General features: G+C 38.2%; 1 protein-coding gene across 1 annotated transcript; it reads right to left on the bottom strand.

Moving 5' to 3' along the window:
- Window positions 1-2,405: 2,405 nt before the first annotated feature.
- PSD3 (pleckstrin and Sec7 domain containing 3) lies at window positions 2,406-54,771 on the bottom strand. The gene is made up of 8 exons (XM_015814652.1): window positions 54,584-54,771; window positions 32,154-32,197; window positions 20,875-21,059; window positions 19,485-19,555; window positions 9,782-9,939; window positions 7,350-7,494; window positions 6,099-6,242; window positions 2,406-2,659 (listed from the first exon to the last, which is right to left on the bottom strand). The coding sequence occupies exons 1-8, from the start codon at window positions 54,740-54,742 to the stop codon at window positions 2,444-2,446; spliced, it is 1,122 nt and encodes a 373-aa protein (XP_015670138.1). The 5' UTR covers window positions 54,743-54,771; the 3' UTR covers window positions 2,406-2,443.
- Window positions 54,772-72,089: the final 17,318 nt, after the last annotated feature.

The following is a 72,089-nucleotide window of genomic DNA, read 5'->3' on the forward strand; positions in this document are numbered from 1 at the left end:
CACCGTGTAGATGGGTTCACCACATTGTTTTATGCCATGGGGTATTTCATTTTGACTTTGGCTCAGTATATTGGCAAATCTAGCCATTATGGTCGGCATAACGGAGTTTGATTAGAATAAACTTTAACTTAGTGCAATGGGTGAATCAAACCACAAACTCTGTATTTTAATGAAAGGAGTAATCGCACACACCTGATAATTCCTACTATGCTGTAATGTAGTCATTCCAAAATGCAAAACTAAAAACCCTGCTATCCTAGAGTCTGCCAACACCATCAGTAACACTCAACAGTCATGGAAGCTAACCGCCAACCGACCTAGAACAGCTCTTGAATAACTCAGTTTAGTCTACTTTAGCTATGTAAACACCATATACAGTGTTAATATAGTATTACTGTCTCACACATGTGCAGAGAAAAAAGTGGTTTCTCTGTTTTCAAGGGATACGTTTAACATTTCTCATATGTATCTCTCCCCAGCCTTACCAAGGTCTCCTTCCCAAACATTTTACAGCCTCTTCATTTTTTCCCCTGTACTCCATTAGTACAAAGCATACACTGAACTAACACACACACCCCTTCCCACTTTTTAAAAAAGATGATGTAAATCCGTCCCATCATTTTACTGCCACCTCTTTTCATTTCAACAAGCAGTCTGCTGGCTTTTCTGAACTCCTGATGAAAAATACTGGATTCAGAACCATTTGCCATTTTTTTGGGGAGGGGGGGAGATCTTTCTATTTTGGCAGGCTAACTAGCAACTTATCCAGCAGCATAAATATCAATTTAGTATTCCTCACATAAAATGATAAATCATGACTGAAAAATGAAGGAAATTTTTCTTATGTAGGTACAGGTGGTAAGAGAGTCCTATCTTAATGAGCTTCTGATATGCATCTTATTTAGCAGGTATAGCAGTCTAATAGTGATTGATGCTGGGAACTATAATATTTGTGACATCTAAAGAGCCACAAGTTACCAGTACTAAAATAGAACAATACCTTAATTGCACTTATAAAGAATGTCCTGACTACTGACAGCTTTTATTTAGTATTCTAAATTTAGGATCCTAATTCAGAGCTTTCACATGTGTCACCCTGTCGTTTTCTTATCTCCCAGCTTGACAGAGCCTAGGGGTGTGTATCTTTTTTTACACAATGTATCCTCTTCAAAAAGTGGGCAAAGAAATGTACAAACCCCGCCTAGAAAATAATGCCCCTCCAGAACATGTGTTCTTATCTTTGAGTTGCCATTTCTGGGTTTAACAAGGTGCCCTTCAACAATTTTCCAAACTTCTTATTTCCTAGAAAGCCTTTTTCCGTGGCTCCTGATTATAACTTAATCCTCCGTTATTCTGGTTATTTCTTTTCTCTTTGGTTTGCGTTGCAAGATGTTTCTCATCCCCAGGAAGAGTCAGACATAACGCCATCCTCTGCAATGGGAATGAGACCACTCTAGGAACTGTAATAATGAGAGAGTTCTTGGGCTATTTTTTTTTTAAAATCAGGAAATACAATATGGGGATGGGAATAGACAGACATCTCTGTTAGGTAATTCTATAGCATAGGAGAACTGTTGGTTAGCAAATGGGGACTGGAATGATACCAGATTTCGATCAACTAGTTTATAAAGTGCCTGAAAATACTTAAACATCTGAAGGAGGATCATAATGCCAATTGAACAAAAACATTACACGCTACTGATATCAGTACAACGAATATATGATTATTTGCTGTTGAGAATCATTGGGGTAGCACTGTGTGCAGATAAAACAGAGACGGTTATGGTAGAAAGTTTCCACCCAGGAACATGAAAAAAATAAGACCTATTTCGGTTGAAATCATTTCTACTCACTGAAGGTCTTCATCTGTTTCTATATCCTAAATATTAACTTGGTAACTCATAAAGTTAATCACAATGACTGATCACTCAATAATCTGGTTACTGGCATATCTTCCACAACATGTTGTTATCGAGCTTGGCAACACATGAACATATTTTTTTTTACCCAGTCTCTTTTACATCTTAGCTTATCCGCTGACAAGGCTTAACAAGTTGATAAGCCTCCATTTGTCTTGACATTCCCCCACGGCTGAACAGCAGCAGCAGCAGCAGTTCGGATGAAAATTACAAGCCAACAAAAGAAGACCAACATATGACAGAGAGATAAATATACCATGACATCTCTCCTGTCCCATTCCAATGTTTTTGAGAAAAGGAGGACTGGATCAATTGCTCTATGATAACTTAACTAGACAAATGCAAGTTAGAAGCCAAAACATTTCCAACAACCTGTACAGAAACAACAAAATTTACAACTGAAAAATGTCACTAACACCCATTCAGGCAGATGTGTTAATTTTTGTTTGTTTCGCAAAGGACAGGTTATTATCAAAGAGAGAGAGAGAGAGCGGTGCGTGATCCTTCAGCCTGCCTTAGTTTTCTTAAGTAACTTTCTGCTTGATACTGGGAGTTTCCGGTCGATAGTCCTTCCTCTCAGAGACATTACGCTTCACCTTGGCACTAACAGGAGACTCCTGATTTAATGAAGGGCTGGAGTGGCATTTCTTCAGTCCAGGACCATCAATCTCACTGGTACTCAGCAGCTCCTTTCCTGCTCCTTCTTTGAGAAGAGACACGTAGATTTCATAACGGGTTTTCTGGAAAAAAAGAAAGAAAAGACTCGGTCTATAGTGTCACTTCTGCGATGGGTGTGGAAATCACTCACGACAAATGGGACGCCTAGCAAGTAAGCCAGCAGAGCAATATTAGCTAGTGGGTAACAAGGGCATTCAGAAGTAATACTTAAATGTCTTGTTAACTGAAAACCGAAGGATGTGTGTTGGCTCTTTCTCAGGAGAAGCATTTGAATTTTGAATGTTGTATTTTGAAAGGAAAGGCAAAGAATCTTGTCCAAAGTAGTGGATTTAAGAGTGTGGAATAACTTCCTCCTTGCATTTAGTAAGGATCTTCAGTCTACACACAAGACTTAGGCAGACTAATAAGAAGGATCATTATTGTTGCCTCAACTTGTCCTTTCCTATACTTCCCCCTTTATGCTTTTTGAAAACAATAGAATCCCTTTCATTTTATGCCCACCTGATCACTATGTAAAGTAGAAAATTCAGCAATGGCAAATGGATATACATTTACATATACAATTCAGAACTTTAATTTACTAGGTATTCATCTTTCCATGCAGATTATGAATATTATGATTTAGCATTTTGATGTCTAAATAATCATTACAGATTGAACTTAGGTTTTTCTCTATGCCATGTGTTTCAGTATGGTATGGATTTCTAATTATTTGTAAAAGATACCATTGCTGGTCTTCAGCTAGGCAGACTGTTGCATTTTAATGTATCACTTCACTGCCACAAATTTCTGAGCCCAACAGGCACCAAATACAAAGTGTAAAAGAAGATTTAACATATTTTTGAAAATGCCAACGGCTGAATCTGTTCACTCTCTAGAAAACCACGACTCCTCTGTATGTGGCAGTTTCATCTGCAGCTTCACTCATTTGTGCCGTGATTAACTCAGATAACTAGTGGTGATTAATCAGAATTCAGAAAAAGGCTTTTAAGAGGTGCAAAATGAAGATGCTAGAATCTCTAGGATTACTTATTTAATGACATGCATTCTGACCCTTCCCAATGAATCATGACAAATGTTGATGAAGTTCTACCAAATGCCCTACATTCTTTAAAGGGAAGCTTATTGTCAAAACTGTGCTCTCCAACAAAGTACAAAAAGGGCTTTCTGTAATTTCAAAGCATGACTCAGGTAAGCATTGCTATACAAATGCAGGAAGATTTCAAGGCTTCTTTAAAAGAAAACAAGACAAAAAGCAATGGTGGTGGACGAGCTTTCGAAAGCCTTGGAAGAGACGGATTATAAGAAAAATCAATTTGACAGTTAAATGAAATAGTCATGTGCTTAGTATTTATACTTCCAGCAATGGTGAAAAGACAACTAATTATATAAGCATGTCACTCAACAATACGGAACTAGTGAGGTGAATGCTGATACCATTTTGAACTGATTATGCTTCATCAGATAATGAATAAGCTGGAGAACTGAACAGCGAGGAAATGGTGCCACAAATGATGATTGTCGTATAGCAATTATTCTTCAGCCTTGGAGTTTTTCTCCCTCTATTCCAAATTTTTAATCTAACCTTTTTTTTTTATAGCTCCCACCTTCTGGAACATCTTATCCGCTAAGGTGAGACTAGTTCCCACCCTCCTGATGTTTCCTAAGAGCCTTAAGACCTGGCTCTACCAGATGGCTTGAGGACCCAATGGGAGAACTTCATACTGGAAGTAGTTGACTACTTAAATTTCAACCCCACCTTCCCCACCCCACCCCACCCCACCCCCGGTGTGTCTGACTCCCTTCTTTGCTACGTTGTGTTCATAGTTTTTTAATCCGTTAATGTTTTGATCTACTGTGTTTTTTAATGTTTTTCAATGTTTTTATGCTGTAAGTCACAAAGAGTTTTGGATACAAGATGGGCGGCAAATAAATTTAAATTAACAAACAAACAAATAAGCAGCTTTCTTTTAAAAATAGTATATTGGCCATGTTTGTCAGGTGATATTCTAATGAATTTTCATTTATTTATCTATTAGGTCTATATAGCAATAGCACTTAGACTTATATACCACTCCATAGTGCTTTACAGCCCTCTCTGGGCAGTTTACAATGTCAACATATTGCCCCCAACAATCTGGGTCCTCATTTTAGTGACTTCGGAAGAATGGAAGGCTGAGTCAACCTTGAGCCGGTCAGAATTGAACTCCAGGCTGTGGGCAGAGTTTGCCTGTAATACTGCATTCTAACTCTGCCTTTTCTTTAGGAACTTAAGGCTCCCTTCATTTATCCCCTGTGAGGAAGATTGACCCAAGAACATGACTGACCCAAGACTGACCCAGGGTGTTAATTGCTATACAGGCTAATCCATATATAATCCATATATAAATGGTTTGTTGGGAACTAAAACATTGAAAACCATGGCTCTAGAAAAGTGTAGAATAGCACTGCCTATAATTTAGCTCAACTCCAGAACTTAAACCCTATTCCTTAAGTAGTCAATCACTGCCATCCAGAAATGGCATCCACTACTCTTGTTCCATCCCTAGTGGCATACTGGTAGTTTCTGGAAATTCAAATGAATAAGAGAGGAAGCTTCCTGCATAGGTTAACCCTATAAAGAATGGAGGAAATGCCAGTGTCAAATGAAGACAAAGAAGCAGAATTAAAAAGGCAAGAGTAACATGAGAATATCACTGTCTTCCTAAATTATTATAGACTGATTATTCAAAAACTAACAGCCTAGTTCAGGGGTAGGCAACCTTGGCTCTTTTATGACTCGTGGACTTCAATTCCCAGAATTCCTGAGCCAGCCATGCTGTCATAAAAGAGCCAAGGTTGCCTACCCCGGCCTAGTTCAAACAAAGCAAATACACATCTGGTCCACCATTCTACATTTATGCTTTACTAGACAACCTGTGCTCTGTTGGGTCATCATTATAAAGGTATTTGCTTACCTAAAAATAAAAACAAAATGATCATTGGTGTGCAAAAAAGCAGTGGGAATGGAAGCAACTTCTAACTTCCTGCTGGTTTCCCTTCTGACTTTCTTTGTAGGAAGCTGGCTTGGAGCATTGGGAATGACAATCAAGTAACTGCAGTGGACTGCAGTTACCTAGCAGCAATGAAGTAGTCACAATTTTGCCAAATTTTAATCCCACGAAAGTCATAGGTCCTAGATTTTGGTTGTATTCTGTAAAGTTAACCCGTTTAAGGTAAATTGATTCAAAAATGTTGTCCTATGATGCACTGTTTTGCCTAACTGAAGATTACAAACAATGGAACAGAAATGAGAGTCTTAGTAATACATAGACATCAATGGGATAGTTTTCTCCCATTTAGACCTTTTTGATTAAAACATGTGGCAATCTTCCCTCCATTTTAATTATAGTTAAAAACTTTAAGCAGATATAACGTCTCACTACTCATTTGCTGAAGTTCTATGATCTCTACAATGACTATCTTCAAATTAGTGCTCAGTCTTAGTTGACCACAGCATACCTCAAATTCCAAATAATGGTCTTTCAACTTGTAGTCTTCAATCTCCTTGCCCTTAAGTTTCTTATCAGGTGGGTAGGAACGATGTTCAGCTAGTTCAGTAGAGACCTGCTTCAGTTTGCTCTCGTGGGATTTTAGCTGGTCATCCTGCAGAGGTAATTACATGGTTTAGATTAGAATGAACCTCTAGTGCATTTAGTAAAATAATTAAAAAAGCATTTCAATTGCTTTAGGAGTGTTCAGTTCCTAAATCCAGAACTCAACTATTCCTGGTTCTTAAATCAGCAATTCAAATATTACAAGGATTTTAATTAAATTAACAAGAATTTTCTAAACAAAACTTAGAACGATCCATCCATCATGTGACCTAATCAGTACAGGTGGACCTCAACTTACAACCAGTTGCTTAGTGATTGTTCACATTTACAAGAGACCTCCCTTGATAGAGTAGAGTAGAGTAGAATAGAACAGAATAGAATCTTTATTGTCACTTTAAATGTACACTAGTCAGCATACAGTACATTAAAATGAAATTTTGTTGCATTCAGCTCTCAAAAAATACCATTATTCATATACCGACATACAGACACATACATGACACAGAGAAACATCACAGTCTAGTTCAAATGTACATGGTGGAAAAAAAAAGAATCCTGCAAATACTTACAATCTAGATTCAAAGTATGAACAGTTCCCCCTCTCCTGAATGATTGCATGACTGCACTTTGGACACTGAGCATTCGGGCTGCATTTATGGTCATTTACCATGTCCCACAGTCATATGATCATTTTGGTTCTTGGCAAAATCGGCCGATAGCAAGCCATTGGTTAGCTTAATGACCACAACCAACACAAAAAGATTATAAAATCAGGTCAGTCACTTAGGTGACCTGATTTATGACTATCATGAGTTGCAACCATGATGGGCAGGCTCCATAACAGTCGTAACTCAAGGACTACTGGTACCTAACTTGTAAACTTATCATGGGTCAAAGGAGAGATCACTCTGTTGGCTGGTACTGTTGTTGCCCATTTCCACATTCTGCCAGCCTAGAAAGAACAGCTACGTTCACAGTTGACTTGGAAATCACATAGCCAGCCTCCATACTACTTTTGGTATCGTAACTAATGAATCAAGTGCCCATATGCATACAATTATTTGAGAATGATTGCAAGGGAGAATAATACTGGAAGCCCTGTTTGTGCAAGCTGTAAGGAGAGGGGGAAACAAACAAACAAACAAACAACATTCACCTGAGATAATTTGGTGGTAGAGGCAGGTAAGAGAGGGCGGCTAAATTTCTTCTGGGATCCAATTGCAGCTGGAAACGGTGGGGCAGAAAAAACAGCTGCCACAGAATTGATCTTATTGATCCAGGACTCCATTTCTTCAGGGCTCCTGTGGAAGAGAGACAGATTAATCAGTGACTCTGGCTGGCCTCAGGCATAAGACTTGCACATTCTCTTCAATATCTGCACTGGCATAGAAAGAAAGAATGGCTAGTTTAGGCCACTCTTACATATGCTTGCGTCAGAATATGTTTCTCTTGCAGCAACTCAGGATTTGTCCCTGAGTGTAAGCCACATTTAGGAAAATTCCATATTTTTCTTGCTTCCTTCCATCTTTTGTTCAACAGTCTCTTTCTTGCATAATGCATATAATCTTTGTTTAGCAGACACAACTGGAACCAGCAACTTGATGGTTGAGCAAAGCAATTGCTGAAGAGAAACATCACAATTTTTTGACCTTACATCAGCTTTCATTTGCTTTATAGACATACAAAGGTCATGAATGTGAGTACTAGTTGTTAAGTTACTCTTTCGTCACCGCTGCAACTGCAAATGACCACTAAACAAGGCGGTTGCTAAATGAGGACTTCCTGAAAAGAGTGCTTTCCTGTTAAGCTTCAGAACACAGAGTAATAATCTTAACTTAAGTTTGAGTCAACCAAGGAGGCAGAGTGTCTGCAGGGTATGGTTAAAAAACATCAAGATGGTGGCCATCAAGGGCTGATCAAAACTCTGCCTGATTTTCATATGCTTAGGCATAATTTTGATCACACTATCACAGCTGCCAATTTGACTTTTTTTTTTATCATACCCTCCAGACACTCTTCTGGAGTCATTCCTACAGTTCATTGAATGACCCCGAAACACTGGAAGTTTTTAAGAAGAGATTGGACAACCATTTGTCTGAAATGGGATAGGGTTTCCTGCTGAGCAGGGGGTTGGACTAGAAGACCTCCAAGGTCCCTTCCAACTGTTATTCTGTTAACCTAGGCTTCTAATTAATGTCATCAAAGTCCACTTATGAGGGGTGCTTAGTGCTCTCTGATCTTGGTTGTTTTCTGGCAGACATTCCATGACCCAAACTAGGTAACATCATCAGTGCACTGATGTTGTTACATACTTTGAGTAATGAAACATCTGCAAGAAAATAATCAAGCTTTGAGACCCCCACACACCCCTCATTTCAGCCCTGAACTACAAATATTCCCTAAAGTCCACCTAAGTCAGTGATGGCGAACCTTTTAGAGACCGAGTGCCCAAACTGCAACCCAAAACCCACTTATGTATCGTCGGGTGCCGGATGGGCGTGGCCCATTAGGTGGGTGTGGCCCATTGGGTGGGCGTGGCTTCGGTGATAACGGCAGACTGGGTGGGACTAAAAAGTTCAATCAATCAATTCCAACTTTGCAAGATCTTTTTTTTCCCCGCGAGAAGTTGAAATTGATTGATTGATTGATTGAACCTTTTTTTTGTTTTGCACATGGCAGTGGAGGCCTAAAGCGAAAAGGTTTTATAAAACCCAGCTGAAGGCCTAGGACTGGGGCGGCGGTGTACCTGCCCACAGAGAGGGCTCTGCGTGCCATAGGTTCGCCACCACGGACCTAAGTGATCTAGGGACATTGCCACTCCCTTTCTTCTTTCCAGCAGAAGTAACCATTACAACAATTTAAATTTTATAATTAGCCCCTAGCCCAAAATTTAATTTTAACATTATTATTTACATTTCTAGTTTCTCCGCTAGTAAGGTGGATAAGGGTCTAGATTAGCCTTCCCTGAAAGTTTTGATGCATTTCAATGATCTGCAAAACACACCCCTATAGCTTTGACTTAAGTCTAAACACCGGCTCTACCCAATAGAAAAAAATATCTGCATTGCAGCTGTTACAAAAGTCACGTGCATGTCTCTTTTGTAGTTTTTTTCCTCTAAAGTTTAAATGACTAAAAGGATTCATTTTTTTTAGATATTACTTTGAACAGCTTGTCCTGACCTTGACTTTGATGGTTAAGGCTTAAAAGCTGCATGTTATATATTACCACATATACTAAGGTGTGCTTTTTCTTCCCCACCCCTGTATATATTATAGCAGACCTGTAACACAGATTTAAGGCCAAGACAGTTATTGCAACTACTGAATAATTCTGCTACTTGGGTTGCCTGACTAACACTGGAAACCTCTAGCAAGATTTTATAAGCAAAGGATGGACCTCAAACAGCTTCAGTATTTACTTATGGGAGCCTGCAGTCCTTTATACTCAGAACTGAAAAATATAGTTTGAAAAAAAGGGAGAGGGGGGAAAACAAACTTGAAACAAGTCTTTGGAGAGGCACCCAATGTTTCTAAGATTATTATTATTTTCATGAACCACACCATGCAAGAAACCAAACTGGAACCTACTGAGCTTGAAAAAGCAAAACTCTCCAGTCAGCTGTCTTCAATTTCAGGACATTTGGCTTCTTCTCATAGTCGGTTGCCTTTGATGCTAGTGCATGGTGAACGCTGACGGCATTCTTAAGGTCATCCTCTGATAAAGCCTTCTCTGGTTTGTATTCGTCCTGCAGAAATTAAAAGGGTAGATTTATCTTTTTGCATGTTTTTTTTAAACCCTGGCTGCAATCAAACAGCAGGCAAGAACTCAAATTGCTTTGTAAACAACCACCAGAAGTGACAAAGGCAAGAGCATGTTGTTACGATCATACACATGTTTATTGCAAATGAGCGATGGGTGAGAAAGTAACTTATCTTGCATTACAATATGAAATTACCCCTATTCACTCTTATTAAACACTAGCTGTACCCGGCCACGCGTTGCTGTGGCTCAGTCTGGTTAAATGGAAAAGAAAGAATTGGAAATTTGGAAATCGTAAATGGATCATAAATTGGAAACATTGAAATGGAATCGTAAAATCGTAGTGTGTGTTGCTTTTACGTCCAACAGATGGCGCTGTTTTTCAAAAAACATGTTTTTACCTGTCACAGGTGTGACATCTATATAATAGTAGGTATTTAAAACACGTGCATATTCGAATGCAACGTTGTGTCAAAATTTCAAAGCAATCGGTGAAGAACTTTCGGAGATTTAAGATTTTGAATAAACGAACATTTACATTTTTATTTATATAGATATCTGAAGTGAAAAGCCTACTATATATCCACATGGGTGCACAGAAGAATACATCCTGCAAAGAAAAAAAAATGATTCAAAACACCAGTACGTCTAAGTTATAGATATGGAAAGTTTACTCTTTCCATTAAATTATAAATTAATATGGAAATCTGTTGAGCGAAGTTTTTATTAGATTTATATCCCCCCTTTTGAACAGGAGCTCTAAATAGCATATATAGTGCTTCTTCTTATTTGTCCCTGCAAGATAACCTTTATTGTCATTTTTTTAATGTGGGCACAACGGCACACATTGAAAATGAAATTTAGTTATCCGCTCTCAAAGTGAAACACATACATGACACAGCTAAACATACTATATACAACATAATAGCAACCTTGTGAGGTAGGTTGGGTTGACCAAGAGCCAACTGGCACAATCACTCAATGAGTTTCCATGGTTGAGGGTGGACTTAGAATTCAGATCTCTCCACTCCTCCTCCACTGCCTTAACCTCCACACCTCACTGGTTACAATAAATGGTACAAGTTGGAAAAATAAAAAAAACAACTACTTTCCTTTCCTTCCCTTTCCTCCAAGCATTCCTCTGAGTGCTCAAAGTGAGATACATATTTTTTCTCAATTTTTCCAAAGGTAAGAGTGAGTGGCTCAAAGTTACCCAATCACTTTCTGTGGTTGAATGACATTAATCAACATTTAACCACTATAGCACATTGGTTGATACACTCCCACTTCTAAAACCTTCAGATGAGTTTAAGAAATATCCTAGAAGTACCGAGCACAGGGCTTTTGTGTAGAAATAAAGCCAGCATCCCCCTCATTTTGCCATTGCAATTTTTCTCCTTTATATCTACCTGGTGAATGTTCTGTACAGCTGACATCTTCAATTACAAAAAGACCATTAAGATAAAATGTCATGGAGAACTCTGAGCAAAAAAAGAAATAACGCCACAAAATGGCATAGAAAATGTGCAGCAGAATTCCAAATCAGCATTGATATATGAAAATACTTCCAGTAGCAGCTGCTCTAATTAACCAAAAATCTTCAGTGTAGTTGTTACAGGTCAGCTGTTGATTAAATCCATTTCAACATAGCACTGAACCATGGCAAATTCACTGTAGAACAGTCCACAGCCAAAATTTTGTAACCAGATAAATAAAAATTCCCCCCAGGTTTGAGTGATGGATTTGAATCATGTGCTAAATATCTAGAGAGGGTGGTAAATTAGAAGTCAAAGCAAGTAGGACAGGGGTGTCAAACTGCCGGCCCATGGGCCGGTTTCATCATACCGGAGCCGCGCCCACCCCATTGCCGGCAATGGCAAAAAAGCTCCGATACATCGCACGACGTCACGAGTTTGACATGTCTGAAGTAGGAGAAAAGCTTTTAAAAGGGCTGGAAATAAGCCTACCAAATAAAGTAAATGAGCCTCTGTCGGCCAGGTAGAGTGATGCCCATTAGCAGTTATGGGGCAAGCCAGAAATGCCGCCAAGGCAACCGAGGACAGGTGCCTGCGCTTTTAGCCACTGTACAGAGGGAAAAACAAATGTGAAAGGTACAACTTCTTTTTGTCCTAAGCCTTTTCACGCCTCTTTTACAGAACCAGGAATAGTACTGGAGGACTATGACTTTCATATCTGATCATGAAGTTATCTGGAACTTTAAGCTTGCAAATAAACTATGTTTGACAGTAATACGGATGCTCTTTTTGAACAGTTGAGGATTTTAGCAAAAGCAATCTTGTGCTAAGGTGGCGTGGTGGCTCAGCGGTTAAGACACTGGGTTTGTCAGCTGGAAAGCCAGCAGCCCAGGTTTGAGACCCAAGCGCCATGCGATGGGGTGAGCTCCTGCCCTCGCTCCAGTTCCTGCCCACCTAGCAGTTCAAAGGCATGCAAATGTGAGTAGATAAATAGGTACCACTTCGGTGGGAAGGTAAAGTGCTCCATGATGTCATGCTGGCCACATGACTGCGGGAATGTCTTCAGACAGTGCTGGCTCAATGGCCTTGAAACAGAGATGAGTACTGCCTCCTATAGTTGGCAACGACTAGGGGAGTAAAATCTGCAGGGATTCCTTTACCTATTTACCTCCTAATCCTGTACTAATATTAGTAACTGACACTTCATTTGCATTTAGAATGGGGTTTTGGAAAAGGGAAGAAAAGCTTTTGGTGCTAATAGAAGTCAACAGAAAAGAAGGATGGTTATCCAAATGCTTGGGAATTCTATGTATGAGGAGAACAGAGTAGCAGGTTCAAAAAGATAGCAGTTCTGGCATTCCTTGAGTGGGAAGCAAAGCAACTTGGTTCCTAGGAACAGAATGCTTTCTCATACTTAGAATAAAACTACGGAAGCTGTAACACAATTTCTGAATTGCGACTACTGCCTAAGATTTTGCTGAACAAGCCTTAGAAATTCTATACACATTTATCTTGAATTCTCACTGAATGTAGGGGGACTATTTCAAAGCAAGCAGGCATCTGATTTTATTTAAACAAAAAAAAGAACAACCCAGAAAATATATGGGTGTCTCTTTTACGCACAAAACAAAAACCATTTTGAATGCAGTTAAATATCAGTGCCAACATTTGCTCTAAATTTTCAGACAGACAAAAGAGACATCACTCCATTTTTCATCTTCCATTTGGCAAGATGAAGAATATTTCATACACCCAAGGAATAATGAAAAATCCCTATTCCGGGGATTACTCAGCCAAATCTTGTGATCAAAATGCAGACCGGAGGGCAGGAGCTTTTGAGATGAAGACACAGGCTCCATTTTCAAGGAGTGCCAGAGGATACTACAGAATAGGAGCACAGCATGGAGCACAGTTGAGAAAAGGATCGACATTTTGCTCCCTGCATTTTTTTTTTTGCACTTCTGCCAGAAGTTCCTGCAAAATGCATTCCATATTGTATTATATATATGGAGGGTCGCTGTATCATTCTCTGAAACAAGGTATTGCCCCTAGAGTTGAATCCTGGGCCTGAAGCTATAAATTCCATCACATTTTAATCAAAGGGTGATAGTACATTTGGATGGATATGAAAATCAATTCCAAGTCCCCCCCCCAAAAAAAATAATCAAGCTAGCCCACATTGTAATGTTTCAGCTTTTTTATGGATTTGGTACATCCTCCTCCCAAGTTTTACCTGTACGTATATAAGAATGTGTCATAAAAGGGACAAACCACATTACAGAAATATGTCATTGATCTGATCTCTGGAGCATTGTCTAGATCAGTCTTTTTCATCACTAGCAACTTTAAAATGTATGGACTGCATGCTGGCTGGGGAATTCTGGGGCTGAAGCCCAGCCATGTTAAAGTTACCAAGACTGAGAAATGTTGATTTAGACATATTAAGTACTGTATCTTCCAAATGTGTGAAACTCGAAGTCCTATTATCACCAATTTGTGCAACCCATGGCTCTTATAATCCAACACATACGTAAGGTAAAAGGCTGTTTTTGGAAAACAAACAAACAAACAATTACCTCAAGAATTCAAAACTGATTACTATCACTCTATGAAGTCCACTACTGTTTGTTTTTTTATTACATTTCATCTTGCTAAGAAGAGAGAGTGAACCTGAGACCATAGGTGTTCACGAGGGAGGTAATAAATTATTGGCTTTTTAATCATTTTTTTAATATTTCATAGCGTTTTGCAGGCCAACTTAAACAACTTAAGGCTGCCACTGAGGTTCTCAGCTTGCTTTTCGTCAAGTAGTTTCTTTTTATTTCTCTCTTCCCATATACGAAAGTATTATAAAATGAAATAGACTGCACAGGGGAGAAGTTGTCAACAGAGCATCTACACTAAATAATACTGAAGGCAGGTTTCACATGCTGGAGGGTATTGTTCTTACTAAGATTTGCAATGAATGGTTCTGTTCAAATATAATTAGTAGCCATTTGCATTGGCTCTATTCAAATATAAATAGTAGCTACTAAGATGGCTCAGATGATCTATCATACTTAATGCTACTCCATATGAGAGAGGGAGGAAGCCACAGGGGCCATGAACCTATCAACCTAGAAAAAAACCCTAGGTATGCAATAATTTTAAAAAATTACAAGGAACAGGAAATATTTGTAAAAGGAAAAATGATTTGAATTTTTCCTAAAGAATTCATTAGGCTAAAGTAATAATATTTGCTGATCCTGACTTTCCTAAGTACATATTTTATTTTGGCAGCAGAATTTGATTAAATGTGCATTGCACTGCACTTCATTTTGAAAGCACTGATTATAAAACAATAAGGTAAGTTAAGTTTCAATAGATAATGCCATCATTTTCTCAAAATATAACAAATGCATGTGAGATTCTCCCATTAGTTCCAATGACACAAGATGACCCTATACTTTTGTGTGTATGTGTGTGCTTCTACATATAATATATATGTATATATGCATGTATACATCTTGATATCAGAAAGTCAAACTGTAGCAATGATTAATGTTTAGCAACTCTAATCTTATCTATGAAATTCCATATAAAGTTTTTAAACAAAGAATTTAACTTGACAAAACAGTTAAGGGAAATAAGTTTTAGTAGTTCTTTCAATGTGTGCACAATGTGTAGGCCAAGATTAATTTTAAGTCCAATCTTGTCCCATTGTACCCTTCATATTAACCTTCACTATCGAACAGAATAAATGGGAGTTCTAAATATTTAATTGGTTTGGCACTGAAACTCAGGGACCATTAACTACAGATCTGTAACATATTGACTCTCCTACAAAGAGGATTTCAGATTGATCACATATAAGGTGGTAAACAGGAATGGGGACCGGTGTTTCTCCAAATTATGCTGTATAACATCATCTAGCATCATGTATCATTAGCTATTTGGCTAGCAAAACTCTAGTTCAGAAAAATCTGACAGGCTGAAAAGTTCCCAAACTTGTCCCTCACACACAGCTTTCCACAAACCTTATTGCATGGCATTTCAATGGTGTGGGTTTTCACTTAAAAAAGCATTGGTCCCAAAGCTCTTCAGCTTGTTGACTCCTTCATGAAATTTCATATTCTTCATCAAGCCAGAAACATTATATGAAAATAACTTATAAATATTACTATAACTAAACAGTGCTATGAATTATAACAACGATGACAAGAGAATTCAAGGCTGCTCTCACTGGTGGCTGACCGACCAATCCTGGGTAATACTGTCTCACCGCTAGCTACCTCATCTTCAGGATTAGGGATTGGTGTAGAGACTCAAAGATTAATTGATCCCAAACAACTTTCTATAATATATTGACCTCAAACCATTTATCAATCTTTTGGATAATCCCATTGACTTTTGGGGGTCAATTTTGACCATTTTGGGGGACCCTGACTTAGATCAATGGAATTAGTTTTTACAAGGAATATTCCCAAGCACATCCTCACTAACATCACTCTGACGGAAAGAAACTGGCCTGAACACACACCTGCTTTACTCACTACAACTTAAATTGGATGCCATGGTTTACTTCCATCCTTCCCATTCATTGTAGCTATTTCCATGGAAAGGTTCCAATCATTAAGAATCAAGGCTATTATTAGTTTCCTAGATAAGCAAGACTGTTTATATACACTAGTGAAGGAATGCTGGGCAAATAGAATAGAATATTGGAAGCCAGCTTTTTGATATGTTGCCTATCTTGTGTATCTCTGTGTTTCTTCCATTTCTGAGCTATGCTACTGAAGAAATGCATATTCTTGTCCTGTTTTACATTTTTCTCCTATGCCATTTGAAATTTCTAGAATTGAAAAATGGAAGACAGATAGTGTGTTCCAACAAGCAAGGGGCCAAGCCATTCCTTGTCTGACAAGCAGGTTGCAGAATCTAGTGCACAATGGTAAGTTGTATTTAATCAGCCCATTTAAGAGCCTTTCCATTCCTCAATTCCCCCATTTTTAAGTTGGTTCACCCAAATGTTTGCTCCATGTTCACTATTGGCTTCACTCATACCATCTCTCTCTCTTTGGTGATTTTAAAAGCATTTCTGATGACCAGTTATAAAACTGTTGTGTCCTCCTTTCTTTTCCCAGCTTCTCCATTTTCTGATTTTTCCCAGGTAAAAACTGAATTTAAAAGCAAACTTTGTGACATTCCACATGGCATCCGAAGACCATTTTGTATCCTTTTCTTCAACACATTTTTCTTTTCAGCAAGATATTTTCTTCCAGGAAGAAGGGCATATTAGAATCATTATTTTTCGAGATGCTACAATTAATAATCTTTTGACTTTAATCTCTAAGGGGAGAGCACTAGATATCACTCATACTATTTTAAAAAGTTTAGAATGAAGGAAGCATCCAGAAGCAAGTGGAACCAAGGTCACAGGGCAAATTCAGGACAATGCAATATTCTTGTTGATATAAAGAAACAGCTTTTTCTGAGGGCCATTCTCAAAAATTTAATCTATTACTCACAAACACTGTACTACTTGGAGTACTGTAGACAGTATCCCTCAAAAGATGCTGTGAAAAGTAGTATGTCTGGCAATGCTAGCACAGTGTGAAGGGGACTTCCTTCAACTTTCCCCGAGCTCTAGCGGAAGACATTGACAAGTGACTTGATATGTGAATTTGGGAATCCTTGAATCAGAGTTGATAAAACCGGTTTCAAGGAGAGAACTACAGAAGCGGAACATTCAAATATAAACATTTTGTACAACAGTGGAAACTGTCTGCAGGTAAGAGATGACAATTGTACCATGAAAACATTATCTAAGAATCTGCTATTGACAACCAATTTGTTCTTAAAATCACTGCTTCTATACAGCACCTCTTCCTATGGCAAAGATCATCCTAATGAAATCTCAGTCACACTTGGCAGATTCTACCATATTGTCTGAAAGAGGAAGCAAAAATGCTTAGTTCATTATCCATGGCTGGAAACCCTACCTTAAAGATAGATTACTGTTAATATAAATATATTATATAAATAAAAATAAAAGTAACCAATTTATAAAGTGTAGCTGTTTTTCAAGAAGAATAAAGAAGTCAAACAACAATTGAGGAATCATGAGAAAAATCTGGCATCTTTTAAAATTCTAGATGATTTTTTTTCAAAGTTTCACATGCTCTGTTAAAATAAATCAAGAGCTCTGTTAAAAATAAATCAAGCTTAACAGCAAAAAAAATAAATACTTTTTTAAAAAAAACTGCAGTATTTGAAAAACAGCATTTGCAATGCTTGACTTTGGAATTAGCTAAGACATAACATCAGCAACATAATTCATAGCCCACACTCCCTGTCTCTTAAAAAAAAGGATGTCATTGTTGTGAACACTGGAATAAAAAAGTAAAGAAAAAGATTAATATCATCTGGTCATTTTTAATTTATAAACACAATAGGATTATCTTCTAAAGTGAAGAGATATTTTCTATATACAGTACTTCAATCTCTACATCAGTCTTTATACATTTTCTTCAGAACAGAAACATTTGGCATTTGTTCATAAAACTATTTTTTTTATTTTCAACCATCATCTTTATATCTGCACATATATACAAACGGAATCTTTGTTTCAGATTAATACCAGTTTAACTGTTGTGATTTTAGAGAATCCTGGAACTATTATTGAATGAGATGTTATAATGATAGAAATGTAGGACCTCTCACAGATCTATAATTCTAAAATTCCCATGAAAGGGATGCTGTTGTAGAAGTAGAAAGTAGAAGTAGTTTGTCTGAGAGTTTTTATAATACTCATGGTTGGTTTTGCTCTTGAAAAAACAGCAAAGAAACCATTCTAATATAAACCTTGCCCGTCAATTACCTTTATTCAACTAATTATTGGAGAAATAGTGTTTTGAAGATGATCAGAAAGGCTATGTCATCCTTATAAGACTGACTTCCATGTAAATGTCTATAAGAAGGCAGTCTTTTGACAATTTAGACCAACTCTAATCATTTCTAGCCAGTATTGTTAATGGTAACCCAAAATATCTGAAGGACATCAAACTATCTGTTCAATTGTTTCCAATTGCTGCCTTAATAAATAACATGGAAGGATAAAGCTTGGAAAAGTCTATTTGGTGATTATTTCTGTAGTGATGTTAAGGAACACAAGATGCAGAACACAAGGTAACCTTATTAAGATCAACCAATCCACAAGTAGATAAGTGACAGATCACCTCAGTAGAGAAACATATAGTATATTTGAGTGTTTCAAGGAAGCAAGAGAAGGTGAATTATGGAGAGTGTGACTTCCACTATCTCTGCTTTTCTAAGCTATGAAAAACTGCACATTTCCCCAATATGATGACAGAATATATAACTCCTAAATTTGGAAGAGGAAATGTATTCTGCTTCGGGCTTTACGAAGGGGAAAAAAAATTCAGATTATGTATGCTCTTGAAACAGCCCAAAGCAATTCATTAATATCTAAAATTTATTTATTTATTTATTAAATTTCTATCCTGCCCATCTCACTGGTATAACAACTCCGGGTGGTTTACAATAAGATAAAAAGTAAAAAAGTATCATAAAACAAATAAAATTGGAAAAAATCAAACAGCAAAGCTAAAACCCAAAATGATGGTTGGTCTGAAGGTGGGGATCTTCTCTCTACCTCATCAGCCATCCCCAAGTTAGTGCACCCCAATGTGGCCCCAGGTCAGTTGCCAGAGCCAAGTTTTTCCGGTTCTTCCAGAAGGCCAGGAGTGTGGGGGCAGACCTCATCTTCACAGGAGAATATTCCAGAAAGCAGAGGCCACAGAAGAAAAGGGTCTTCTCCTGAACCCTACCAGCTAAAATTCTTTGACAGATAGGATACCAAATGGGTCGCTTCTGCTGGAATGAGTGTGGTGGGCTAATCCCATTGGGGTGAGATGGTTCGTCAGATAGACCTTATTATCCTGACTTGTCTTGTGGTCGTGGTGCGTTCATCACTCAACAAAGCAACTCTAAAGAAGGACAAACAAAAAGGCTTCTGCCTTTTAACCAAGAAGAGTTGAAAGAAACAAAATCTTACCTTCTGCAAATAAAGCACAGTTCCTTTAAGGACAGCATAAAAGGTTTTCCATCCTCTCTTTCCTCGTGGAGCTAGGAAAGCAACACACACACACACAAAAACAAATTCTGTTTAAAATATGGTAGCTCTAATATAAATAATATGCTCTTTTGGGGCTCTTTCTCAGCCCCCCCTTTTCTTCTAAAAACTAAATTTTGATTAAAAAAACAATAGAAAAAAAGAGATTATAAAAAGAGAAAGCCAAAAGTGAAGAAAAAAGAAGAAAATATTATTTAAAATCATAACAAAGTTTGTTTTTTTTTTAAAAAAAGAGTATTGTAGGAGAAGGGTAGTCCAAAGAAGCAGCAGTGCACAATAGGGACTTGATATTTGTCCCTTCCAGAAAGAAAAATTCTTAATATTCTTTTTCTCTCTCCTCTTTTCCTGTATTTACCAGCCCTATTATTCCTTGGAGCTGCCTGCGACAAAAGGAATACCTCAAGTGGTGGCAGTGAATTGAAACATGTAAGAAATGAAAACACTAGAAAAGCTTTTCAGCCTATTTCAGGACTTGGTGTTTTTTTGGGGGGTGGGAGAGGGGGGGAGGAAGAATTGGCTCTTGGTCCAGTCCCAGTTTTCTCAGCAAGATTTCAGAAGTGGTTTGCCATTCCCTCGTTCCTAGGACTGAGAGGGAAGAATGGCCAAGGTCACTCAGCTGGCTTTGTGCCTAAGGAGAGAACTGGAACGCCTGGTTTCAAGCCAAATGCCCTAAATCAGGGGTCCCCAACCCCCGGGCTGTGGCCCATTCGGAATCAGACCACACATGCGGCTCCACTTGTGCGTGCGAGGGCGCATGCCGGCCGCTCTCACGGAACCATCCCCTCTTCTCCCCCTCCTCCTGTCCACCACTCCGCTAAGCCAGAAAGGTTGGGGACGGCCTGCCTTAACCACTACACCAAACTGGCTCTCCCGGGCTTGAACTAAGAAGAGGTTAAGCAAGAGAGCCATCTCATCCTTTGACCTCCATCACAGAGAAGTCTTCCCACATATCTGTGGCAAAGTGAAATGACTGGAGGGGAATAGCAAAGCTTAGCAAAGGGGAAAGAAGATTGCGGCTGTGTGCTAATTCCCCTTCCATCTCTTGGAGCAATTCTCAAGATGGGTTGCTGGAGCTGTTTCCCTCCTTAACCTTCCTAAACATTTGCACAAGGCATTTTCTCAGCTTTTCCCTCCGGGCTGCCAGATTCCCAGATACTCTTCTAGTAGCACCTTTTATTTACATTCCCAGTAGCAAGCGAACATGCATATACAACTGCACATATTCAAGCTTCTGTATTTACCACTTCCCTCCCTCCCACAGTCAGCTCTTTTTTGGGGGGGGGAAGAGTAGCTCCCCCTAAAAAGCACTCACTTTTCTTTCCATCCATATCAGCATGGATTTTACGTGCCAGGAATCCGGTTTTGTACACAGCAGCATTGGGATCATGAGGAATGTCCAGAAAGGGGTTATTGGAATTGCCGATGCGACTGACAGACTTTCCATTATCCTTCTCATCAGTACCATCAGAAGGGGATTTTTTCTTCTCTTCGTCATCTCTAAAGCAAATTCAAACACAAACCCCACATTCAGTCACGCACATTTTATTTCACTAATCAGATTAAGCAAAGGTGCATGTTTTGTTATCATCGCCTTTATTTACTGAGTAGCTGGGAAGCTTGATTTCACGCTAGGACCTGTGGTTCTAAAATGACCGGAGGCATTTCATGTACACCTTATATTAAACCGCAAGAAATCTCATTAGTTTCAGTGGGAAGGCTTAGATGTATCTTTGGGGATAGGAACTGGGATGGAAACCTTGGCAGACCATTCTCATTTCAAGACATGGTAGGATTGCATTCAGCCACAAGGTGGTTTGTGTTGAGGCTTTGTGCATTTCAATGTGCTATTTCAAGAGTTTTATATTTTAAATTACAGGGGGTGGGAGGGGACCTTGCAGTGCCTGATTTTCTGGCAAGAGCAGCTTGCAACAGCTGGACATTGTTGATCAAAGTTCAAAAAAAAACTTGGCAAAGACTCTTGTAATTGAGCCCTGGAGCTTCAATGTACGGAAAATTGCCATCCTGCCCAGTGGATAAACTGTTCTGACCTATTGTACCCCAGATCCCTTCAGCCTTTCCTCTTGTCCCTTTTCTCTTATAGTCAGTAACAATTAAATAGTTAGCCCTTCGACTTAGACTAGATCAGAAAACAGACTCCACAGGACTAGAGCTATATTTTATTGAGATAGACCTTAGTAACAGAATCTTGCAAGCCTGCCCATCTCTCCCCTTCCTTCCCCTTGTGTTCCAGAACATTGGTGTGTGTGTGTGTGTGTGTGTGTGTGTGTGTTATGTCTGAGACTTTATAACACTGTCCTGTCTCTCTAAACATAACATATTCCTTCTGCACCTGAAGGCTTTTGAATTCCTTCTCCAAGGTCATCTTTCTGACTTCCTACACAAATCCCTTAGTTCAACCTTTTCTTCACCACAGCCCTCTTTAAATACCTTTTTTTGGCCACAGACCATGGCCATGGACCTCCAAGACTTAACTCAAGATTTAAATTATAACATTTCTTCAAGCCTTCGTGGACCCCTTGTGAGGATATTGCGGCCCCCTAGGGGTCCGCGGATCACAGGTTGAGAACCATGGCCTTAGTTCATATTTACCATTATTTACCGTTTCTTGGAAGGCAACTTCCTCTGATTCAGAGTTTGGCTATTGCTTCATTTTGCTCCATATACCCTGCATATACTAGAATCCATTAAGGCCACACGGTTTAATCCAATAAGAAGCAACCAGATATTTCTCAGCCCTCATACTCAGGAACCTGTAATCAGCAGATGATGGAGCAACCGCTCCAACTTAATGCCCTCCATATTCAATGAGACTACAATCCAAGTATCCAGCATACTAGATCCCAAAATCTAGACCCAGCTAGGTCCCACAAGCGAGCATACTATAATCCCTACACAACTAGCGGCACCAAGATGAAACAATGTGGTACAGATTGAAATGGGGAAATTGTACATTTGTTCTGCCTCTGAACTATGACTCCCTCCGTGCACCCTGTCCCATTATCACATACACACTGCTACCACTGCGTACAGCTTTGACGCAGCTGTACAAAGCAAGATGGGCACTTTCTCCTTTCCTCTCTGCTGAAATCTGTCACAGTCCAGGCATGAATTAATGGAATTGCTCTCTGTTTTATTTTTGGAACCTATCCTCGGATACAGATTATCTGTCAGTATCCTCAGATGGAAGTGTTCTAAATCAACCCTCTGCCATGCAGTCGTTCCTCTGCATCTTAACTTTTCTTTCAAAACTAAAAAACAAGGAGCATCTGCTTACTTCAACCTCGGTCAGCTTACACATATATTTTTTTTCAAACCACTTGCCCTTGATCAAGAAAGGCAGTTTTGTTCTTTAAATGTTAAAATGTCCATAAATTACGGGAAGCAGAAGGCAACTGGGCTTTGTTTTTCCTTGAAGACATTTCGCTCCTTGTTCAAGAAGCTTCTTCAGTTTTGACTAAAGCTTCTTGGATGAGAAGAGAAACGCCTTCAAGGAAAAGCAAAGTATGGTTGCCTTTTGAAAAAGCACCTTTGGGACAACCATGACCTGGATGACTGAAAATCTTCACAGACATGCAGAATATAGAACCAAATAATTTTATGAGTTTGTAGCACACCTATACACTGTCCTCCATGGCTTTCCGTGGAAATCTTCGGATATTACTTAAATTTAAGTCCCCCTCAAGGAACCTACAAGTTTCATTGATAGGCCAACTACAGTCATACTAAACTAGCAGGAAAATGGCTCCCTTCCATTATTCACTATTGCTGTTCTACAAAGGAGAACCACAAAAAAGCTCTGCAGTGAGATTTGCTTGTTACTAAGATGCATTTAGGTCAGTGTTTCTCAACCTTGACAATTTTAAGGATGTGGACTTCAACTCCCAGAATTCCACAGCCAGCAATGCTGGCTGTGGAATTCTGGGAGTTGAAGTCCACATGCCTTAAAATTGTCAAGGTTGAGAAACACTGATTTAGGTGATCACCAAATATTTATCTGTCATCTTCTACTAGCTATCCAGCATAATATGCCCTGCTTTCTGCCCTAGCATAGTTTATCCTACAATGGTTTCCTGGTTTCTTTGCTTTTTCTGATAATTCAGACAAATATTTCTCACATATTACAGTTGTCTTCTTAATGTTTTTCCTTCACGTTTTCCTGCTTTTTAAAAAAATATCAACTGAGTGTTAATTTATTGGTTGCAACCATAATTGATCAACTGGCTTGTCGCCTGAACCTGACATTGTGGGCCAAGAGAGAATGACTGACTCAAATCACCCTGCTTCCATGCCTAAAATGGGACTAGCTCTCACAATCTCCTGGTCTCTAGTCTGGTGCCTTAACCACTAGATCAAACTGGCTCGCTTTATAACATCACCAGTGTCCAAAAATAGCTGAGGCTCTATTAGATGGTGTTACGATGAACCAAAGAATGCTCATCCTTAATAAACTTCTTGGAAGTGCCACTCAGCTTTATCAGCCAATAGAGAGGAAGTAGGGGCAAAAAAACACACCCACTACTGCAAAAAGTGACATTAAATACCAAGGTAAGTCAGGGCTCAGTCATCAAAGTATGCCAGCTAATTTCAACAGCAGACAAATGCTGCATTCTCAAGAGCATCAGGTGATATTGGCAATTGGATTATGTGATCAATAGTTATCCGTATCTAAATGGCAGTGTAACTGTATTCAACCTATATTTATAACTATTTATGTTTATAAATTACATTAGTAATGATCCTGGGCAGCATACAAATTGAAACAACGTTGATTACAGTAAAAAGCCCAAAAGAAGATGAAAACTCAGGAACTAGATCTTTAATAAAAACATCCCTCCAGGGCAGATGATAGGTATTACAGGTAGTCCTCGACTTACAACCATTTGTTTAGTGACTGAAGTTACAATGGCGCTGGAAAAAAGTGACTTGTAACTGTTTTTCACACTGGCCGTGTGATCAAGTGTGCCAGGGTCATGGGATCACCTTTGGCGAGCTTCTAACAAGCAAAGTCAATGGGGGAAGCCAAATTCACTTTACAACTGTGACATTAACATAGTAACTACACTGATTCACTTAACACCTATGGCAAGAAAGGTCATAAAATGGGGCAAAACTCACTTAACCACTGTCTTGCTTAGCAACAGAAATTTGTAGCTCACTTGTGGTCATTAACCGAGGACTCCCTGTAAATAAATGTCAGAGGTTCCCTCTCCTTAACTGCTGGATTAGGGTTTGGGCCTCAATTGTGGTCATAAAGTCAAGGATTACCTACATATATACACACATATCAGAAGACACTGTTTTAAAGCAGAGGCCTGGAGCATGCCTATTCCACCAATACTTATATATGGGCAGAAACAATGGGAAAAGGATAGTCAGTCACATAATAATCAGACCCTATGCGGGGAATGGTTTTGTAGATTACAACCAGCATCTTGAGTTGCACCCAGTTCATTGATAACCAGTGCAGTTCATGTAGCAGAATTGTTACCATGGCCTACTGAGGTCCACCCATAACGGCCCTGCATTGCCACATTCTATGCCAGCTGTAACTTCTGAAGTTTCAACCTCAACACCTTCTCAAAAATCTTCCCTAAAATGGAAGGGTTAAAGACTGGATGAAAGTTATCTAGGACTGTTGGTCCAGTGATACATTCACCCAAGGATATATTCACCACCACATGAACTCAGTCATATGTCCCCGTCAGACAATCTTAACTAACCAGGAAAGACATAAATCTAAGGACAGATGGCTGGATTAACAATCATGAAGATTCTGTCCACTTCCTCAGGAACTAGAAAGTCAAATGTTTCACAGATAACAAAATAAGCAAATGTCTTAATCAACTCGCATGGAGTCACTCATTCAGAATTTTACTCTGAGTGGATCCAAGTGACTTTATGTGACACATCCTAGAATATTCACACAATGGCCTTGAAGATATTTCAGTGACTCCTCCCTCCTGAATAAATTAATTTAAATTAGGCTATTGCAGATGCAATAAGAGTGGACAATTGCTTTATTGTGACAATGTCATGCTTCATATGGACTTTTACAAAAACTGGGTAATTCACTCTTCATTGTCCTCCAATGGTACTCTACACATCTCTTCTGTTGTTTCATCTTTCAGAGCTCCTTGGAAAACAAGAAGTCCCCTGGGATTGACAAATGGGGAGAAGGAGCATGGGAAGAATCCAAACCAAAGTGCCTGCTACCGCCTATTCCAGGTGGCAACTAAAAACCCTCAGCTCCCTACAGAACACATCTGGGACCATTATATGGGCCAATATAATTAACCCATCAGTCAGTTAAAAGCAATCATACTTTTCATGCTAAGGTCTTACAATACTTATTCTAGGGGGTCTTAGGATAGGATCTATGGTGGCTACAAACTTTTGAACTACTCCAGATTCAATGCTACACTAATGTAGATTAAAATTGCTAAGCCTCCCTATCTTCACTGCCAATCCAGCAATGGAAATTGAGCAACTTGGGCAAGGCTCTCACTGAGCAGCAAGAAGGCCAGTACATCAGCAATAAATCTAACTGTTCCTCAAGTCCAATTTCAACCAAAGAGTATCACATCCATGTATCTCTGATGCAATACTTCAGAGAGTTGTTAAGTCTCTTGGGATGACCATTGCACAGACTGAGGAAGGTGACCTTGATGGAGATCTGCAAGCTACAGTATGTTACCAAAGCAACAAGGGATGAAATATATGTTAAATTGACAACAGACAGGACAATATTCAGAAAAGGCTTAGACAGACACCTCCCTAATTCACTGAACTGTGAGAAGGAAGAGGCTCAACACAATCTGACTTTCAAGATTCTGCTAGCCACTCTCAATAAGCATGGTTTTAGCCTTCCTGTGGAGTCAATTTCCTAATCTGATCTACCTAGCAGGGCTCCCAGTAATAGCTACTCCAAATCCCCTAGCCTGGCTTCATGGAGACATTTCTGAGAATGGAACATCCCTGTCTGGGCCCAGACAGGTTTCTGGATGGGAAACATCCTCACTCTGGCCTCATGCATGCCTGGTTGGCTGCCTCATCCAGATCATAGATGAGACAGTTTTGTTACAAATTCACCTAACATTTAGCAGCAGCTGGAGGACAGTGACAATGAGGATCTGGAGGCAAGACAGCCTTGGGGGTTGGAAATGTCAAGTCTGCTTTCCCTGAGGGAGGTCTACCTCTAGATTCCCTCCACGCACCTTTCACAATTGAGATGTTACTGCCTGCTCTCTCTCACCGCCACTGGTCCCCTTTACTTCCTTTTCTCAGAAGCCAAGTATCATCTGATAACCAATAAGCCTTAATTCAAACTCTTTGAAGGCTAGGATCTGTCATAAGGAACTTCTTTAAAAGCAATAACATTTTTTTCAAAGAAAACATAATAATTAACTTATTTTATCATTGGGAGAAATTTGCTATTGACTAGAAGTGTAAAAGTCTTGGAAAGAGACAAGAGATGATTACAGTATCCTTAATGCAACCAGCTTCCAGCAGGGCAGGAAAATACATGGTGGTATTCTTTGAAAGACTTTTTTCTTAGTGTGCGATGAAAACTTGCATACGTTATTATAGCAAACGGTAATCCCATAAAAGCAATATTATTAATATTAATATAGGCATTTTTCTGTTTCTTTTCTCTTCGAAAAAGACTTCTACCCAGCAGCCATGATTCCCCTCAGCATGAAAGGAAATCAAGTAACAAGGATGAACAGAGGAAAGGATGATGAGTGGTTAAAGTGTGCTGGCAAAATCTCATCTTGTATTTAACTATGAATATCAATAGGGAATTCCCTGGTGAGCCTGCTAAATGATCAAGAATGATCACCCACATTCTTGGGTTTTCATCCTTTATTTATGTTGTTCCTTTTATGGTTTTAATTGTGAATATATTGTATGTTGCCCAGAGTCTCATGGGAGCATGGGAGACTATATAAATCCATTAAATAAAATAAAATTGTGGGCTTCCTGAATGCAGCTGAAGTAGTGCACACACAAGGCTTCTGCAATGAATTATCTTCAATGTCAGTTTGTTATCAAGCTATCCACCGTTAATCATAAGACAAGCTTCAGACATGAAGCCAACAGGAGGAAACTTGACCTGAGCTGTGTTTCTTCTACCAGCAGTTCTGACACAATGCTTTCAAAGATAAAAGGGAGAAAGCTAAGCATGGGTTTATTCATGCCGCCACAGATTAACTGAGGATTGAATTTCTATCTTTAAGGTAATGTTTCCAACCCAACTAAAAAAGCCTTCCAACCTTACAAGCAGCCTTTCATCATTAACAACTCGTTTTGCTTACTAGAATAACAAGTAGGCACCTGGCTTGCAAGAGATAATTTGGTTTGACAACCTATCCTTCTGTTATACATTCAGGAAATTCTGTCCCCTGTTGCATGGACTGAGTATGATGACCAAATGGGCACATCACCAAATTCTCCTACTTATCAAACATCTTGCATTGTATTAAACTGTATTTCAGTAAAATAATAACAACAATAAGGGAACTGCCAAAACAACAGATGAACAAAAGATCAGTTTCTAATTGACAAGTTGATTTTGGAAAACTGCAACAGAAGGAAGACCAACTTGAATGTAGCATGGATTACAAGGAGGCATTCAATTCCCTGCCAGATGATTGAATAATCAAGTGCCTAGAAATAACAGGAGTCAGTAGAAACATTAGTTTTGCGCAAAGGTGAACGGCACAATGGAAGACACTGTTGCTGGTCAATGGTGATAGAGTGGAACAGATTAATCATATCAAGAGAGGAACCTTTCAAGGAGACTCAGTATCACCATTACTATTTGTTATTGCACTGATTCTTCTGTAAACAGTACTGAATAATTCAGGCCGTGTCTATCAAAAATCAAAAACATCTGCCAGTCTATCACACCTCCTTTACATCAATGATCTGATGCTGTATGAAAATACAACATCTGAAATAGCACTGCTGCTCAACACTGCAGCCAAGCTATTGTAGTGCAGTTTGGACTGGACAAATGTGCCACACTCAGCATCAAACGGGGAAAAATAATGAAAACTGAAGATGCCCTATGGAAACAATATCAAGAGTCTGGATGAGGATGATTACTATAAATACCTGGGCATCCTTTAAGCTGACAACATCAAACACACTGAAGTCAAGAAAGTTAGAAGAGAATACATCATGAAAAAATTTGAAAGTCCAAATTCAGTGTAGGAAATAGCACCAAGCCAAATAACAGCTGGGCAATTCCAGTCAGTGGACTGGACTCAAGCAGAACTAAAAACCCTGGTTAGAGGGACCAGTAAAATAATGCAGTGATGCTGACAGATGCTCCTTACCAAGGAAAACAGCTGAGGGTACAACAGGCAGTTGAAGAAGAAAAAAGGACATTGAAAGAATGTATGAAGGACAATGAAGAAAATGCACCGAAGCTAGCATACCATGAAGGTCTACTGAGTACTGGAGAGACCAAACTGGCGTATTTAACGTTACATGTATTAACAGCAGCGAGGATTGTATTTGCTCAGCACTGGAAGAATGAAGAAACATCACTAGACGAAGAGATAGCCAAGAAGATATTGGACTGTGCTGAAACGGACAGACTTACATTGAGGATCAAAGAGAAAGAAGATACAGAATATTTTCAAACATGGAATTTATTTTATCAATGGTTGGAAAAAAAGGGCTAGAGACTAAGAATGTAACTTGTATTATTAAGCAAACAAATTAACCTAGACAACACGATGTTTATTAAGCACTAATCAAATGTAATAATAGAAAATTAATTTAAAAAAATGGAAAAAAAGACAAAGAAAGAATAGAAAAGAGATATAGCAAGGAAAAGTATTACATGGCCAGTACATTAAAAAAAATAGCAGGCAAAACACTTAAACCGGCAATGGCTAAGAGCAGGAAAATTAAAGAAAGAGACAGAGGGGCTAATTCTGACTTTACAAGGCCAAGCCTTAAGCACAAATGCATGTAAAGTTAGAATTGAAAAGGCAGCAACAGAGAACAAATGCTGCCTCTGCAAAGAAGCAAAAGAAATAGAGGATCATCTCGTTTTAGCTACTGCAAGAAGGTGGTTCAGACTGATTACAAGCAACGGCGTGACTAAGTAACAACAATGGTACATTGAAATATCTGCAAGAAATACCAATTGCCTGGATGCAAAAACTGTTTGGCCCACAAAACAGACAATGTAACAGAAACTGAGGAAGCTAAAGTGCTCTGGGACTTTAGAATTCAAACAGAGAAGCACCTGTGACATAGCATCCCAGACTTAATTGTTGATAAGAAAGACAAAGTCCAAGTAGTGGATCTGGAGAAAATTACAAAATACAAAGACCTGCAAACAGAAGTAGAACGGATTTGGTAAAAACAAAAACAAAGATACTACTAATAGTAATAGGTTCCATCCCAATGGGGAATAATAGGTGCAATCCCAAAACATCTGGAGCACTACCAAAATCACCATTAATCAATTGCAAAAGGCAACTTGAATGGAACAGCTTACATTCTGTAAGGATACATTTAATGCCATCAAACAACAACATCTGCCTAGCCCAGGTCCTTGGGAAGGACTCAGTAGGTGAATAAAAATCCCAAATCTGGCTGACTGTGCAACCGACCATAACCTATAAAACTTGTATGCTACCCAACTCAATGACTATGGGCAGTTCACAACAATCAAAGAAATTACAGTAAAATCACTGAAATGTAAAAGATAAAGATAAAAGTTGGCAAGCACAAAAAAACAGTCTCACACTCCCTTACTAAAACTCTTTATTATCCTTCTAAACCAGAGGTCCCCAATCTTTTGGGCACCAGGGACCAGTTCTGTAGAGAGAGGTTTTTCCATGGACCGGAGGAGGCGTGGTTGTGTGTGCTGCCTGCATCTCGCGGATGGGGCTTTGCTTGTTTGTGTGGACCGGTTGCTGGCATGCTGCGACCCAGTACTGGTCCATGGACCGAGGGATGGAGACCCCTGTTCTAAACAATAGCAGAGAGGAGGCCTAAAGTGAGGTTCTTGGGGACCTCAAACCAAAGATCAGATGCTGCAACAGAGAAGGTGTGCTTCCAGGGTCCTGATAGATAACAATGTTTAATCAACGGAACTCAGGGCATGCTAAGTGCAGAATTGAATTAGCTGAGTAGATGTTATGGGAGGCAAGCACCTCTTAAGTAACCTGGTTCTACAGAATATGGGGCCTAGATTTGTTAAGCATGTAACAGAAATAATGCCAGGAGGAAGACTGATTTAGACTTGGAAAAGCCACCATTTTGGATGTTCCCGCATGTTTTGCCTTCTGGAACAACAAGAGCTCATGCAGTAACCCTATCTCATTCTGTGAGAATCTATGGCCAAGTATATCCTCTCAAAGAAAAGAAGTAGCATTAAACTTCTTGAGTGTAACTAACAGGTATCACCAATTTCTGTTCTCCAAGAGAGTACAAGTGGTCTTCAACTCAAAATTATTGCAGGATCCAATCTGGGCCAGTCACTGGGACCAGAGGTTCAGTCTTCTGAGCTTTTGGACTTGTGCCAGAGCCCCTCCTCAGGCAACTTCACTTTCAAATGCTATCTGTGCATGGAGGTACACCATACTGAGAATATGAGTAGCAGGTGGCACATTTTTTTAATAAATAAAAAGATTCCAAAAGAAAAGAAATCTTGCAGATGTTCTATTATCCATCACTATTCAGTTATTTTGTACGGGTGTAACTTAGTTGGGTAATGAAACATCTATTAGCAGAAAACAAAACTCAGAGAACTCCATAAAAGGAAGATTAGAAACTTGGTAAACATTATTTTATAGAATCTAACCAACTTTCAGATATACTCTTCAAGTTATTATCTTCACATTGCAAATGGAATTATGATCATTATAAGAATGGCTTGCCCAAAACTACATATTTAATAGATTAAATCAGCCCTTTTCAGGGGCCGTACTGTTTTAGTTATCATGAATGAATTAAGACTGTCCAATGAAAAATGAAAGACGTTTGACATATAAAAACAATAAAGACGGGATAAAGATCAATACAGATAGTCCTCGACTTACAAACCATTGATTTAGTGACCGTTCCAAGTCACAACAGCATTGGAAAAAGTGACTTATGACCATTTTTCAAACTTATGACCCCTGTAGCCTCTCCAAGGTCATGTGATCAAAATTCAGTCACTTGGCAACTGACTCATATTTATGATGGTTGCAGTGTCCCGGGGGAGGGGGTCATATGATCACCTTTTGTGACCTTCTGACAAGCAAAATTAGTGGGGAAGCCAGAATCACTTAACTGTGTTACTAACTTAACAGCTATAGTGACTCCCTTAACAACTGTGGCAAGGAAAGTCATAAAATGGGGCAAAACTCACTTAACAACTGTCTGGCTTAGCAAAGGAAATCTGGGGTTCAAATGTGGTCATAAGTCGAGAACTACCTGTAAATAAGCGTAGGAGATTTCTGCAATTTCTAGCATCTATGCCATATACTGCAGGTATATCAAGTGGAATACCATAAAAGGAATCATTTGAAGCTTATTAGTTCAATATAAGATACTTACACTGCCCACTCAAGCTTTTCATTTTTGATTGAATTGTAAAGAGCCTGGAAGAGGAAAGAAATAAAAAAAAATTAAGTGGATTTGGATGACCATATATAGAAGATAACTTTTTTTAAAAAAAAATCTAAATGTCACAAATTACCATATACATGTTGCACTAAAGATTAAAACGTTATTCCTTAGCCTGGAGTGCATAAAAGTCTTTGTCGTGTTTTAATGTTGCTGAACTCATTTTTTTTCCCCTTTTCTCTAAGCCTGGAGACGAGGAGAGGCTTTTAACAACCCTTCGATGACTTTGGAGACGTTCCAAAAGTTAAGAGCTGTCGCTCGGAAGTCCTCTTCAAATGCCTTTGCTGGAGAGGACGAGTGGGCTCAGATTTAGTATTTTATTACAGATAAAACCCACATTGTCCTTTGGGAACAAGCACAAGGCCTAGTTTAGAGATCTCAGTTCTCCATGCTGAGGAAAAAAGAAAACAAATCAACCCATCCATCCCCTCAAAGGACTAGCTTCAAATTAACAGAGGCCAAAAACACGTCCTGAACAATGATACTGAGACTTATGATGAAGTAAATTTTGCTCATATATTGTTTTAGAAAAGCTAGGCCAATGGCAACCACAAAGCTGATTCCGAACTTAAGCGAACTCTCCCTGTAAATCCTTATAGAAACCCTAGTTTCTAAGGTCATTTTTAATACTTTTTTTATATTTAAAATTTGGAATCAGAGCTTCTTGTACCTCTCTTTAGAACCAGAGGTGAGCCGTATAGATCAAGAACGCACAAATAAAGGAGATAAAATATTTTCTTCTCAGATGCTACATCAATGCCAATCTATATGTTTTGGCAGGTAAAGGATTTAAAGCCCCCTACTTGCATTTTGCCCACTCCATTTGATATTTGGTATTCTGTAGCTAAAGTCTCCAAATAAAATGACATTAAATTCGTATAGCATATCCCGAATTTCTACCCTCCTGCTACAAATCACATCTGATGTAAGAGCTGCTAAAATGACACCTATCAGACCTATCATAAAAGCCATTTCACTTACCATTTTATCTATTACTATCAAATATAACATTATAGAGAGCCCAGACAAGATGGGAATAGTATGATTGGTAGTATTGTTCAACCATATCTTTAAACAGCAGGTCAGGTAGCTATTTAAAATTACTACCAGATTGCTTTTCAAAATTTCCTGATATACAAATAGTATGCAACCTTTGTGTATTTCTGCACTTATTTAAAGTCATTTATGTGGAATCCTTCATAAAATCAATGCAAAGTCAAGTAATCGTGGGGAAATAAAAACACCTGGTTTCAAAAGATAATAGTAACTCCTCAGATGAGCCTCTCTAGAACATGACACCCAACATCTGTGCTTTGAAATATGAAGCCCATTCAGTAATTTAACAATTAATATACCTCAGTATAGTCCCTAAAATGCAGCACCAACTTCCCATCTGGACCTGCAGCTGTATTCTGAGCTAAGTGTAAATTCATGACAGCCTTCAAAAGGTGTGTGTGTGTGTGTGTGTGTGTGTGTGTGTGTGTAAGCTGTGTGATTGAAAACTGAATGTCTTACAGCTCCTGTAAGTTTTAAAAATATAACAAAACCAAAATAATCAAAGATAAACGAATGCTTCAAAAGCATTAGTTTGCTCTTGGGAGTACTGTCATCCTTCCACCCCATCGCTAAAGTCTTCTAAAAGAGCCAAAGATCTCCAGGAGGAAACACAACATCTAAGCCTGAAGAGAAAATCCTGAACATTGCTTGAGCATGGATTACTGTCTGCAAGAGCAATACATCTGGAGATTACTAGGCTGCAGGCTGCTTAGTTGAGAGTTCTGTCTTTAATAGTATCACAAAGGTGGATATATTATATATATGCAGAACAGATCAAATCTTTTATTATGTCATGTTCGTCCACCAGAAATATCAACTATAAGAAATCAATTTCAAAGGAAGAAAAATGTGTCTAGATTACTTATACAGCTATTTCTCTTTCTAGCATACCAGTTTCAAGAAAGTTTAGATATTCATTCATTCGTTCAATTTATACAGCCATCCATCTCGCATATTTGACTCTAGGCAGCTTACAATAAAATAGATAAAATATATAATGTAAAAAATAAAATAAAACACATAGCAGCCAGGCATCATTCAAACAACTATCAACTTAGCCAGTACTGTAGATGGATTCCATTACCCACCCAGGACCCAAGACACAGGTACAAAACCAAGTTTTCAAGGCCTTTGGAAATCCAGCAGGGAAAAGCCAATCTAATCTCAGAGGGGATGACATTCCACAAGGTGGGCATCGTGGCAAAAAAAGAGGTTCCTTCTGGGCCCCACTAGCCAACACTCCTTACCCAACTGTACCTAGGGATCTAATAGGAAGGGTAGACACCACTGGGGAAGGCTGGTCCCACAAATAACTCGGTTCCAAGCCATGAAGAACTTTAAAGGTCACAGTCAGATTATTTTGAGCTTGCATGATCTTTCTGCTTGGCTGATTCAAATCTGGAAACCGTTATGTTAAAAACTAACAATTAATGGCATGCATTTCACCATTGTAGGCTTCCTTGTTTCCAAAAGATTCTTATTTTTAATTGCCCAATAAGTCAGTACTCAATTAAGTTAGAAAAAGCAGTTAGTAATCCTCTCTAGCCACCTCTTTCTTTCTTTGCTCTAGGAAATTGAACCATAACAAAATACGGCAGGAATTTCTTAAACCATCTGCTTTGAATCTGAGTGGGGTAAATATTTTGTATTAGGTATAATTCTAAATCTCTGAGTGTGACTAGAGTGTTAGATGTACACTAAGCATACTTAAGTGTGTGGGTATGCGTGACCGTGACCATATAGTTTTACATCTATTAATACTGTAAGATAGTAACATGTTGCTGAAAGTAACCTTTAACTATCCTATCAAAATATTGATATTTATTCAAGTTTTATCTTTCCTTCAACACTTGACTTCAGGACTGCAGAATCTCTTTATGCCAAATTATATCCAGCTCCAAGTTATATCCAGCTCCAAATCCTGCTATGTTGGCAAGACTCAGCAAACCAATGGATATAATGTGTAAGTACTACCTACTATGTTTAGGAAGTTCTAAATTCAGACATTACCCTAACATTCTGTTACTAATCAAGTTATGAACCTCCACCCACCATGAATTGATTCCTACTGAGCATTGCATGTTAAGTTTTTGAAAAGTTCAAGAGTGCATTTGGAGATGGGAGTTCATTTTTCTTGTAAGGTACCCCATTATATGCAAAATATTTGTCCAATGAGGGATAGTAATTAGGATTTAAACAGTGAGATCCCCAAAAAGTAGAATGGTAGATGGTACCATGTAGATGGTATGATAAAATCAATACATAGTTATGCTCTCACCTGATCACTTCACCAGTTTTCTTGCCAAGGAAAAGAAAAACCTATTTGATAATTGAAGATTTTGCCTCTATTATATGAACTATGATTTCAGTCCCTGTTAGAACTGTTGAATGCTCCACAGTTAGTCATAGGTGTTTCTTGAAAGCATGAGGATTAAATTGAGATTAGAGGGTGTATAATCACAATATATGTGGCTTAGATGATCAATGGGATTTAAAGATTTTTATATATTTTCTTTATAAAAGTGCCTGGAAATATTATTCCATGCTAAGGATGACTAATTACGACTTGCTGACTTTGTATACCCAAAGTGAATGGCAGCATTTCCAACATATTGGAGAAACAGAATGAATTGATTTAAATATTGCCAACTACAAGATCACTCATGTACATCTCCATGTTCTGGGTCCATCTTCTGCTGCCGTCCATTGAGAGCTGGGATTCACATAATGCTAAATCACAATGGCTGGGTTTTATAAACCATGCTACACTTAATTTTATTCACAAATCAGATCATTGTCTTTCTGCATATAATTTCCTACTGTAGGCTACAGGCTTCTTAAATAAAGCCCGTACAGTTCTTTTAGATCATTATTAGTGAGCCACATTATATATTCTGTGCACTTTGTTCCAGAATCACTGCACCAAATCATTAGGTTCTCTATCTATCTATCTATCTATCTATCTATCTATCTATCTATCTATCTATCTATCTATCTATCTATCTATCTATCTATCTATCTATCTATCTATCTATCTATCTACCTATCTACCTATCTACCTACCTACCTACCTACCTACCTATCTACCTATCATCTTACCTACCTACTTATTTCTTAATCATCTTTAAAAGAAAAGAAAGCAAATGAACAAGGAAGCAAAAGGAGAAAAGAAGTATAGTACAGAAATATAATATATATATATATATATGGACAAAAGAATTACCAAGATTGCTCAGTTAGTGCTCAGTATATTGCTGATTAGAAATTAACCATAAAACATTAAATTATATTTAAGTACATTGAATTATTTTAGCAATGTAAGAATTTAAATCTTTGACCAAGCTGCCATAATCTCCATTATTTGTTGTTGGAAAATACAGAGAAAATAACAAACTACTAAAACATATTATAAATATGACTTTCTAACTTCTCCTTTGTCATATTTTGATATATATTATTTACACATTAAAAATGTTTTTTGTGTCTGTGAAGCATTTGTCAGCTCTTTTTTTCCCTTAAAAACTATACAGTACTCTAGTACTTATATTTGCTTTGTTGGATAATATATATGTATGGAACTATGTATGGAAGCCATTTGGTTAAACATCTGTTGTGAATATATGCTGTTAATTTTGCCATTACTACATATTCTCCAAGTTTTGGTTCCCAGTCTGATATCTTCAATAATGTATTTTTTTCAATATTGTGCTAAAATTTTATCCTTATCGCTATAAACATGTATCCTAATCAACCGAGATTGTTCTTGTTGATATGTTTTAGAAATATACCTTGTAAAAAGAACTGTTATTTCAAACTGGACTTCCAAAGTTCTTTGAGGAGTGCTAAATCTCGCTCTGCTTTCCCTATAGATTGTAATTCTGTCATTTTGCTCCCTTTTCTATCAATTGTTATTTTATTCAGTCCGTCTCTTCCTACTATTATCTGGCACATATTTTGACATCCCTTGAGTCTGTTTCTGTAATGTACTGTTTAGAGAATATCAATAATAGGGAGCTTTCATCACACACACAGACATCCTATTTAAAAATACATGAGGAAGCCTGAAGATCTGCACTCCCAATTGTGTACAAAAGCCAGCCTTCCAAAATTCGGTCTAGGGTTCCCAGCTAGCTTGGTTGAAGGACATGTTGCCTGATAATTTGAGGAACTAAAGTCCCATTACTTTGGGGAACACCTCAGGCCAACATTGTTTTGACATCTGCTCCTCAGATTACAACTTTCCAATATCTAATTCCAGATCCAGCTCACAGCTTCAATTTCTAACAGCTGAATTTGAATGTGGACTGGAAAACAGATTCTTCTACTTAAGTTTTAGGAGAAATTTGGTCATAATAGAAATCCTGAGAGGGAATAAAGCCTGTTTTGGAAAAGCAGCTGCAGCCAGGCAGAAATACTTCTCCTCATTTCCCTCATGCATTCAGACATGCGTTCATCTCTAGTTACTCATAGGCATCTAAGCCATGTTGCAACTGCTGTGTTAACTGAGCCACACACTGGTGTTTTCAAGGATGTATTCTCGTTCAGAGGCAGCCTCACCCAACCCAGTCTATGGAGCTTTCAAATGCAGATGCTAAGGAAGAGTGGGAAGAGGGATGTGTGTAGTACAGAAGATGAAAGTAAATGGCCTACACACAAGGAAACTGAGGCAATGTCTGGAGACTGGCAGATATTAGAAGCAGGCAAGCAGATTTTCATTCAACTGCATGAACCACAAGCTATGATTCCTGTGGGAATCCCAGCTGGAGTTTGAAGCTTTGCTGGGAGACCAGTAGCAACTAGACCAGGAACAACTACACAGAAACAGCACTTCATCCCAACTAGTGCAAGAAACTTTTGGAAATAGGCAAAGGTTGTATTATTTTAATTATTACTTGGGGATTTTTGTTTGAACTATGTAGCAAAAGAAGTACCAAAGACAACAAGTACCCTTGACTTATAACAATTCATTTATGTGGCAACATCACCTTGCAAAGTCCTAGAAGGGTGGAGTTGATCCAGAAAAATAGCCTCTTGTTGGGGAAGTAATAAAGCCTTGCATACAATTTTGCCAGGCTGTGTTGTGTCCAATCCTTAAGAGAGGAAAGTACCCTCACAAACCCTCAAAAGTTGTTTACTCATAGCACTGGCTATAGCACTGCTAACAGTGCTGCCTCTAAAACCAGCAACACCTTTTCTCTACATCCTTTGTTTACAGCAACAGATAATCATTCTAGGCATCTCAACTGGTATCTTTTTCCAACTGATGTCATACGTGCCCTTCAATTTTCTAAAGGTCCAACATATGTTACATTTGCTAAGTACAGCTACTGTATTTACCTAAAACAAGATTCTAAATATAAGCTTAGAATTAAAACAAACAAACAAAAAACCCCTAAGTGTCTCCATTACTATATACTCAGCAAAATCTAAGACCAGCCTTTCATTTTAAATACAAATAAACTATGATGTAAAGCAAACAATCTCAAAGGCCTGAAGCTTTTGTTCTGAACAGTGTACATTTCACGCAATAAAACAAAGATTAAAAAGCTGCATTTAACTGATTCGGTATGACAGAAGACTCTGACTTGAAGCTATAACCAATTTTCAGGTTTTTGGTGTTGTTTTTTTATTTAAGAACTCGTTCTGACAGCAATAACATGCTCTTGCTAATGATACAGATACTTTCTGGCACAGTCTGCCACTTCCATGACTCCAAAATAATTCAGCTAAATAAGCTATCCAAAGATTCACCTGTCTTTCACCATCATATTCTTCTGCAAGTCATCCAACAAGGGAATCAACATGGAGATCAAATCCATTCAGAGTTTAATTCTGCAAGCAAGCTATATCCTTCTCAACAGCTGCCATCCGAACGCACTGTACCGCCTCAGGAGTCCCTGGCTGCCAAAACCAACAAACAATAACCTCAAGGAAAAAAACTGCTCTTCAGAAATCCATCTCCTGATCAGACCTCCTTCTCTCTAGTACAGGTAATCCTTGACTTATAACAATTCATTTAGTGACCGGTCAAAGTTGCAACAGCACTGAAAAAAAAGTGACTTATCACTGTTTTTCACACTTATGATCACTGCAGCATCCTCATAGTCATGTGATCAAAATTCATATGCTCGGTAACTGACTCATATTCATGACGGTTGCAGTGTCCTGGGGTCATGTGATCACCTCTTCTGATGAGCAAAGTCAACGGGGAAGCCAGATTCACTTAACAACCTGTTACTAGCTTAACAACTGCAATGATTCAGTTAACAACTGTGACAAGAACGGTTGTAAAATGGCGCCAAGTTCACTTAACATCTGTCTCACTTAGCAACAGAAATGTTGGGCTCCACTGTGGTTGTGAGTTGAGGATTACCTGTACGTTAGCATTTAATGTTGCTCTAGCTGTCCTTTACACACACACAAAAATCCCCTATGCAACCTATTTAATTTAATATGCAACCCTTGGGCATTGTTCTGCTTCCAAATAATTCTAAATACCTTGGTAATAATTGTCCTATGTCTTAAAGAACCAGGGATTCTCAGCTTCTGCAACAGAACTAAACGAGTGGTTTGGGCCAATTTGGACAGAATCAGTCATCAAGCAAGCTGGAAAGTGGCCCCATACCATCATCAGGTATTGTCATGTGTTAATTACACTATGACTACACTTGATTGTAGTTCAGGATAGCAGGTCTCTCACCTCTCCTATGAAAAGCTGATGAAAGCTATGTCCCCATAAACTCTGTGTTAGTAGTGGGGTAATAATATTAACGACCGTCACACGAAGGTGTTTTAAGGATTAGTGAGATAATGGATGTGCAAACCATGAAACACTAGGGAACTCAAAAAAAGCATTAAGCTGCAGGCCAAACAAGGGTTTATTTCATGTCTTATTTAAACCAGCACTAAATTATCACTATCACTCTGTTAGTATTACTAAGATAATTTATTTTGTTTTATTTATTTTTATATTCTGCCCAGCTCCCAATGACTCTGGGCAGTTTAATTTAATTGTTTAATCCAACGATAAAGACCCTGATACTTTGAATCAGGATAAATGTTAACACCAAAAGGCTGTTTTCTAATAGAATATTAAAAAAAATTCTCATTAACAAAGCAATCAGAAGTACACCGAGTCACCCATCAGGAGATAGGCCATTATATAAATCGGACAGATGAATAAACAGTTAAATAAACAAAACCCATCTCTGCTTGGACAGAAGATTACTAGGAAATTTCAGAGCTGTAGATAGATAACCTTTATTGTCATTTTTTACTGTGGGCACATTGGCCCGCATTAAAAATGAAATTTTGTTGCTTGCTCTCAGAAGCGTACACATACATAACACACATTTAAACATGCTATATGTAACATATATATAAACCTATGCTCTTACATATAAATAACATATAAATATTAATCACTGTCCATCTTGAATACATAGCGGAAAGAGGAAGCTTGAGAGTTCACAAGGTTTATACTGTATGGAACGAAACTGTGACTGAATCTGGATGTTCTGCTTCGGATACCACGGAGCCTCCTCCCAGAAGATAACAAGGAAAACAGGTCGTGATGAGGATGTGTTGTGTCAACAGAAAATCTTGCAGGCGCTGCTCAAACAACAGTCAAGTTTCTGTAGTCAAGATTCTGAAGTTTTTTTTTAAAAAATGGAAAAAGCAACAGAAACACACTTCTCTATATTTGCCGTGAAGATGGCCAGATGGCATGTCAAGGTTGCACTGATAAAGGAGAATATTTGTAGCTCAGGGTTGAAATGAAATGTCTTTTCTTGCAGACATCATGCTGCACTGATGATGTTACCTAGTATGGGTAATGAAATGTCTGCAAGAAAACAACCAACCTCAGAGAGCACCAAGGACTACTCAATAAAGGTTGTAAAATCTGGTGCAATAACTTAACAATTGCCTCACTTGGTGACAGAAGTTCTGTTCCCAATTGTGGTTGTAAGTCAAGGACTATCTGTAATATCTACAAATGTTTTGCCTGTATTTGGGGAAGTAAGAAGTGAGTTCTATGATTGGGAATGAAGTCTGAGCTAAATAAAACTTTGGGGTCATAATACTTGACTTCAATTGGAAGGAAGAATTATAAACTGTCAAGCTGAGCATGAAGCACAAAGAAATTACAAGCTCTCATTGCATTCTCTAGAGACTCAATTCAAATAGATGGACCTTAAGCACATCTGGCTTTCCCTGAATTAGTATTAATATCAATGATCAAATAACATTTAATTTGTAGTTTTAATTTATTGTTCATTTTTAACTGAGTTCTCATAATGATTTTTATAGATGCCACTAAAATGAACATTCTAAAGCAAACTAGCTCATCTTCAACTGCGCTAAATGAAAACGGGTACATCTAATAAATATAAAAGATAAGGATCCAGCAATTTCCCATACTTCTGATACCTGGCTTTTTTCTTGATCAAAAATAATACATTGCTATATCTCAAAAGATTCATTTTTTATAGTGTAAAAATCAGCTGCCTCAGGGCAAGCATACCTACACTTTTCACTGTTATTCTATTCACTGTTGTTTTATTTATTATTAATTTGTACAACCCAGAAAGATTTATATAATGTTTTGACCGTATCCTCCCCAATCAACAACAATCTTATAAGTACTCGCATCTATCAAGTATGTATCAAAAAAAGGCAAGATAAGTGGATGCAGTGTCACACAATAAACCTGCCCCTTTTGTCTAAGCACATGTATGAAATGGACATGGGTTATATCCAGTGGTGGGATTCAGCCAGTTCGCACCAGTTTGGCAGAACCGGTAGCTAATTTTTTGTCGGACTTCCGGAAGCAGCATCCACATAGAGAACCCGTTGTTCACATATTTGAATCCCACCGCTGGTTATATCATATATGTCTGCCATCTTGCCTTTTTGACCATCCTCTCCCTACAGGCAGCACTATCTGTCAATTACTATTCTAAGCATTATTGTGATACTGTTGACTAGCAAAGCTTTTTGACTGTTTACAACAGCAAAAAAGAAAAAGCAATGTTACAGGAAGTTCTCAACTTATAACCATTCATTTAACAGAAGTTTGGTCTTACAACAGTGCTTAAGACCCATATTTGAAGTTATGACCGTTGCATGACTCCTGCGGTCACATGATCGCAATATGGACACTTGGCAACCGGCTCACATTTACAATGGTTACAGTGTCCTGCTATCACATGATCAAGATTTGCAACCTTCTCAGCCAGTTTCTAATAAGCAAAGTCATTGGGGAAACCAGATTTGTTTAATTATCACGTGATCCACTTAACAATTGCATGATTCACTTAATGGCCATAATGATAACTAAATTAATAACCGCCATCACATAGCGGCTGAAATTCTGGACCCAATTGTGCTTATAACTCGAGGACTACCTGTAATGTTTAAAATTACAATTATAAGACTATTTACAAAACAGTGTTTTTAGGGACATTTGTAGCTACACTGGATACAAACTCAGTGCACTATTAGCTATTCTTACCTGGAGATGATTAAAACATAATATGCTGGGCAGTAAGCAAGATTCTGATAAAGAGAGTGGCATTTTTCTTATTTAATTTGCATGGAACATGTGTGCATTAATGTAAATGGGGAAAGTTACTGCATTGAAATTACAGTAGCCTGAGAAATAAACAAGTATTCCCTCAACACCCAGCTCCATATATTAAAGCATGTGACTTCATAAATTATCCAAATAGTTTTCTAGTTGAGTAACTGCCCATTCCCACCATTAAAATTGTATCCACATTTTAATCATCCTGGGATCCGAATCATGGCAACGGAATGATTTGGAAGTAAATATAGTGTTCAAATTAGCAATTGTCTCAAATTAATGGATTGGCAAAAACACCACTGTCCATAGCTACAAACATATGTGTCAAACAATGGCATAAGTTAGAACTTTGACCAACAATGGTCAATGCCAGTATAGAGCAGTCAAATGGGGAACCTTGATTTGAAACTAAATATTTCTTGTGGGCTATCAACCAAGACCACGAAGACATGGATTGCAATATTGTAGACAGTCAAGAAGATGCAAATATGCAAAAGGGGGCTGAACAATTAAAGTTTAGAACAGGCATGTCAAATTGCTGGCCCGTGGGCTGGATGCGTCATGCCGAAACTGCACCCACTCCATTGCCAATGGGGAAAAAGTCCCAATATGTCACATGGCATCACATGATGTCATGAGTTTGACATGCCTGGTCTAGAACAATCAGATAACATCAGGAAGTGGCTTGGGCAGATAACTCCCTAATTCACTCAAGTATAAGAAGGAAGAAGAATAGCACAATGAACTTCAAGATTCTATTATAGCCAATCTCAATGAAAACAGTTTTAATCTTCCTGTGGAATTGATTTCCACATCTGTTCTACCCAGTGAGGCTGTTAGGTTATTAACATTTGTAAGGATAAAGCAACTTCCCTTACATGAGTGGTCCTGCTACTATTCAAATATACCCTTTCAATTAGACTTTGAGACACAAACTTCAGAGTTTTCTTGTCTGTATTTTATCTCTATGATTAAGTTACAGCCCACACTCAGGACAGTTGTTCCCTATTTTTTCATATATGCAAAGCATTAATCCATATTGTGACTGCAGGCCAAACCTTGCATGAGAACCTTTAAGACAAGTCTACATCATTTTTGAAGTAACGTTGTGTGCTTGCCCAGCTGAACCAACAGAACCAACTTTTTTTAATAGGGATGGCACTGAGATTGAGTGAAAATCCTCCAAAGTATTAAGCATCATTCATTTATGGATTCTAAGCTCTTTTGAGCTCCTAAAATCTTTTTTGTTTTTGTTTTTTTTGGAGGAAGCTCGCCCGTTAAAAATATCTGTTTTAAAGGAAGTGGAACTGACAGTAGGTGCTAAAAGCTTGAAATAAGCATTACCTAAAATTGGACAAGAAAATTAATTATTTTTAATTGGAATCGCAAAGGGCTGGCATTGCTAGTTTAAACCCCAGAGAATGGCTTTTGCTGACAAATATGTAGATGGATTCCTAAGGCCCAGGGAGCTCTTTCTGTTGTTGCTGTTTGAAGAGAAGAGGAAGCTGTTGATCATTCATTTTTTATGTTTGGCTTTTACACCCCAACACCCTGGAGGGAAATGAGAGAAATACTTAGACAGGTGAAATCTCAGCATTGGTCTAATCATAGTTCTACTGAGGTCAAAACAACTTTACCTCAAAATTATTCTTAATACAAAAGGGATAGCTAAAGCTATATTGGCAGTGGTGATTAAACTGTTATCTATCACAATGGGTTGGAATGAAAGGGCTACACTGAGATGATGTAAAGAATCCTTTAGGTTAGGCTCAATCCTGGGTGAATTTATAGATAGTCCCTGTAGTTTATCAGCCACAAATGGTGAGCTGTTGCTTTCTGAAGCAAGCTGCATTTTCACTGATTTTGTAGCCTGCGGTTTCCTCTCATTCAAACACTAATCAGGTCCAAACCTATATAGATTTTTAATTATCACCCAATGTCAGCTATATTAGGTGCTGTTATCTACCTGGCAGGTAGTAGAAATCCCTAATTTATGATTTGGTGTATTTAATAACAAGTCATACAGATATCCAGACATCATCCTATCAGATCTATTTGTGTATTATACACAGCTACATTCACAGTTTGTTATAATCTACGTTGTTTTAAGCGTTTAGTCCTGACCTCCATAGTATCTTGTCAAGAACAGCTCCTTTCAGTTGTTGGATGTTCGACTTTCAGATTTGATATTATCAAGCCAGCATTTTCTTTGCTTGTCCCTTCTTCTTGTTCCACGAACCATTCCAAGCATCATTGCCTTCTCCAATGAATTTGCACGCATGACATGGCCAAAGTAAATCAGATGTAGTCTTATGATTTTAGCTTCTAGTGATGTGTCTGGTTTTATATGATTTAACACCTCTCTGTTAGTTACTCTGGCTGTCCGTGGTCTATGCAATAATTTACACCAGCAGCACAATTCAAAAGATGTCAATTCTTCTTCAATCAGTCATTCTTAGTGTGCAACTCTCACGCCCATACATCATTACAGGGAAGACTATTGCTCTAATTAGCCTCAATATTTCTGCTTTTCCAGATCTTATTCATGTTAACCATTGCAGTGCAGCCTAAGGAGTAGAATTGCCATTGTGAACAATTTTGGATCCAAGGAAGATAAATTCTCCTCCTCCTTGTTGATTGTCGACATCTCATGTCCATCTGCAGCTCTTGTCATTATATTTATTTTCCTGATGTTAAGACTCAATCCTACTTTTTCACTTTTGTCCTTGATTTTTCAGATCATTTTTTCCAGGTCTCCCTTAGATACAGCCGATAGTGTTATATCATCTGCATATTTCAAATTATTTATGGATTTTTCCCTAATCTTCACTCCAACATCAGGCAGCTCCAGATCTAATTTCCACATGATCACTTCAGCATACAAATTGAACTAAAAACGGTGTCGCCATAAAGTGTTCTCACTCTTGCCTCCTGATTCAGCGCACAATGTTTTGTGATCAGGTGAGTTGGGACACTGAGATCATGCAAAGCTGCCTATAAGCTTACTAGGTTCTACACAGTCAAAAGCTTTTACGTAATTGATAAAGCACATATAAAGATCCTTTTGATGTTCACGTGCCTTTTCCATAATCCATCTAATATTGGTAATGTGCTCTTGAGAGTCACGCTCCTTTCTAAAGCCAGCTTGTACATCAGGTCTTGATTGATGACATTCTGTAGCTCTCTTTGATGATTTTTAACAGAATCTTGCTTGCATGAGAAATCAATGCAATTGTGCGATAGTATCGCCTTTCTTTACTAATGGGATAAAAATGGATCTTTCCCAGTCCTGATGTCATTGACATGATTGTCATCAACCATGTACCTTCCCAAGTCTAGATAAATGAGCAGGGTTAGGAAAAGCAATGGTGAACTACCATGTAAAAAAAATCTCATCTCAACTTTATGGCAATAATTCAACATGACTCAGAAATGGATACCAACAGCGGAACTTTCAAGCTAGGTAGTAGCCTGCAATCTAATGGAGAAGAGCAAGAGCTAGCTTTTAGTAGTCAAGAGTTTTTATGATGTTGTTGGAGGAAAGCCTTAGGGAAGTCCAATAGTTATAATCTATATTGACCATAATATAGATTGGAATACTGCATCCAGTTTTGGTCACCACAATGTAAAAAAGATGTTGAGACTCTAGAAAGAGTGCAGAGAAGAGCAACAAAAATGATTAGGGGACTGGAGGTTAAAACATAGAAGGAACAGTTGCTGGAATTGGGTATGTCTAGTTTAATGAAGAGAAGGACAAGGGGTCACAGGATAGCAATGTTCCAATATCTCAGGGGCTGCCACAAAGAAGAGGGAGTCAAGCTATTCCCCAAAGCACCTGAAGGCAAGACAAGAAGCAACGGATTGAAACTAACCAAAGAGAGAAGCAACCTAGAACTAAGGAGAAATTTTCTGACAGAACAATTAATCAGTGGAACAACCTGCCTCCAGAAGCTGTGAATGCTCCAACACTGGAAGTTTTTAAGAAGAGAATGGACAGCTATTTGTCTGAAATGGTATAGGGTTTCCTGCCTGAGCAGGGGGTTGGACTAGAAGATGACCTCCAAGGTCCCTTCCAACTTGTTGTTGTTGATGATGATGATGATGATGATTACTGAAGAAGTCCATATTCATGTGTTGAGAAGGATCTGGCTATCTCTCACAGCTATGTATACTCTTTCTCCTTTCTTCTCTCCCTCTCTCTCTCTCTCTCTCAATATATAATATAATCACTAATGATCGATTACAATAATGTTATCAGCCATGAATCTATATGCTTAAGAATGTAGCAATATAAATATAAATATAATCACCTCTCAACACATCTTCCTGCCTACTAGCTGCATGATCCAAAAAGCTATTTGACACACTATTCAGACACACATCTTTAACTTTATTAATTCCACCTTCACCATTCCATCTGTGGGTCAGTAGGCGACATACATTTCTTGACAGTTATGAAATCCCTGAAGTCTTTCCAAGCAAACTTTTAATTCATATGTCATCACAATCGTCACTAAACTAATTTTGATTTCCACTGGAAAGCGTATAATTATTTTCATCAAAGAGTTGGCACAAAGAAAATTTGCTGTATAACTGCAATGACCTATTGTTGTTAGAGCTTTTACTCAGTATGTGAAGCTCAGTGTTTTTCCGTTTCTGTGTCCTTTCAAACTTTCAAATCCAAAGAGCTGAAGTGTTTGTAAATATTTGACAGAGCTACCCAAACAAGCACGGAATACATCTTCCTTGTGGTAAAATGAGAAAGCCAGGTATGAATGGGGGGAAAAAACCAATAAATTATCCTAGTTGGTTGTATGGTGAAAAATATATTATTTAAATGACTAGAAATCCTGAGCCCTTCTATTCAGCAGAAGGCTTTTAAGCCTATAGATCAGTCTGAAAAAGAAAAGTCTTACTGGGCTAATAAAAGGTAAGTAATTATTGGAAAAATGAAATTTTACTTCATATATAACCTGGAGACAATGGCTTTTGCCCTGTCCTTTTAAACAGTTTTACTTAAAAGATCCGGAGGAGCTGGAGAAGGAATAATAAAATTGTAATTATCTATTGAAAAGAAGGTTGAAAATTATTCATATATTTCTTAACTTTTCTCTTTCTTTTTCATTTCTTTCACTTTTTTTCTTTTTTTCTTTTTTCCCCCGCTTTCAATTTGTCTTTTATTTTATGGAACTAACTCTGAATAAATATACATTTTAAAAAAGATTGGGGAAGAACCCATCAAAATTTGGGGAGGGCAGACTGACCAGACCATATACTTTCTAGGTAAACCATTCCGGCCTTAGGCCCCAGTTCCTCTGATTGTCCAAATTTGATAAGCAGTTACCAGTGTGTGTAGCATATATTCAATTCACATTCTTATTAAATAAAAAAAAAATCCTTCTTCTCAAGTCTCCAATTTCTTAAATCACTTTATCCAGGCTTGAAATAAAATAATAATGTTTTTTTTTTGGACTGAATTGTTTTAGGAAGGACAATGATGCTAGTTAAGAATGTTTGTCCATGTTCGGAATACAAAGAAGTAAGCATTTTGTTGAATTTTAGAAAGTTCCTCCTCAAGTTGAAACGATTTATAAGCTGCGTACTTTGGCTGCTATAGGGAGGGGAGATGGAAATCAAGAAGTAAGCAAAGTCTGCCTTAAAAATTGGTGTAGCTACACTATAATGATCAAAACAGTATATTTGTACTGAAGCATACTTGAAGCACAACTATAGAATATGATAAATGAAAATAATTATATTGCCTTTTTCATCCATAGTTATAGTCACCAAAATCCAGCCGTCTGAAGTAGCACCAATTCCAATAGCAGACATAGGAATGAATAGATATATTTCATATGCTTTAGTGGATCTCATTCTGATTTACAGTTTGTTCATGCAAACATTTAATTATTAAGGATTTAATAATCATTTTTTACTGATGGATTACTTTTTCTTAAAGCTTCTTCATCACTTTACATAATCTTTCTGTGGGTTAGTTAAATTTTGTGCCAAGAAATGCTTAATTCAGTTTCCTAAATATGCTTCCTAAATTGCACAAATAAAAAAAAAATGAGATAGTAAACTGGCATGTACATTCTATAGGGCTGCTACTTTTAAAAATCTCTTAAGGTTTTGCAAATTTTCTCATGTTAAAAATAATAATTAGTATTCACTTACTTTCTACAGTTTTTGTTATTTAACAAAACAACGAAAGTTTACTTGTGGCCCATTATTTTAAATCTTAATCACCTCTCTAGTTTCTGAGATTTCAGAGGACATTAAGCATTTTCAAACATTTCATAGCAACTACATGGACTCTTGGAGGAGCAGGAGGAAGAGGAGGAGATCAAAGTTGTTTAAAGGAGAGTGAATTCTGAAAATATCTTTTCCTCAAGACTTTTATGGAATCACAGACAGTCCTGAAAAAAGGCAAGGAATTGATTAATCCAACAGGAGGATAGTATGAGTGACTAGCGATATATGAAATTAACCATATTTCTAGTAATATTAAAACTGATATAAAAGAGTAAGGGATTTTAAATATTTACATTTTAAGGAGGTGTTGGGTTTCTTTCTTTTAGAAGTTTGAGTATTTTACCAACCAAGAGCCTACATATGTGATGATTCATAGAATAAAATACTTAATTCATCACTACTGCTTCTCAGAGACAGGTACTGCTAAAATTGCTCTCATCATGGCTAAGAACAGAATCTGCTGAGGGAAAGATCTCTGCATATGACTACAGGGATTATTTATAAAGATCTGATAGAAATAATCTCCACCAAGGGCTTCAATGAAAGGAGAAAAATAGGGTGACATTCAACATCACCAGCTGTTAAATTCTATGAGGCAACAATGGGTCAGAATAGGGCATATCTTACATTTGCAATGCTTTTATTTTTCTATTTATTAATCACATACCATTTAGGAATCAGATGTGACTAAGTCAAAATCCTGAACTGCAGCATTGAGAGCAATGCCAGCAAAGTCTTTATTTTGTCTCTGTTCATGACTGACTTCTCAACGCTGAGAATGGAATTCCAGCTTGTTCTTTGTGAGCACAGTATGTCCTTCAAGTGGTATGTACCAAAGTCTACCCTATCCAGGAGATGGGGACCACATTCATTCAGTGTCCTACTCTCTCACTCACATACCAATCCAACTGATGAGGCAATTTGATGCCTCTGCCTGTTAGAAAGGATTTGATGTTACCATTGGTTTAGCTAAACTGAGCTTAAGCATAAGTGTCAAAAAAAAGAAGGCAAAAAGGAGGCGTTTTTCTCTGTTGTTATTTTGACAGTTTTAATAAAATGAAGGGGAATTCAGATAGCTGTCATCTGTTTCCAGCACCACCCTAACTTGCTGTGCACTAATTCTTTATGTATCCTTGATTTAAGTCATATACCTCTCCCACCTCTTGAAAAAGATAATATTTATACAACTTATCATGTTAATGAAATCTACAGGAGAATCTTACGCTTATATACATTCAGAACAATACTGAATTGCAGAGGTCAAATATAAAGTCTAGGGAAGTAGGACTTCCAACTGTCTAGCCATCATTCTCTTGGCTAGAAGACAAAAATATATAAACTAAAAGGAAAGACAGAATATTTTGATGATGCCATATTTCCTTAGGTGGATTCCTTTAAAAAAAAAGGGCAGCACCCTAATGCTGTTGCCATTAAAAAGCTGTTTCCAGAAGGGAGAAAAAAAACATTTATACATACTCCAATACAGTTTTAACCCTTCAATCCTTAAACATATATATTTCAACCATTTTGATTCACTAGGGAAAACATGATGTGAATGCCCAAATATATTCCATCCAACATGCCTGGAAATATCAGAAGCAAAATATAGCAGCCCTGTCCGAAGATAAATAGCACATGAAAAATGCATCTGAATCTGTTTTCTTGTACTCCGCAGAGGGACCGTGAAGAAAACAACATGCCAGAAAGAACCAAAAGGTTTGCAGAAAAATAAAATAATCTTTTAAGAAATGGGCAGTCTGCCCAAAACTCCAGCGATGACCAAGAGAACTCCATTGTTATCTAGCTCAGTTTCTCAGATGTATGGAACATTGGCTGTCAATGGGAAAATAAATATAGACAATCAAGGCAAGGAGGTAATAGATTCTTCAGTCTGCCCTAGGCTGTTGGTCTGCAGCTGTCAAACTTTCCAGTTTCCCTGGACAACAGCACTGTGTCTGGGAATTCCAAAAATGGTAGTACCAATATTTTTAGAGCAAGACCCATTACCGCTTTCCGAGTTCAAATCATGTTATTACCTCCATTTAAAAACAAAAACAGAAAACAGATCATTGCTTTATACAACAGAGGCAGTCCCTCAATTCACAAACAAACAGTTGCTCATTGCTCCATTACTCCCAGGATACTCCCAAATTACCCCTTAGGTAATTATCCCCTATTTAAGAACCACCGTTAATAGCTTTTCTGATAACTACCTTTTTCAACCACAGCACCTTCCAGATACCTGGGCTTCCACTCCAGAATTTTCTGCAGTGTCAGTACAGGATTGGGAATTATGGAACTATGGAAACACTAAAAATTTTTTGGAAGAAAATATTAAATATGTATTTTTGTGTGGGTGAATGCGAGAACAAGCCATTGTGGTGTAATGGTTAAGGTGTTGGAATAAAAGCAAGAAGACCCAAGTTCTCTTCTTGCCTTAGGCATTGAAGTCAGCTGCATAATTTTGGGCCAGTCACTTTCAGCCTAAAATGGAAACCAACTATCATCTATCTACCATCCTGCATTGGATCACATAGGAAATGCATATATACGTTATGATTTTTATTTTTATTTAGTTGTTTCCCACATTTATTATTTTTACAAATAACTCTAGGCAGCAAACATACCCAACACGCCTTCTATTTTCCCCACAACCCTGTGAGGTGAGTTGGGCTGAAGGAGAGCGACAGGCCCAAAGTCACCCAGCCAGCTTTCATGGCCAAGGCAAGACTAGAATTCACAGACTCCTGGTTTCCAGCCTGATACGTTAACCACAGGACTAGTGGATTTCAGCTTCCAGAATTCCCCAGTCAGCCCAACTCACCTCACAGGATTGTCTTGTGGGGAAAGTTGCCAAGATTGGATGCCTCTGATTTATATGAAAAAGTGAGATTTCAAAGCCTTGTTTCTATATTACTCTTTTTTTTTAATCAGAATGCTATGCTCCATTCATTTGTTGAAATAGATTGATCGATGAAAGTTTGTGCAACAGCAATAATAAATTGACCCTGTATTAATATATTTCCTTCTTTTCTTCAGGATATATACAATAATCCCAAATTCCAGCGGTTAAGAACTCACACTGGTATATCCCGTCCTGTTCTAAATATATGTTACTAATATGAGACAGGTGTGAAGGTTGGGAAGGAGTTGCTATTTAGAAGACATTTCTTCTTCCATATCTCTCTCCCTTTTAGTAATTCATTTCTTATCCACTCTCAAAGTATAAAGAGTAATATAGATGGCCCAGGTGGACAGGGATAAAAAAAGAAACTATGTCACTGAATACTTAAATGACTTTCACCAGAGTATATTGAAGGTCAATTGTCATTCCCTCCCAAATTCAACTTACGTATTCTACCAGATGACATTTTATATTGGCTCAATGGTTTAATTGTTTCATTATTTTAGATTTTATCTAAACTTTAATTATTTTGTGTTTCATTTTCTATACTTCATAATCCTAGACTTGATAATGTTTGATGGAGGAAGAAAAAAAAGAATCATCTCAATAGACCCATACAGACTTTCATTAAATTCAGTTGGATAACTTATCCAGACATCATCAAAGCAGACGTCTTTAGGATGCCATATGCTACTTTTCTTCTGCTGCTGCAAAGAAATGAAGATGTCTGCCTCTCTGGGACATGACACGGGATATTAATCTGCTGTGTGAGTGAACAGCCCTGGTTAAAAAGTACCTGTTTGAAATGACATCAAATGATATGAAAGTTTCGTCTGTGAGGAATAACATCTGGTGTTGTTATGAGAGTGAGCGATAAGCATGTGTGGATCGGGTTAAGCAACAAGATCAGCATCACAATCAGCCCGTTTTGGTCTTCTCTCAGAAAAAGGGGTGGGGCCATATCTGGTGGCACTTAATTAAAGGATATTAATGTAGAAAACTGCCTTATTTTGACAAATCTTTGATCAATCCATCCCACTGCTTCCGATATTCACTGGCAAATCCTCTGCAGAGTTTCAGAACGAGTTTCAGAACAAAAGTCCTCCCAGTTTTACTTGGAGATCCCAAAAACTAGAGTGAGACCCTTTTCCTTCAGAACATATGATCTGTCATTAACACATACTGCCTTTTCCCTAGGAATACTTCTAATCATTTGAAACCCACTTTGGGGGGGGAGTTTCAGTCATCCAAGCAAACTTGCTAAGCTTCGGTTATCAATATGATTCACCTGATTAAACTATTCAGTTGCTGCAAACTAGATCTTGCCACAAGATGTAGACATTACCATACTATTTATTTTTATCCTAATTACATTGCTTGGAGGGTGAAGAATTCACCAGCAAACTGAACATCTACGATCATGTAAGCAAAAATTCTAATTCTTTCACCTCCCTGCAAGGGAGCAAGAAAGCTTTAATGTATTTCTTGGAGAATTACAATAGAATGATTACAGCAATGTTACAAATGCCTACAGTTCTCCAAGATTATGACACCTATCTTATCCCAATTTGTGGGCTTCTGATATAAATAGACCTTTTAGAACATGGCTCTCGGATGGTAATATCAAACCCAGGAGAGAACAAATGAAAGGAAAGAGAACAGGTGCATAAACCCTCTTGCATATTTAGAGAGCATTAAGAGCATCTTACTCGCAATGTTGCAGATTCACAGGTTATGGCACCTCCGTACTAGCATACTTGTGAAACATTAATAGCATGTTGCAGTGAAAGGGGAGAGACAGATGGGAGAACGGTCAAACTGAGAATCAATCCTTTAAAGATATCCCAATTATATGGACTAAACTCTTAAAACCGTATATTGTTGCTTTTAAAAGGAACAACACACACACACACACACACACACACAAGCTAAAATGAACACACTACGACACTTTATAAGCACTTCAAGTAGCTCCTGAGGCAGGTAGATGGAGCCAGCTTGATAATATCTACAGTGACAAACACAATACAGAGATGACAATTTTTTTTTAAAAAAAAATCCCCATTCATATGAAAACATACCAAATGTAAAAATGAATGTTTCATAGCAATATTGAGCCCTCTGCTATAAAAAATACCACCTGAATCATACAACCCATTCACACAGAGCCATACCAGGGGAGAAGGGAAAGGAATCTCCATTCAGTATATGGAGGATTTTGGTATATACGTGCCGGAAGGGATTTATTTCCCTCCCTCTGTCACCCACCCATCCATCTACCAGTGCAATGCAATGCAATGCAGGTACGTTTTGTGAAGCACTCTGAAAAATCTATTCAGTACCCTTTTTAAAAAAAATAAATAAATTCTGACATCCCCCTTCCAGGTGATTCCTTCCCCAAAGCAATTTTTAAGGAATGCTTTCAAGTTAAATATATATATATATACTATCAACTTGGTATTACTGATAATACTCCTCCCCTTCTACAATTGCCACAAATATGGAGGCAATCTACATGCATCCATGCGTCCACACATCCCATACAATCTATTCATTTACCTTAGCATCCTTAGCAGAAAACTCCGTGGAGTTGGAAATTTTCATAGACTTTGAGCGGTGGGTTTGCCGCCAGACGGGGTCTTCTCGTGGATATTTGACTGAACCTGTAGCTCTCACCCGGACTTTGCTGGTACTCTGCACACTATTAACTCCAATCATTTCAGCAAAGTAAATAAATGATCTTTATAGAATTGGGTATCTATAAAAGTATCAGGGGAGACTGAGAGCAATAAGGAACCCTTTTTTTAAAAAAAAAAAAATTCTCTTCAGTGTAATTTTAGAAAGAGAGGAATCTCCGTAAAGCTCAGGCTGTAGCAATTTGCTTAAAGATGCACCAAGCTGGTTCCCCCACCACCACCACACATACTCCCACACACAAACACACAGTCTCTCTCACACAAAGCATCTTCAACTACAGTGTTTTGAGGCAGCGTGATTGTTCAAGGCACGGCTCACGTCACTGGCTGAAAAATATAAAAGGGTGGAAACCCCACCCCTCCACGCTCCCTTACTGCTCAGCAGATATCGCCATCCTGCTCCAACACACACACACACACACACACACACCGAAGGACTCAAGAGTGTCTGTTTCAAACAGCAGAGCAGATGGCAAAAAGCCAAGTAAAAAGTAATTCATTTTGGACTCAAGACAGGCTACACTTGTAATTCCAGCAATGTCATGTCAAACTGCATTAACTGCGCTCAAACAAAATAGAGATGAATCGAAGAAAAGCCTCAAGGATGAGTCTTGAAAGATTTTTTTTAAAAAAAAAAAACCCACCGGCTAAATGATTTTCTAAACAGCTTAGGAGAGGTGGAAAAAAAATGATCCTGTAGGTTCAGAGGATATTCCATGCTATCCTTTATCTATCAGAAGGTTTTTCAGCCCTCTTTGGCATATGGGGTTTTTTTCCCCCCTTTTCTGGGAGTAAGTAAGGAGTTGTGTAGCACAGTGGCAAATTGAACAAGCTACCAGTTAAAAAGTCATCAGTTCAAATCTCATTTTGCTAAAATATGTCCTCAGAGTCTGGTACTGGGACAGGGTTGCAAAATGAGGTAGGTGGTCTTATCTCATTTGTAGGGATTACCAAGAGGTAACCGCCTTCCCCAACCAGATGCGTATTTCAGACATAATTTCCAATTTGGCATGCTGCGTAAGAATTACAAGAATTGCCTTCCCACGTAGCTGGGGGACCCCATCCTGGCATCAGGATGAATACTGAATACTAAAGTCATACCGTTCTCATTGGGATTTACTCTCAGATCATCTTGAGTAAAGCAGTGGATTTGGAGTTTGTAGCAGATTCTTAATTTTCTAGCTTTGAGGCGAGGTGAGATATGTATGTATCCATCACATGTGTGGAAGAGAATATGTGCCTCCATCCATCCATCCATCCATCCCACTTGGGGTTAGCACGTTTATGCAAAGTACAGAAAAAGAGTAAGTAGTAGTAAGCAAAATTAAAATTAAACTAAAGTAGAAATTAAGAAAAAAGAAAAGTCTAGCTAAGATAATTTACAGGGTACCTCGCTCTACCTTTATACCCTTTCAAAGTTTGATTTGCAAGAATTAATAAACTGTGCAAAACAAAATCGGACCGGTACTCATTTCTTCAGATTCATTAGCTGAAACATCAGATCCTTCTCACACATGCTACACACAAAATCCAACAGCATTTCATTTCAGTCCAGCCAGCAAAAATTGCATTATCCCACCCTTAGCAGCCAACAACTCTTGTTCTCAAAGTAACTTCAAGGAATAAGGGGGGGGGAGAGTCTTCAAGCCCCGTCAATTCTGTCTTCCAATCAGCAGAAAGTGACAAAGCTGCGAGGTGCCTGTGCATGTTGCTTCTACAACTCTGGTTCTGTTTTGCCAGTGGCTGTTACCGGCAAACTCCTGCACAAGAAGAGAAGTGAATTTGACCGAGAAGTCTTCCATCGAATGGACGGGCGATGTTTATCTAAAGGTTCTCACGTCCACCTCCCCTCAATAATTTCTAGTTCCTAGAGACCCAGAACATAGCAGATTGCATGTAACCATAGCAACCAAACTCAGATGAGAACCGTCTCTACTATGCCCTGCCTGCGCACAGAAGGAGAGTCAGCTGGCAGCACTGGTTGAAATAGGTAAAGGAAGAAAGTTAGTCTGCAGGAATACAGTCCCCACAACCCGGAAGGTCAGAGCCTCGAGTTACCCCTCACTGACTCAGTGGGTTCCTGTTAAGACTAATTGACAAATCAGTGGATTGTTTGTATCTGTGTGGAGGCTCTCGGTATGTTTTATACTTTCTCCCTCTTCCTCTTTTGGTTAGTACGCACTAACTGATTCATTAAAATTATTTTGATTGAGTTCTTCCAGATTCAGCCCACCACCCCTGGCTTTCTAGAAGTTAAAATGTAGGAGGGGAAGAGATGGCAATGATATTTTCATCCTAGTGCTATGTAATAGTCATCTATTAACCAAAACCATCTTTCCAGACAGTAGATTTTGCTACGTACATTTGCCCGTGTATATGTGTGCCATGTGGTAATACACGGAGGAGAACAAGAATTAACCTCTGGAATATAAAAACATGCACCTTTATATAGCTTAGACATTTGAAGTAATCTGAAATATCTAACACTATTACAGGATAAATGAATAGAATAAATGGGAGGCTATATAAATAGCAATAGCACTTAGACCAGTGGTTCTCAACCTGTGTGTCAGGACCCCATTTGGGGTCGATCGACCATTTCACGGGGGTCGCCAAGCATGGCTGTCCGCCATTTTTTTGTCTGCCATTTTTTTTGTCCGCCATTTTTCCCCCTTTTCCGGTGGGTGCCTTACCTCCCTTGGGCTGGGCCAGCTGGTGGTCGGCCTGCTCCGTCTCTGCCGCTTGCCAGCTACGCCTCGGCCGGCGCAGGGGGCGGAACCACGCATGCGCTGCACTCCCGGGCAGGGAAAGTCCTCGACTTATGACCGGTTGGGTAGTCCTCGACTTAAGATCGGTTTAGTCCTCGACTTACGACCGGTTTAGTCCTCGACTTACGACCGGTTTAGTCCTCGGCTTACGACCGGTTGGGGTCGCGGCATTAAAAAGGTTGAGAACCACTGACTTAGACTTATGTACTGCTTCACAGTGCTTTACGGCCCTCTCTAAATGGTTTACAGAGTCAATTTATTGCCCACAACAATCTGGGCCCCCATTTTACTGACCTTGGAAGGATGGAAGGCTGAGTCAACCTTGAGCCGGTGAGAATTGAACTGCTGGCAGTCGGCAGAATTAGCCTGCAATACTGCATTCTAACCACTGCGCCACCACAGCTCTTCTGAGAGAAATGAAGTGCAATGTTAAGAAGCTGTACTAGAAGTATAAAAACTTCCCTTAGACATGAGAGCCAGCTGGGCAGCCTTGGGCCAGTCATTCTTTCTTGCTCCCAAACAGCATCAAGCTTTCTTCCTTTACCTGTTTCCACCAGGGCTGCCAGCTGACTCTCCTTCTGTGCGCAGGCTGGGCATAGCCAATTGAAGAAGAAACCCATTGTTTCATTGTGCACTGATAGCCCTTCTGCATTAACTAGGCAAGGGTACTAGCATGGTATAGTGCAAAGGTAGGCAACCTTGGCTCTTTTATGACTCGTGGACTTCAACTCCCAGAATTCCTGAGCCAGCCAAGCTGGCTCAGGAATTCTGGGAGTTGAAGTCCACGGATCATAAAAGAGCCAAGGTTGCCTACCCCTGGTATAGTGGTTAAGGTGCTAGACTAGGCTAAGGAGACACAGATACTAGACTTTTTTTTTAACATGCTTTCTCAACACCAGGCTGATTAAGTCAAAAAGCATACATCTCCCAACTGGTACCAAACCAGTATGGTAGATTAGTCCTTGAATTATTCTGTGGGTGAAAGGATTTGGGCTGAAAACAAGGACAAGAATAATGGAGACTAAGTACAAAGTTGGCTTTCGATGTTCTACTATGCGGTCAGGAATATTTTCAGCATGCCAACAACAGTTTCCATATTTTTCTTTATGAGTCAGAAATGAACATATAAGTTTATCAGTGCTGGATTCACACATCCTCTGAAGAAGTTATAGCAGTCACATTCATATTCCAAAGATTAATTATGACCAAAATGATTGGGGTTCATACAGTACACCAAACCCAAAACCAAGCAAACCAAAACATGGTTGAGTACAATAGTTTCAGCTGGTGTGTTTAAAAATACGATATACTTGTTGAATTCTGAAATCTCATTCAAAAGACTTCATCAGCGTTCATTTCAGCAAGGATGGACTCTTTGGTGCAATGCTAAATGCTGAAGTTAACTTTCTTCAAATCTCCAAAATGGTTGGGATTACAACAACAATTAGCTAGGTGGCTGAGAATTCCAGAAGTTGCGATCCTATGGGGGGTAACTTACTTGGAAAGGATGTTTTAAGATAAGATTAAGTTGCTTAAAATGTAGATATAGAAATATTAGATTTTCAATAAATCAGTTATGTTTCTTTCTAAGATGAAAGTGAAAGAATTCTATGCCTTAGGAAGGAGAAGAAAGAGAACTTATGGAGCTCAGAGATTTAAATGCACAAAAAGAAATACACTTTTCATTTAAGTGAAAGATAAATCTTTTGGCAAGCAAGCAGTTTCTTTGGGCACCTAAACTGAAAGGTCAACTAAAGCTTCTTTGCAGACTCATCAGCTAAATCAATTAAACTATTGCTTTTGCCAGTGTTCAGAATATTCATTGCAACTTTGGCTGACCTGAAAAAAACAAGAAATAAATAAGAAGAGGTCCTTGGTGCTCTCTGAGCTTGGTTGTTTTCTTGCAGATGTGTTTTTCTAGTGTTTTGAGACTTGGCTTGGTCTAAGATGGTCATGGTTTCCCAGTTGAAACTATGATTAAATCTGTTCATATGCTGTGAAATTAAAGAGTTTTCTGACTGCTTGTTGGTATTCATGGATGTGTTCTGCTAGTTTTCTACCTATTTGTCCTACGTAATGGCTGTTACAGTCTTTACACTCTGTGTTGTGAATGACTCCTGCTTTTTCTTCTGGAGCTGTTGCATTTTTTGGTTTGTTTTGGAGGGTTTTAGTTGATTTGTGTGTTGTGGTGATGCCATGTGGTTGTAATAGTCTGCTGGTAGTTTCTGAGATGTTTTTGATGTATGGCAGTGTTATCCTTTTTACAGCTTGTGTTGGCTGTGCTACATTGGGTTGAATGGTTAGGCTATTGTAGTCTTAGCTGGTAAGGATATCCAGGAATGGTAGCGTATTGTGGTTTTCTTCTTCCTTTGTGAATTGAATTTGTCTGAAGATGTTGTTGAGTTTTATGGTCCTTTTTTTAATAATGGAGAAGATGACATCTATATACCTGATCCATTTTTTGGATTGTATGTGTGGGAGTGCTGTCAGTTCCATGTGTTGCATTATGACCTCTGCTATGAGAAGCGATCCCATGGGTATACCTTTGATTTATTGATAAGTTTGTCCGTTGAATTGAAAGTATGTGGTTAGATAGAAGTTGATAAGATCTATGATGCTGGGTGTTTTAAATCTTTGTGTATTTGGTTAGGTAAGGTTTTCTCCTTTATAAGAAATAAATACTTCCTCATTTCACATGTCATAAAAGCCATCTTCTCAGAGCTTACCTACAAAGACTTCCTAGCCAACAAGCCAATCAAATTTAACTTTGGTTTAATTCTGCCCTTTGCAATAACTGATAGAAAGTGGCATATTGAAGGTGAATGCACACAGCCAGTACTAAAAATAATAAAAGAGAGGGGCTAGCATTTTCATGGGATTGTTTTTCTATGTCAGTCCTGTGGGAACATGCTGCTGCAGCATCGTCAATATCAAATAATGATGATGCCTCAATCCAGCTTCCGATAAAAGACATGGTGCCCAAGGTATAGAGCGCAAGGAAGATGACTTTGACAGAAACATGCAGGAACCTAGCCAAAAGGGGCTGAAGCATTTTTTTAAGTCCAGATCCATGAGGTAACTACCAGAAGTGTCTGAGGCAGACACCAGCCTATGTCATTGGGCTATAAGAAGAAAGAAGAGGTACCCCACAATCAAGCTTTCAAGATTCTGTTATTATAACCAATTTCAATAGAAGTCTTTTTAACCTTCTGTGGAATTGATTTCTTAATCTGATTTATCTAGTGAAGCTGACAAAACGGCACTGTTTCTTATATGCATGCATATGGTGGCTCGTGTGTGTGTGCGTGCGTGCGTGTGTGCGTGCACATATGTGATATTTTTCTTCTTTTAAAACTTCCAAGTGGAAGGCCTGGTAAGTACAGAGAAAAGAGGGGACTTTTCTTCTTATACAGAAATGAATATGCTTTCAGAATTTCTTTTATCATTCCCAATTTGTTGTGTCAAACTCAAGCTGCATCAGTCTTTCAATTGCACTGTTTCTCAACCTTGGCAACTTTAAAATTTGTGAACTTAGCTCCTAGAATTCCTCAGCTAGCAAGATTAGATGAGGAATTTGAAGAGTTGAGGTCCACACATTTTAAAGTTGCCAGGGTTGAGAAACACTGTCTACAAGGCTTCAACAATTCAAATAACCCAAGAGTACAGCAAAAAGAACTACATAATTCTTGCTGCTGTTAGTGGACATCCAGAATTTTACACCTGAAATCCTACCCCTTTCTTCTCTAGATATCCTACTAATTCTAAAATATATGGATGCATCTTTCACCTCTGCAGGGCTAGAATTTTTTGTCTTGCTCCTTTATTGTCAAAATCTTCATTTCTATTGCTTAGATCCCTTATATTCCATCCTTTATCTCTTCCACTTTGCTATCTCATTTAGCTCTTCCAAGTGTAACCCTATATTCCAAGATCAGCATTTTTCAAATTAAGAAACACTGGAACTTCAAATCTACTTATGTATCTTTGGGCTTACCTTTGCTTTGGGTTCATTATCCTCCCTTTTTCATACAAATAAATATGGATTTTGAAGGGGGGGGGAACTCTGTATACTGTATACCCAGACATAAAATGTGGCGTTAAAAGCTAATAATAAATTCTTTGCTGAATTGATATTCCCAGAATAAAATGAGAGTACAGCCCAACAGGACATACACAAGCTAAATATTTCTATAGAGTCCTTGAGATTATAAAAGATTTTTGCTAGACTGGGGTTCTATACCTACTTCTGTGAAATATATTCTATATTTCAATGGCTATAATGTCCCATCACTGGAAAGTTTTCTCGCAGAAGAAACCTTCCAGGCTATATTTACTTCCTATTCTACTTGCAAAAAACAGAAACCAATTGCCCTCCTAAGAACCTCACTGTGACAGGTGTTAACAAAAAAGTGATATATTGCAACCAGCATATCTATCTATAGTTATATGGAAAGGCCAGATGTAATCTTTTTCCTACTGTTTACAAGGACAGTAGGGGAGAGTTCTTTCCATTTTCAGCAGTGGAAACAAACTATTCTGAGATTTGAAGCTAATTATCAATGGTGCTATTCCACTGGGTTTACAGGTTCTTAAAATATCAATGGCTAAATCATGCCATCAAATCTTGGACATTGTAAGAGCATGATCCAGTTCATGGACATGGAAGTTAGGAATCTCAATATTTAAACACGGCATTTGGGTATTGGGGACTAGAGACAAACAAAAGAAACGAGCATCAAATGCTGGTGTTTGAAGAACAAACTAAATGTGCTTCCTAAAAATACATTGAAAACCACCTCTGAATAACCTGCAGAGCTAAAACAAAAACAAGGTAAACCTTTCATGAGGTACAATAAATGTTCTCCTGGAATCATATCCTACTTGGATACGCTCACAGCTTTTTAAGGCTCAACTTCCCAGCGGTAATCTAATCAGCCATTATTCTATCTTTACTGATGCATAAGGTGCTTGGAGAACTTTTTTAAATGAAAGGGGAAGATGGGTTTAAGAAAGTCTGTACTGGAAGTCAGTAACCTAAGATTTCTCTACCAGCATCAGACTAAGTTAAATTTTGGCTAGCCAGTATTTTTTTCTGCTCACAACCAGTTGTTTATATTTATAGTCACATTGAAGATGGGTATCTTGATTTGTTGCAGAAATCAAGGAACCCGAGAGGCAGATTTTCCCATGAGAAGAGTGTCCTGTTGCAAACAAGAGGAAAGAGAATTATGTTGAGCCTCAGACTGTCTTTTAACTGACAGAGTAGGAATGTGTTCTGACTGAAAAATCCTCTTTTTCTGGAGAAAGCAGGGGTCAAATAATCAAATAATCTATCCAATGGTCTCTGTTTTAGTGGGCTTTTTGCATTCCCATTTTCCACTTATTAAAAGCCATCACTTCATATACCTAATAGTGCCTGTTTACTATTCCTTGAACTTAATAAGAGTGATGATTCACATCCTGACCATTGGTCCAATTTTCCACTCTGAATTGTCTACCAAGGGCAACTAGATGTCATGAGAAAAGGATTGCTCTAAAAGTCCCTGATTGCCATAATTACTTGTTGCATCATCCACTCAAATCTTCAGTAAAGTCTATGGCAATTCACAACACCTGCTTTAATAGAGGGGCATGAGGAGGAATAAGAGATAGTTCGTACTCAAGGCAGAAGTCAAAAGATCATTTGGAGGATATTAAAGACAGTTGTAATAGTGTCAATGTTCAGAATAACATTTGATAGCTGTGGAAGGCATCATTACAAAAACCTGTTCAACTAGCTTCTTCCCTCCAGAGCTGCTACCACAGTAGTTAGAAAGCAGCATTGCAGGCAAACTCTGCCCACTGCCAGGAGTTCAATCCTGACCAGCTCAAGGTTGACTTAGCCTTACATCCTTCGGAGGTCGGTAAAATAAGGACTGTTGTGGGCAATATGCTGACACTGTAAATCACTCAGCGAGGGCTGTAAAACACTATTGCTATTGTGAAAATATAGTAGGTGTTTCTTGAATCCGTTACGAATCAGATTTACTGCATTTTTATTTTAAAAGGCAAAGCTACCTTTGAGTTAAGCTCATCTTCTGGTCACCCATGTTTTCTTAGCAGTAGTATATAATGGTTTGCTACTGCCTGGTTCCTGGCTGGTTTTGCCTTTCCAGACTAACCTACCGCCCTAGGATGAACTTCTTAGACCAAAGTAAGCCAAGTGCTGCCTCCTGCTAAGGCCATTTTATTTACCATTGTTTACAATGTTCGTAAATCATTTTGGGAGGGTGGTTATTCTAAAAGGCAGGATATAAATAATTTAACATAATTTGCTTTTAATTAATTATGAATTAGTTTGTAATTAAGCAAATATCTACTGTTAAAGCATATGCAATCAAAGAAGCTTCCAATGCAAACCAGATAGTTTCAGCTAAATTACACACAAAAAAGGCCTGATAAGACTTGGCTGATATTGAGAAATAATTTACTAGTTTCTTTGCTTTTGGTTTGAAGTAATTCTAGTTCATACATGCAGGTTTACTTGGTCATTATATTTATTTTCAAATTAAGACCATTTTAAAATAAAAGGGGGGAAAATCTTGTTAGATCATGTCAAGGGCCTATCAAGATCAGTATTTGAGTACATCATATCCTTCTGAGAAGGTCATCAACAGAAACCAACAACCATGCCTTTAAACACAAGATGTCTATTTAGCTAGCTAAATCTCTTTTCCATGATAATACGAACTTCTCTTTTAATAATATCCACACTGGTGCTACCAAAACATCTAATGTGAATGAATTCCAAAACTGATGTATTATGTGGAAATTATTTTTGTCTCTCCAGAAGCCATTGCTGATGCATGCATTGGAAAAGAGTAAAAACTTACAATATATTTTCACGTCGTGGTTAACACAAAATCTCGCTCATCCAAAGACAGAACCAATAACACTACTCTCCATGCAGCATGGCGGCAAAGTATTAGATTGTGGATTGCTTTAAGTCTGTTAAAAATAAGTCCATTTACAGATTCCTTCCCAGCTGGAAGCAACTGTTATACTGAATTCACCTGAGAGCTTCCTTAAAACAAACCATGGATGGGTGATTTGCAGCCAAGCAAATCAGATAAGTTGCTACTGGGTGCATTTGTAGATCGATAAAATTTTGTTCAGGCTTTGTTATCACACTCCCTACCTCACTAAATCACTCTCCTGCCTTCTCACCAATAGTTTAACTTTTACTTACATGTACATTATCCAAATACTTTCCTGGGCTAATGCCAGAATCATGACAACAACCTTTTTTAGATAGGATCACCAGACTGGCCCACAGAATCCTACATGTAACCACATAATGGGTTAAAATCATGGCATTAAAATAAATACAAACCCGTGGATTTGTCCATGTAAAATAAATAGTTTAAAGTAATTGCATCCTTACTTAATAATCTTTTTACGGGAGTTATAATTTTTTTAGCAGCAGCCTACTGACCTGCAAAGTAATATAGGCTTTTGCACACATGGATACAAGATCTGGATTTAGTCTTAAGAACATTATTACACTATTGCCTCAACCAAGACTATTGAATCCCATAGTGGCCAATTAGATTCCTATGGAAAGTCCATTAGCAGGAAGCTTGAAACGTGAACAGAAAAACTATTCTTTTACTGATTTTGTCTTTTTTTCCTGTAGTTAACATTCAGAAACTTTTTACCCTGCTACTAGAATATAACCATTAATAGCCACTAACTGTCATAGTTGTAAGTCATCATTACGTGTTGTGGTAGCAAATTCCATAGTTGTATTAAATGTTGTACAAATAATCTGCCCTGAAAACTATACATTTTCCAGTGCTTCTCAAAAGAGCAAATCCTTGTAAAAAGTACAAATTTGAATCTATGGGGCTACTTTGGAATCAGCCTCATCAATCCAAAGACTCAGTTTTTAAAAGGATGAAAACTTTTGTTTTGAAAGCTAAATTATAAAATGTACAGATAGAGGCTTTTCAAGGCATGATATGTTTTCAAAAAACAGATGCCAACAATGGGGTCATGTAAATGACATAAGGATAAGACTGTATTTAACGTGTCCTTTTTGGGATCCAAAATTATGTATCAATTGTAAAGAGGAACAATTCGGTTTAGTTTCATCTGGTTTATATATTTTTAAATCTATTCAAATATTTCAACACTGTCAAAAGAACCCTTGTTCTATATCCATTTAAATGCCTGGGATATAGCCCAGCCATATACATTTCCCCCTGAAATATGAAATAGGAAAGTAAAAGGGTTTCCCATAACACTGGGGTTTCCCATAACATTAAAGAGAGGCATTACAGAGATGAACAGATCCTTAGCCATGCAGGGTTAAAGATACTGAAACTCTGTGTAAGCCACACTCCAGGTCTTCTCAATGCTTTGAAAGTCTCCCAAGCCATTTGTATAAATTAGGCTGAACTGGATATCTAAATTAGCTTAGATGAATGGAATTCTATACTCAAAGTTGTCAACTTATGGCAGTGGTCTAAAGATCTGCTCTGCATAGTTGAAAGAAATCTTAGATGGCCTTTGTGATACAGACTTGGAGAAATTCTACCTATAGTTTCAGAAGAGCTCTCCTTTCTATGAAAACAAAAGAAGCAGAATCCATTACAGTACACAATCAAATGACACAACAAAAAGCACACCCCAATACACTTTACAGGCCAAATAACAGAGCTGTACCAAGTTCGAACTATAAACACAGAAAACGATCATCCTTGTGTTTCTGAATTCCCCAAGAAATAAATTTCCCTTGCTTTAAATCTAGTAACTTCTACCTTAATAGCAAAAAATATAGTTTATTTCAAATTAGATAATCCATATTGGAAGATGCTAATCTGACTGATTTCCTTGAGGGAAATGTTCTGTAACATACAAATGAAAAGATACAGCCTCCGTCCGGTTCCCTTCAAATAAAATATTTTTCCTAAGAAGATCTTAAGAGTTCATTGGAAAACATCAGAATTGAGACTATTTTGCTGAATCAGGTTTAGGCCCATCTAGTCAGCAGACTATTTCGTGAAACTCTCCAGATGTCTCTAGGAAGCTTACAAGTAGGAAATCCAAATATTACTCCTGTTCTATTGCTGATCTCATAGACTTGGTGTGCAGAGGTGGACCAAGCCATGCCCGAAGGTAGCAGCCAGTTATTGAGGCTAGTAGCCACTAATAAACCTATTTTCTAGGAAGTTATCTACTTCCCTTTCAAGCCAACTAAACAAGCAGAACACATCTTGTGATAGCTTATTCTAATATTGATTATATACAGGTAGTTCTTGACTTACGACTGGTCACTTAGTGAACGATGGACTCCCTTCCCAAAAGCTACCTATGACCTGGTATCGAAGTTTCGATATGCCCCCTGCCCACCCAGTGATCATGTAACCATTATTGTGGGCGCTCAGCAACTGGCCTTTAGACTTGTTGCATACTGTGTAGATAATTTCTCTCAACTATCTACAATGACTCCAAGATCTCTTTCTTGATGACAGCTACCAATCTACATCAATGATTAGTAGCTCTAAAGCTCATTACTTTACATTTCCTGCCACTGAACTGTATCTGCAATTTAGTGGTGCAGGCAGATCCCTTTAGAATTATTCACAGTCCATTTCGGTCTTTGCCACCTTAAATAACTTGGAAGCATCTGCAAATGTTGCCATCTCACTGGATATGCCTAACTCTAAATAGTTTATAAAATGTTGAATAATATCGGATCCAATAAAGATCCTTGCAGTACCCCACTTCTTAATTTCTCTAATTGCCCATTTATGCCTCCTTTTTTCTATTGCTCAACCAATTACCAATATATCAGAGGACTCCTCTGCAATTCCATGGTTGCTAAGCAAGTGCTCATCAGTAACTTTAATGAGGAATTTTGTTAAAAAATATTTTGAAGTCCAAGTTTAGAATATCAACAAGGTCACTTCCACCCACATATTTGTGGACACGATGAAAGAAGGCATTCTTTTACAGATTCTCATCTACACTTTGAGTAACTTTTTTTTTTAAGATAAGATAACCTTTATTGTCATTTTTTACTGTGGGCACAACGACACACATCAAAAATGAAATGTAGTTGCCCGCTGTCAAAGTGAACACACCTATACACACACCTATACATACTATATACAACATATACATACTATATACAACATATGTATAGACCTACACCCCTACATATACATAACATATGAATATTAAACACTGTCCATCTTGAATATATAACGGAAGGAGGAAGCTTGAGAGTTCACAAAGTTTATACTGTATGGAACGAAACTGTGGCTGAATCTGGATGTTCTGCTTCGGATACCACAAAACCTCCTCCCAGAAGGTAACAAGGAAAACAGGTTGTGAAGAGGATGGGTAGTGTCCCAGACAATTTTACGGACCCTGCTCAAGCAACACTTCTGTGCTATGTCCTGGATGGGAGGGAGAGAACTGCCAATGATCTTTTCGGCCATCCTCACCACTCTCTGCACCACCTTCCTGTCTGAAGCAGTGATGCTTCCAAACCAGACTTCACCTACACAATTGCCAACTCCAAAGAGCTTTCTACTAAAGGGAGCAAAAGGAAACAAATTTAAGGAAAAGGAAAGCACAGTAAGAAAAAGGGGAGGTGGGTGTGTTTGTGGATTGGTTTTATTCAGTTCAGAGAAGTGAAGGGATAAAACTGGCTTTGTAGTGTCCCCCAGCTTCAAGGCAGTTTCAGTTCCTACAGAGTTTCTGCAATGCAGATAACTTCATAACAGTCTTCTTATGAAGAATCAGGATAAAACATATGAAGAACAGTTGCAGGAGTTGGAATTAAATTATGTCTAGTTATGAAAAAAAGGACTAGGGGTTAGCAATGTTCCAATATCTCAGGGGTTGTCACAAAGAAGAGGTGGGAGGGAATCAAGCTATTCTCCAAAGCACCTGAAGGCAGGACAAGAAGCAATGGATGGAAACGAATCAACCTAGAACTAAGGAGAAATTTCCTGACAGTCAGAACAATTAATCAGTGGAACGACTTGCATCTCCAGAATTTCTCCCAATGCTGGAGGTTTTTAAGAAGAGATTGGACAACCACTCTCTAGAAAACCTCCAAGGTCCCTTCCAACTCTGTTATTCTTCAATCTGACATGCTTTCGGTACATTGGAATTGCAAATCTCAGCACTTCTGTTGGTAAGGGATTCAGGGAATTGCAATCGCCGTGCATACAAAGGATACCAGACTGGAAAAGACTGCATTACTGTTATTTCACCTGCAATAAAATAAAAAACTAAACAGCTTAACTATTAATACAAGTCATACCATAAACATACTGCACTGCACAAGGGAGAAGGTATTTCTATCCTGCAGACCTACCACAGAGAAGAAACAATTCCTGAATCAAAAGACAATAAACCTAATCACATTACCACTAAAATTTTGCTCTATTCTTTCTGATTTAATGGTTGCCTTGATTGTATCAATGTGGGGTTAACCGTGCTATGAGAGATACCTTTTGGGTAACAATTACACTAGTCAACAAAAGCAACATCCAAATACCCACCAGTTATATCAGTTGTTTTTGGTTTTCTTCTCCTAAAGGAATGTTAGTGGGACAGGGGACAAGAGGATTTAAGGATCTAGCAAAAATCAGTGGATGGAGACAAAAGCCAGGCATGTATTATCACCTTTGGTGGACATGCCCTAAAGCAAAAAAATTCTGGTCAAAAATATGTGGTTAGAGCAAATGTTAGGAAAACATGTACACTATAAACTGGAACTATTTCTTTTAGGTATAATCTCAGAAAACTATGATAAAGAATGTATATATTTAATACTACATGTACTAACAGCAGCGAGAATTACATTTGCTCAGTACTGGAAAAAGAAGAAACACCAGCCAAAGAAGATACAATTAAGAAAATTTTGGATTGTGTGGAAATGGATAGGCTAACATTGAAAATGAAAGGGAAAAAAGATACAGAATATTTTCAAACATGGGATAATTTTTACAAATGGCTAGAAAAACACAGTAAAGAGTAGGAATAGAAACTGCATTATTATTGTTAAATATGTGAACCCAGACAACACATTGCTTACTAAGCACTAAAGATTGTAATTGTAAAAAAATCAATAAAATATTTTTTTTAAAAATCATTGGATGGATCATCAAAGAATTTATTTTGGAAATTTGTTTTCTTCCCAAATAGAAGTCGGAATGATATATATCACACAAGGACTAGAATGTTTGAGGCATTATATTAAAGAATTTCCATTTCCAAAGAAAGATTTGCAATCTTCAGGAATGCAAAATTTATCCTAATATGTCCTTTAAAACACACACACATACACATACACACACACACAAAGATAAACTAAAAAAGAACACATAATTTTAAAGAGAGAGGATCAAAATTGTAATTGCTCAAAATGTTATTTAAAAATATATTTATTTAAAAGTTATTTGGGCTTAGGGTTGCCAGGTGTCCACTATTTGAGTAGACAGTCCACTTTTTTCACATTATGTTCACTATTTTTTTTCACAAAATAGTGGACATTTTTTTTATTCAAAAGCTTTATGATGAAATGGTACGTAATCTAAAGCTGTACAGTCTACTTTTTTTACTACTTAACCCCCCCCCCCCCGCTTGTCCGCTATTTTTTGGAAGCAGACTTGGCAACCCTATTTGGGCTGGTTGTGCTTTCCAAAGATCCATTCAGGCCAATGTGCTTGTGTGCATGCATTTCAAACTCAAGGCCCCCATTCACAGTATGAGGAGAAAACAATAACCTAATCAAAGAAGTACCAAGCACAAAACCACACTCCCACCAACACTGGCACTGTATATAAACAGAGAGCAAAGCCCACACTCGCTAGCAATGATTGGGAAATGAATCATCTGCAAGAAAACAACCAAGCTCAGAGAGCACCAAGGACTTCATGCTGTGACTTATCTCAGAGAGCTGTCAGAAAGAGTCATCACAGAGACCCACGTTCACTGCCAGCTTTTCTGGGCTGCAGGTTTGGAAGATAATGGTTTTGTCAAATCATTTGAGTACTGGGGGGAAAAGGGGGGAAAAATCTCACAAGTGCTTTCACCTAGGAATTGCAATTTCATGAATTAAGGGCTATTTATTTATCCACTCAGACTCACCAGTTTGAGGTAGCCATCTTGTACTATGTTATGTAAGAACCAGATCTGGGCAGTATTTTACTTCACGCTGTGCTTGAGTAAGGCTGATATACTTAAATCAGAAGATCTGAGAGAAGACTAAGTAAGGCATGCAAGTTTTGTAGCTCCTATTATGCACTTTCCTGTTTTATAATTTGGCAATTACCATCTCTTACAAATTTTAAGTGGATTCTACTAAGTGGGTTTTATTTAATGTCTGAGCAACAGGAAACAGAAAATGGCTTGCAAGCTTAGCCACTAGCTGAAACACTGTGAACAATAGAAAAATCAGCTAAGTTTAGGGTAGCTCCAGCTTTTTTCTTTCAGGAAATAAAAAGTTTTAAAGAAGAGCAAATATCTATTCCTCCCAGGTTTTCTGTTTATGTGAAAAATGTCTGCAAATCTACTTTCCACATATACCGCAGTAGTGGCCATCATGGGAAAAGTATGACAGGAAAACACTTCAGGACCATCATGGAATGGACTGCAATGTAGCTCTAACAGCATGTGACATAGTTACAATGATAGGAATCGGCAATTCTTATGGCTGTGGAATATTTCATACTATGAAACCTGGAGACTAAAACATATGAAGAACGGTTGTAGGATTTGTGTTTGGATAGTCTAGAGAAAAGGAGGACTGGGATGATCTGATAGCAGTATTCCAGTATTTGAGGGGCTGCCACAAAGAGGAGGGGGTCAACTTATTTTCCAAAGCACCAGAAGGCAGGACAAGAAACTAATCAAGGAGAGAAGCAACCTGGAAGTAAGGAGAAACTTCCTAACAGTAAGAACAATTAACCACTGGAACAGCTTGCCTTCAGAAGTTGTGGGTGCTTCATCACTGGAGGTTTTTAAGAAGAAAGTGGACAGTCACTCATCTGAAATGGTATAGGATCTCCTGCTTGAGCAGGGAGTTGGACTAAAAGACCTCTGAAGTCCCTTCCAGCTCTGTTCCGATTGATGTCATTATGATCACCAATGTAGACAGATTTAAAAGGAACCCTAGCTAGGGAAGTGAAACGCTCACTGATTCCAGAATGTTCTGTGCCCTATCCCCAGGGTCAAACCTCCTAATGACCATTCCATTCAAGAAGAGCAGTGTAGTTTCACTTTGGATTCCAGAAACCACCAAAACATTCCATAGTCTGGGAGGAGGTTCAGCAAGGCTCAGAGGAGGAATGGAAAATTTTATTTATTTTTATTTATTTATTACATTTATATACGAATTTTGTACAGCTGATACTGATCAGAACTGATTTTTTTTTTATCATTTCTAGATATGTTACGTAATTTCTTCTCCAAACAGCATTTGTGGGATGATTTTCCCATAGAACATTTTAATGAATATTAATCTGACATTTTTCATATGATAAGTATTTCATGACTGCCCCAATTACCTTAATTGCTGTTATTTTAATATACCATATT

This window comes from Protobothrops mucrosquamatus, unplaced genomic scaffold (genome assembly GCF_001527695.2).
Source record: "Protobothrops mucrosquamatus isolate PMUCROS unplaced genomic scaffold, P.Mucros_1.0 scaffold270, whole genome shotgun sequence".
NCBI lineage: Eukaryota > Metazoa > Chordata > Lepidosauria > Squamata > Viperidae > Protobothrops > Protobothrops mucrosquamatus.

What these genes read in the sequence shown, in the direction of transcription:
- PSD3 (XM_015814652.1), bottom strand. Translation starts at nt 54,742, where the DNA reads ATGATTGGAGTTAATAGTGTGCAGAGTACCAGCAAAGTCCGGGTGAGA. An exon ending in GAAAAGCTTGAGTGGGCAGT is followed by an intron (nt 21,060 to 32,153) that starts GTAAGTATCTTA and finishes AATTTGCTTTAG; the next exon opens with AGATGACGAAGAGAAGAAAA. An exon ending in GTTTTGCTTTTTCAAGCTCA is followed by an intron (nt 7,495 to 9,781) that starts GTAGGTTCCAGT and finishes TCTCTTCCACAG; the next exon opens with GAGCCCTGAAGAAATGGAGT.